Raw genomic sequence first — 72,089 nt, forward strand, 5'->3', positions numbered from 1 at the left:
GAGTCCTCAAAATTTTGGAAGATGGTACATATGTCTGACATCGATGTCCACTCCTGAGGTCTTATGTGTGGAGTCTGAACTAAATACAGATGGCCTTGTTGATGCTGGTACTCAACAACTGGCCTCTTCTCACAAATCCATCTCAACATCTGCAGTGTAGAGTTTCAACGCGTGGGGACATCACACACCAGTCTGTGAGCCGGAAGCTGCAAATGCTGCTGAAACACGGAAAGGACGGCGGAAGCTGTAGGTGACGTTCTAAAATGGGCATACAGGCGGCATACTTTAACAAGCCGATGTGTAAAACCGGCCATATACTTTATATTAGTAAGTGCCACAAAAGAATGTTCCAAACACATTTGTTGAATTACAAATATTAGTATCAGTAGAAGTTAAGACATTTTAAATTTTTAAAAAATGTTGGTGTTTTTTACATCAGTCTTAGCCAGCTTCAGCAAATTTTTGAAAAGTGCACATAGCTTTGCCAAAAGAAGGTCAAACATGGACATAAAAATTACCATAATTTATACCACAAAAATGACTCAAATTATGACAGAAATTGATTCTAATCCGCGACATACATTTCTTAAGATGTCGCATGACAGCTAAAAGATGCACCAAATTCATTAACATGCACGTTCCTCTTAACCCCTTCAAGCCGGGGCCAATTTCCAATTTTCCATTTTGGTTTCTTCCTTCCCTTCTTCCAAGAGCCATAATATTTTTATAACTGTATGAGGGACAGTGTTTTTGTGAGACAAGTTGTAATTTTGAATTACACCATTCAGTTTATCATGTGATGCACTGGAAAGCAGGAAAAATATTCCAAGTGCATTTAAATTGCAAAAAAAGGGAAATTCCACAATAGTTTTTTTTTATTTATTTACCATATTCACTATATGGTAAAACTGACCTGGCAGTATGATTCTGCAGTTCAATACGATACCTCTCTGTGTTACCATGGCAGCGTATTTGTGACACTCACTGATGCTTTGATGTGAGTGTCCTCTTTTGTTTGCCAGCAGTGTGCTCCGGAGCCTCGGTGTGCGGTTCAGTGATGTCACGTCCGGCCTGTGTCATCAGCACGGGCAGAGAGACGTCACTTCCGATCGCCAACTATGCCTTCCATACACACATCCACAGACTCATTTCCGGCTGCGTTCCACTCATCCATGCACTCTACTGATCCATTTCCAGCCATGACTTTAGCATGGGATACATGGATATGATGCGATTTATCAGGTCAGTTGACCCAACATCTAGAGGGGGGTTTATTATAAATATGGTGTGTATATACCAATTCCTGCTAATGCTGCATTGACTGGCCATCTGGGGAGAGGGACTGTGTCCCTCCCCAGGTCCCCTGATGAACCTTGGTTGGTACCAGGAAGAAAAGTGTCGGAACTACTAATGATAAGTGTTATTTATCATATAACTTTATTTCACCAGATTGTTGGTTGTGACTACTAAAGATAAGTGCTATTTATCACATAACTGCATTATACCAGATTACTGGTTGATTTTGGGGCTGAAAATCTATTTATATGTGTGAAAACAGCCTTTTACTTGCTTTATGCTCTGATGAATTGTGTCTGTGCTTGACTATATATTGATTTGTGGGTAGTGTGCTCCGGAGATCTACTACCTATGGGACAAGATATAAGGGTCTATTAATGACCAAGGATGTATTTTTACATATTTGCACAAGAACCAGATTGCTGTGTTTTTCTGAATTTAAAACTTTTTGCATATATATGTGGATCCCTGTCCTATACTTATGAATTGTGCTGATCCCTAACTATGTTATGTATACTAATTTGTGTGGAATCAGCTTTTCAGGTCTTTTTGCTGTGTGGTTAGTAAGATGGGATTAATAATTATTGCCATTTACCATCTTGGTCATGCTGACATGGAATATTGTTTTTGAGTTTATCTGGAGCCATTATAGGTTCCACTACCCAGACATAGTCTTTTAAAGAAGTGAGATTTGTGTTTTTTTTCGGCTTCTGAATTACGTTCACCTTTTTCTATCAATGTCACATTTGTAGTATTCTTAAGATTAGGATAGGGGTGTTCTAGGGACACTGACGTGGAGCGGAGCCGCCACGAAGTAAAAATTAGGGTGCTAACCTCCGCTGACAGGAAGGGAGAGCTATTAGGCTGCTTGCCCTCAATGCACTTTTCAAGCGTTTTTGCTGCGGAATTTCCGCAGCAAAAACGCTTAAAAAACGCTTGGTAATACGTGCCCCATGGTCCCCAATGATAATCCGCATGTGCTCTGCACATGCCACGGAAATTTCCGCTGCAGATTATCATTGCGGAAAAATACGCAGCATGTCCATTAATTTTGCATACACACAGCGTAATTGCCACCATTGACTTGCATTGAAACGCATATTATCCGTGTCAGCACATTTGCACACACAGATATTATGCGATTCTATGTGCGGATGTGTTGTATGAACATGAAAAATGGCTATTTTATATTTCAAATCCATATTCAAATAAAATAGGGACTAGACATGTCAGCATTTGTAGGTATCTTACCCCAGTAGACTAGGGGTCATTAGTTCAAACATACTAAAACATAGCATTAGTTTAAGTTTGCTAACAGTCTGAGGTTTAATCTTTATTACTGAAGGGAATTAGACTTTGTATACGCTGTGTTTGTCATTAGAGTTGAACCAGACACAGATGATTGCACAGTACTGTAAATAAGACTACAGGCATATGGCTTAAGATGGAGAAGCTTATTGTAGTACCGAAAATATAAGTGGCTATCTGAAACCCATTATGATGTATCCAACCTTTAATATTCTGATTATATATTCTGTGTTAAGGTATACTTAATCTGTGAATGCATCTCACTGATACATAGCTTCTTAACACAATTTACTGTCTGGGAAGAAAACCTTGTTCTGATTTATAACCCGGTGTATGATTTACTTTTATCATATGTAAATGTTATGACAGAAGAATGGTCCGTGAACAGGTCTTGTCCGGCATTGCTTATATTTGATAGCTGGCCACTGTCACAGGATTGGAATGCTGGACAACAACCTTTGAACTTTCATGCTTACATAATATTAGGTCAGGTAAGCCTTTTTCTAAAATGTATAAAGCTGTTGAAGAATTCAGTTATGGCAGAAGCATTGTGGACCTGTGAAGAGGACGCTCTTTACAGTGTAGGACCTAGGACGCATTCTCTGCCCATCGCTGAACGCTTCTCCAGCTGAAGTTTCTGGACAGATGATGTACATGCTTCTAGGGAAATCTTTTTCTTCTTCTATTTAATAGTAAGTACAGTTAGGTCCATATATATTTGGACAGAGACAACATTTTTATAATTTTGGTTCTAGACATTACCACAATGAATTTTAAACAAAACAATTTAGATGCAGTTGAAGTTCAGACTTTCAGCTTTCATTTGAGGGTATCTACATTAAAATTGAATGAAGGGTTTAGGAGTTTCAGCTCCTTAACATGTGCCACCCTGTTTTTAAAGGGACCAAAAGTAATTGAACAAATTAAATAATTGTAAATAAAATGTTCATTTCTAGCAATGGTTGAAAACCCTTTGTTGGCAATGACTGCCTGAAGTCTTGAACTCATGGACATCACCAGATGCTGTGTTTCCTCTTTTTTGATGCTCTGCCAGGCCTTCACTGCGGTGGTTTTCAGTTGCTGTTTGTTTGTGGGCCTTTCTGTCTGAAGTTTAGTCTTTAATAAGTGAAATGCATGCTCAATTGGGTTGAGATCAGATGACTGACTTGGCCATTCAAGAATATTCCACTTCTTTGCTTTAATAAACTCCTGGGTTGCTTTGGCTTTAGTTTTGGGTCATTGTCCATCTGTAGTATGAAACGACGACCAATCAGTTTGGCTGCATTTGGCTGGATCTGAGCACACAGTATGAATGCATTCGGCTGCTTCTGTCCTGTGTCACATCATCAATAAACACTAGTGACCCAGTGCCACAGGCAGCCATGCATGCCCAAGCCATCACACTGCGTCCGCCGTGTTTTACAGATGATGTGGTATGCTTTGGATCATGAGCTGTACCACACCTTCGCCATACTTTTCTCTTTCCATCATTCTGGTAGAGGTTGATCTTGGTTTCATCTGTCCAAAGAATGTTCTTCCAAAACTGTGCTGGCTTTTTTAGATGTTTTTTAGCAAAGTCCAGTCTAGCCTTTTTATTCTTGATGCTTATGAGTGGCTTGCACCGTGCAGTGAACCCTCTGTATTTACTCTCATGCAGTCTTCTCTTTATAGTAGACTTGAATATTGATTCGCCTACCTCCTGGAGAGTGTTGTTCACTTGGTTGGCTGTTGTGAAGGGGTTTCTTTTCACCATGGAGATTATTCTGCGATCATCCACCACTGTTGTCTTCCGTGGACGCCCAGGTTCTTTTGCATTGATGAGTTCACCAGTGCTTTCTTTCTTTCTCAGGATGTACCAAACTGTAGATTTTGCCACTCCTAATATTGTAGCAATTTCTCGGATGTTTTTTTTTTGTTTTTGCAGATTAAGGATGGCTTGTTTCACCTGCATGGAGAGCTCCTTTGACCGCATGTTTACTTCACAGCAAAACCTTCCAAGTGCAAGCACCACACCTCAAATCAACTCCAGGCCTTTTATCTGCTTAATTGAGAATGACATAACGAAGGGATTGCCCACACCTGTCCATGAAATAGCCTTGGAGTCAATTGTCCAATTACTTTTGGTCCCTTTAAAAACAGGGTGGCACATGTTAAGGAGCTAAACCCTTCATCCAATTTTAATGTGGATACCCTCAAATGAAATCTGAAAGTCTGAACTTCAACTGCATCTGAACTGTTTTGTTTAAAATTCATTGTGGTAATGTCTAGAACCAAAATTAGAAAAATGTTGTCTCTGTCCAAATATATATGGACCTAACTGTATGTAACCTTTATAAGTATTTAACCTTTGTACCCTTTAATCTACAAAAGTGTACGCAATATCATAATATCATACTATTCCTTTGATTCTGTATTTTATCTTTCAAATTAACTGTTATAAATAAAATTGCGTTATATTACAAATGGTTGCCTTCTTTAAAGCCGTATCCGAACCTTATTGCTAAAAACTTGGCAATACAGGATGGTACCCGGGTCTGGAGAAGAGGAGACTCTCCTCCAGACTTGGGTACCATAGAACCTGTTAAAAAAAGAATTTAAAATAAAAAATAAAGATTATACTTACCTTCCGATGGCCCCCGGGAATTCTCTGCTCCGTCTGGTCATTTTTTTAACTATTACTTGGTCACACTATATAAATCCATGCCGGTTGCATGGATTTATATAGTGTGACCAAGTTGTCAAGCACTTTTCCAAGTGATGCTAAAATCGCTTGGAAAAATGCTTGATAACCCGAATGCAGAAATGCATGCAAAAACGCTTGACAAACACTTCTATCTGGCAGTAAAAATGCATGTAAAATCCGCGTGCGTTTTTCCTGCCAGGGAGATGCAGAAAAAATATGCAGCATTTCTGCATTGTGGGCACTTAGCCTTAGGGATAAACTAGGGACAGGATAGTCCGTATGTGACGCACCCCTGGGCCTGTGTCGCGCAGCGTTGCGCACGCGGGAGCTTACCCGGAGCCGGATCTGTTGAGGGTTGTAGTCTCGTGGCGGTGACCCGGTCCGTGCCCAGGGAGTCAGACTAAGTGGCGCTGTATTAGCGGTAGATGTTGTACGACTACGCCACCCGTTGAATGCAGCGAAGGAGCTGCCGCTGCAGGGCAGGCCGCTGAGGCCGGTGGTAGGATTGTGCAGCGTGATAGTATCACCCCCAACGGGAGGGGTATGGCCTCAGGGCAGCCGACGTGGATGATGGGGGTAGCAGGAACCACTCGGAGACGGTATGGTGTAGTTCAGGGTCTTTACTGGTGACAAAGATAGACCCTCCCGGAGTACTGCTAGCGATTGGGGCCTGGTCAGTCCTTGAGCAGATGGGATCTCCCCTGGCCAGGCGGAGTTGTAGGCCTCCCAAACTAACTGTACTCTTCTGGCTACCTTGCTAGAGGCGGGTATAAGTAGCCCACGTCCCTGAGTGTACCGTGTGGTGCTCACCCGTATGGCCGGTGACTCGGGGCCTTCTAGTTGCGTCCGCTCCACGACGGCGGTGCTGGTCCCACGCGTGTGACCGTGCCTTCGGGTTTCTTGGCCAGAGGACCTGAAATCCCCTGCCGGTCGGTTTCTGCTGCTGGATAGGAGTTAGTCCCCACAGCCTCGGACTCCGGGTCCGGTGATAGCTTCTCAGTCAGGGCGAGCTCTGCAGCTGCCAGCCCCTGACTCCTTATAGCACTGCTCCCACAGAGCTCCTGTTGTTTCTTCCCATAGCTGCTTCCCTTCTCTGTCTCTACTTCTGGCATGGCCCAGGAGCTGGGCCCAGCCGGAGCCACAGCTCCCTGTCAGCCCTCCTGGCTGAACTCTCCCTCTGAACTCTCTAACCCTGCCTCAGCCCCAGGTTTATATAGGGGAAGTTCTTCCCCTCCCAGGACTGGGCAGGAGGTGTGGCATGCATAGGATTCCTGACCAAGAGACCTCCCACCTGCTCTCAGACATAACATTGCTGTTACTGTGGAAACCAGACCCCTGGGGTGCCACATTCCCCCCTAGTGAAATTTAGTACTCCGGGACTAAACATATTTTTAGAAAAACATAACAAGGTATAAACAATAATAATACAATAAGAAAAACACATAAAGATGGTTACGGCGTGTCCGCAACCGGGTGCAGTCTTTGAAGAAAAGCAAGGTGTCCATTTCACCAAAACAGGGAGACGTAACCAGGTAGGGGTCTGTCCTGCCCCGAGTCCTTAACAGTCTTTAGTCCATTCCTGGGTTATGCTCTAACCATGTACAAAGGATTCCCGGTAAATCCACCAAAGACTCCCATAAATTACTAGAAACACATAATTATTTACAGGATATGGCCGCTCTCAGTCCTCGGCCAGTGGGGATAAGGAATGGCTGCTCACAGTCCTCAGCCTGGTTTAAGATAGGGGCACATGGGGAACAATTCACTAATCCCAACGGGGACCATATTTTAATTAGCAGCAGTCCTTGTACCCTTACGGGTAACTATTTACAGCTCTTTATTCACGCTACTTCCCTTCAGTAGCTATGTCCTCTTTGTGCTCCCTCCTGAGGGTAGTCCTCAGACCCGTCCGGGTCCTCTTGGCTTTCCTCGTATTGGTAGTACTGCAGCTCCTCCTCGGTTAGCTGGGTTAGTATCTCTGCGACAGTCCTCCTCCCAGGTGGCCAGGACTTTACCTCCCTTTGGGCTGCCCCGGTTAATTGGGCCACCAGGATGCTCACTTTTTGCTCCTCTGTGAGGGGGTACACCTGGAAGAGGCTATCCAGCTTTTCTCTAAAGTCATGCAGGGTATGTGACTCCCCTGAGTACTGGGGTAGCCAGGCTGCCCCCGGGATATAGGGCATGGTGAAAGGCATGACCACAACAGTGGTGGCGCTGGCGGGGGTTGAAGTGGTGAAGCTCTCCTCCGTATCCGACATCTTCCTCCCCCCTAGTGGACCGTGGCCTACCTTGCGATGATCCTCTTCCGTAGGCCGCGGCTCCGCAGTGGATCGTTCAGGGTTGAGGACCTTCCGTCGCGCTCCTGTGACGTCGGCGTCTGCTGGGCTCCTTCCAGGACCTTACGCAACGTCCGGACGTGAGGCGGGGCTTCAGTTCTCGCGCGCTTTCGGAGTCCACGCCCCTCTTCTTCCCGCGCGGCGTCTTCAAGATGGCGTCCAACGGCGGGAAAACTCCACGGATGGCGGGAAGAAGGCAGAAGATGGCGCCGGATGGCGGGAAAACTTCGCGGATGGCGGGAAGAAGGCAGAAGATGGCGCCGGATGGCGGGAATCTTCACCACTGGTAAGTTTGAACAGTCTTTTTCAGGCACGCAGTACCCGGTGGTTGCGGGCACGAAATCCTGCCGACTACGCCAAAAGTTGACGCACCCCTGGGCCTGTGTCGCGCAGCGTTGCGCACGCGGGAGCTTACCCGGAGCCGGATCTGTTGAGGGTTGTAGTCTCGTGGCGGTGACCCGGTCCGTGCCCAGGGAGTCAGACTAAGTGGCGCTGTATTAGCGGTAGATGTTGTACGACTACGCCACCCGTTGAATGCAGCGAAGGAGCTGCCGCTGCAGGGCAGGCCGCTGAGGCCGGTGGTAGGATTGTGCAGCGTGATAGTATCACCCCCAACGGGAGGGGTATGGCCTCAGGGCAGCCGACGTGGATGATGGGGGTAGCAGGAACCACTCGGAGACGGTACGGTCTAGTTCAGGGTCTTTACTGGTGACAAAGATAGACCCTCCCGGAGTACTGCTAGCGATTGGGGCCTGGTCAGTCCTTGAGCAGATGGGATCTCCCCTGGCCAGGCGGAGTTGTAGGCCTCCCAAACTAACTGTACTCTTCTGGCTACCTTGCTAGAGGCGGGTATAAGTAGCCCACGTCCCTGAGTGTACCGTGTGGTGCTCACCCGTATGGCCGGTGACTCGGGGCCTTCTAGTTGCGTCCGCTCCACGACGGCGGTGCTGGTCCCACGCGTGTGACCGTGCCTTCGGGTTTCTTGGCCAGAGGACCTGAAATCCCCTGCCGGTCGGTTTCTGCTGCTGGATAGGAGTTAGTCCCCACAGCCTCGGACTCCGGGTCCCGTGATAGCTTCTCAGTCAGGGCGAGCTCTGCAGCTGCCAGCCCCTGACTCCTTATAGCACTGCTCCCACAGAGCTCCTGTTGTTTCTTCCCATAGCTGCTTCCCTTCTCTGTCTCTACTTCTGGCATGGCCCAGGAGCTGGGCCCAGCCGGAGCCACAGCTCCCTGTCAGCCCTCCTGGCTGAACTCTCCCTCTGAACTCTCTAACCCTGCCTCAGCCCCAGGTTTATATAGGGGAAGTTCTTCCCCTCCCAGGACTGGGCAGGAGGTGTGGCATGCATAGGATTCCTGACCAAGAGACCTCCCACCTGCTCTCAGACATAACATTGCTGTTACTGTGGAAACCAGACCCCTGGGGTGCCACATATGCCTTCCTGTTTGATGTAATACCTGATTTTGGTGTTCCCTGACTATTTTAATTGTTTTTGTGGGGATTTTTTTAGTCCTTTTTAAATAAATTAATAAAGGTTATATTTTAGGGGTCTAATCTCCTATGGTTCTTTTGTTAATAATTTTTTCACATCTTATTCCACCGCACTGTTCATTAAGGCTGATATACAAAAGGCCACTCTTGATAAATTGGGGTCTAAATTCTTTACACAGTATAACTATCACATCTTGAGTATATTAACATTTATAAATCATATCAGCACATTTATCCTGTTGTAGACTATCCATCAGTAAGAGTAATGAAACCATTTAAGTCTTTCGCCCCATAAATTGACACAGTCATCATCAATCTTAGACATCTGTTTAGTTTGATATAATACTACAAATTTCTCATGGCTGGCATTGCTTTGGGATAGCTGATCAGACTACACTGCAGTGATATTAACAGAAGGATGGTGCACGGTGACCTTCTTCCCTCATCTTTCAAAGTGTGAACAGCTACACTACCCTTGTAAATGAAAATCATTTGGCTTGAAAAAGCTTTGTGTTCTTCTGCACATCATCTGGCATACGGCAGATAATTCCCATGTACCCTATGTCTCTTTTCTCTTATGGTAATCAATACAGGGGGTTTCCCTTACTTTAAAACTTATTTGTGGAGGACCAAGATGGGTAATTAAAACTAAATATAGTTGGAAGAGCTGTGCTGGTCTTGGTTATGGGAACAGTATTTTTTGTTATTCTCAACCCAATGCCCATACACAATATGTTTTATATAAAGGAGATTTATTTATTGAAGATAAGCACATGGCAAAATACCAAGAATTAAAACCTTTATAATCTGGTAATTTTTTAAGTGTCATGGACATTGTTGCTTGCACACAAACCTAATGCAGAATGTGTAAAGCAAAGAGGATACAAAGGTGTAAGAAAAGCAGAGTGCTGGAAATATGATTTAGGAATCAACAGATGCTATAATGTAACAAGTCTGTTAGCCACATATTTAGGTGTGGCATGAGAAAATCTCCATCATAACAAGCTTTTCAAAATATTTGACACCCTATATGCATCTAGAAATAATATCCAGTCACTATACAGTCTCAATAGTGTCTGTAGATTTCTACAGGATTCATGCATACAAAAACTTTGCAATTTTGTAACATATCGAATTAGACATCTTAGAAAGAACTCATTAGCATTGTTTCCAAATTTAAGGGAAAATTACTATGTTTGCAGAATTTTGCATATCACAAGTTTGGATTTGTTGGACAAGCAATATAATGCAAAATAATGATTGCGTCACCTTTAAAACAGAAATAAATACATAAATAAATAAAAGCAAACCCATCAAAATGGCACCCAAGAAATCTGAGAAAAAGGCAATTTGGCACATTTGACAAAAGTGTAATATCGAATATATGGTTGAGGACTTTGAAAAGCTTAGCAAGATGTGCTTTAGCTCCAAGTCATGAGTTACTAGAATGTGACAAGAAGGTGGTGTTCAAACATAGCGGCCACAGTACGTTTTTGTACCGTGATGTGTTATTGTCACATTAGTGGCAAAAAATGTAATATGAAACAAAAAGAAGGAAAGAATGTAAACTCATAGGATTGCCATAAACAATAAATAATTTACTAAAAAAAATACAAAGACAAAAACAATGGATAAAAACACATAAAAAGCCCAATGGCTGTAAACAATCAGAAACAGGGTTTTCCCTTAATAGGACATACAGTACACCCACTTGCTCTGCAAAGCGATAATAAGGTCCAAACAAAAAGGGAATAAAATACAAGACAAGCAGATGACGTAAATCCAGGCCAATAAACGACAATTTGGAAGTACATCAGATTCCTAAAAAAAACACTATATAAAGCAACAAGTACTATACAAAATGACATGAGCCAGCACAAAATAAACAAAATAATCCAATGCAATATTATGATGCAATGCTCAAACTCAAAATATATAAAGTGCTATAAAATTATGAATGCCCGTAAAATATCCTTCAGAAAAAAAAGTATTTGTTGTATACAAGCATAACACAAACCAAAGGAGAAAAAGAGTAGAAAAAAGTGGAAAATACAAGGCAAAGTAAATCAGTAGTATGACGCTTGTATAAGTCTTGTGTTATAGCAAAGATTCAAAGACGAATGGAGGGACCAAGTAATAGATAGAACAGAGTAAAATGAATACCCTGATGTACAAGACCTGATGTACTGTAAAAAAAGCAATATTACCGCAAAGTCTGAAGGCATCACTAAAGGAAGCTGAGTGTTGAGCATGTCTGGATGTGGCATGATTCAATTTAAAAAAAATAATATTTTATGACAAACAAATATAGAACATTGATGAGCGAAGGTGCTTGCCACTACTTGGTACTCGCCCGAGCATCACGGTGCTTGACAATCTCGGTGCTCTGCGAGTATTTCCGGGTTGCTCAGGGGGGAGGTCGGGTCCCCGCCCTGCATGTTTGGCGCTCTTTAGAGAACCAATGAACATGCAGGGATTGCTTGCCAAGCACTGTAATGCCGTAGCCATGTCAGTTGTGGGCATTACAGTGATTGGCTGGCCGCACAGCGTCATCAGGTCTATGTAAGACCTGGCGTCGCTATGCTCATCACAGTCTACCCCAGAAACAGGTAGAGTAGGGAGAGCTGCTGCTGATTCAGGGAGAGATGTTCTTGGTTATAGTTAGTATAGGTATTCCACAACATACAGTGGGTACGGAAAGTATTCAGACCCCTTTAAATGTTTCAGTCTTTGTTTCATTGCAGCCATTTGGTAAATTCTAAAAAGTTCATTTTTTTCTCATTAAAGTACACTCTGCAACCCATCTTGACTGAAAAAAAGCAGAAATGTAGAAATTTTTGCAAATTTATTAAAAAAGAAAAACTGAAATATCACATTGTCATAAGTATTCAGACCCTTTGCTCAGACACTCATATTTAAGTCACATGCTGTCCATTTCCTTGTGATCCTCCTTGAGATGGTTCTACTCCTTCATTGGAGTTCAACTGTGTTTAATTAAACTGATAGGACTTGATTTGGAAAGGCACACACCTGTCTATAATACCTCACAGCTCACAGTGCATGTCAGACCAAATGAGAATCATAAGCTCAAAGGAACTGCCCAAGGATCTCAGAGACAGAATTGTGGCAAGGCACAGATCTGGCCAAGGTTACAAAAGAATTTCTGCAGTACTCAAGGTTCCTGGCCATCCAGCCAAACTGAGCAATTGTGGGAGAAGAGCCTTGGTGAGACAGGTAAAGAAGAACCCCAAGATTACTGTGGCTGAGCTCCAGAGATGCAGTAGGGAGATGGGAGAAAGTTCCACAAAGTCAACTGTCACTGCAGCCCTCCACCAGTCAGGCCTTTATGGCAGAGTGGCCCGATGGAACCCTCTCCTCAGTGCAAGACATATGAAAGCCCGCATAGAGTTTGCTCAAAAACACATGAAGGACTCCCAGACTATAAGAAATATGATTTTCTGGTCGAGGAGATGAAGATAGAACTTTTTGGTGATAATTCTAAGTGGTATGTGTGGAGAAAACCAGGCACTGCTCATCACCTGCCTAATACAATCCCAACAGTGAAACATGGTGGTGGCAGCATCATGCTGTGGGGGTGTTTTTCAGCTGCAGGGATAGGATGACTGGTTGCAATTGAAGGAAACATGAATGTGTCCAAGTACAGAGATGTCATGGATGAAAATCTCTTTCAGAGAGTTCTGGACCTCAGACTTGGCCGAAGGTTCACCTTCCAACAAGACAATGACCCTAAGCACACAGCTACAATAACAAAGGAGTGGCTTCAGAACAACTCTGTGACCATTCTTGACTGGCCCAGCCAGAGCTCTGACCTAAACCCAATTGAGCATCTCTGGAGAGACCTTAAAATGTCTGTCCACCAACGTTCACCATCCAACCTGATGAAGCTGGAGAGGATCTGCAAGGAAGAAAGGCAAAGGATCCCCAAATTCAGGTGTGGAAAACTTGTTGCATCATTCTCAAGAAGACTCATGGCTGTACTAGCTCAAAATGGTGCTTCTACTCAATACTGAGCAAAGGGTCTGAATACTTATGACCATGAGATATTTCAGTTTTTCTTTTTTAATAAATTTGCAAATATTTCTACATTTCTGTTTTTTTCAGTCAAGATGGGGTGCAGAGTGTACTTTAATGAGAAAAAATATGAACTTTTTAGAATTTACCAAATGGCTGCAATGAAACAAAGAGTGAAACATTTAAAGGGGTCTGAATACTTTCCGTACCCACTGTATGTATATATACACTGCTCAAAAAAATAAAGGGAACACTTAAACAACAGAATATAACTCCAAGTAAATCAAACTTCTGTGAAATCAAACTGTCCACTTAGGAAGAAACACTGATTGACAATCAATTTCACATGCTGTTGTGCAAATAGAATAGACAATAGATGGAAATTATTGGCAATTATCATGACACCCTCAATAAAGGAGTGGTTCTGCAGGTGGGGACCACAGACCACATCTCAGTACCAATGCTTTCTGGCTGATGTTTTGGTCACTTTTGAATGTTGGTTGTGCTTTCACACTCGTGGTAGCATGAGACGGACTCTACAACCCACAGAAGCTGCTCAGGTAGTGCAGCTCATCCAGGATAGCACATCAATCCAAGCTGTGGCAAGAAGGTTTGCTGTGTCTGTCAGCGTAGTGTCCAGAGGCTGGAGGCGCTACCAGGAGACAGGCCAATACACCAGGAGATGTGGAGGAGGCCGTAGGAGGGCAACAACCCAGCAGCAAGACCGCTACCTCTGCCTTTGTGCAAGGCAGAACAGGAGGAGCATTGCCAGAGCCCTGCATAATGACCTCCAGCAGGCCACAAATGTGCATGTGTCTGCACAAATGGTTAGAAATTGACTCCATGAGGGTGGTATGAGGGCCCGACGTCCACAGATGGGGGTTGTGCTCACAGCCCAACACCGTGCAGGACGCTTGGCATTTGCCAAAGAACACCAGGATTGGCAAAGCCGCCACTGGCGCACTGTGCTCTTCACAGATGAAAGCAGGTTCACACTGAGCACATGTGACAGATGTGACAGAGTCTGGAGACGCCGTGGAGAGCGATCTGCTGCCTGCAACATCCTTCAGCATGACCGATTTGGTAGTGGGTCAGTAATGGTGTGAGGTGGAATTTCTTTGGAGGGCCGCACAGCCCTCCATGTGCTCGCCAGATGTAGCCTGACTGCCATTAGGTACCGAGATGAGATCCTCAGACCCCTTGTGAGACCATATGCTGGTGCGGTTGGCCCTGTGTTGGCCCTGTGTTACTCTTAATGCAGGACAATGCCAGCCCTCATGTGGCTGGAGTACAAAGGCATTGAAGCTATGGACTGGCCCGCCCGTTCCCCAGACCTGAATCAGATTGAGCACATTTGGGACATCATGTCTTGCTCAATCCACCAACGTCACGTTGCATCACAGACTGTCCAGGAGTTGGCGGATGCTTTAGTCCAGATCTGGGAGGAGATCCCACAGGAGACCATCCGCAACCTAATTAGGAGCATGCCCAGGCATTGTAGGGAGGTCATACAGACACGTGGAGGCCAAACACAATACTGAGCCTCATTTTGACTTGTTTTAAGGACATTACATCAAAGTTGGATCAGCCTGTAGTGTGTTTTTCCACTTTAATTTTGTGGTTGACTCCAAATCCAGGCCTCAATTGGTTAATAAATTTGATTTCCATTGATGATTTTTGTGTGATTTTGTTGTTAGCACATTCAACTTTGTACAGAACAAAGTATTCAATGAGAATATTTCATTCATTCAGATCTAGGATGTGTTATTTGAGTGTTCCCTTTAATTTTTCGAGCAGTGTATATCCATCTGACCTAACAGTCCTTCTGAGGACTAATCCAGCTGCATATTTTCAGTGGTGAAGGTGATAGCGGGAGTTAGGCAGGCAGGCAAGGTATGTCACATATTGCAGTACATGATACAGCACAAGTGTTATGATCTGCAACAAGAACTAAGGAAAGATAGGGGAAAGCTGTCCCTACAGTAAGACTAAGCTGAATCCCTACAATGTTGCGGGCTGCCTGTTCCTAGTGAACAGACCCGCCTTCGTCCTCGGCTAGTCTGAATGAAGACCTATAGAATTAAGGGAGGGGTCCCTAAATGAACTAAGGACTGGGACAAAAATGGGACACCTCCTAAACAGAAGTTGTTGCAGAGAAAAAGACAAACTGACAAAGTACTAGAGGTCCAGAGGACCAAGTGAACTAGACAGAGATAGGCACCGAAGCACCTGGCTAGAGAGACAGTCAAACAACACTGAGGTCCAGCAAAGCCAGAAGGGCGGAGCTGGAATATATAGGCAGATGGTCACGTGACCGCAAAACACAAGATAGAAAAAACTAACAGGAGGGTTCTAACAGTACCCCCTCTTTTATGAGGATCCTCCGGATCCTCCAGGCCCAGGCCTATCCGAAAACCTCCTGTGGAAAGCTTTAACAAGCCTAGGAGCAGAGACATCATCCGTCCTTACCCAGGAGTTGTCCTCGGGACCGAAACCCCTCCAGGAGACAAGACACTGCAATCTCCCTCTATGCCATCCAGAATTCAAGACACGCGAAACCTCACATTCGCCGTCTTCCACCACAGGAGGAACTGTGACAGTGACGTCCCTATCAGATACGTCAGCCCCTTTCAACAAGGAAACATGAAACACAGGATCAATCCTCCAGGAAGTAGGGACATCCAACCTAACAGCAGACTGGTTAACAACCTGAAGCACTTTAAATGGACCCACAAACTTAGGACCCAGTTTTTTAGAGGGAATCCTCAACCGCAGGTTCTTCGAGGACAACCAAACCATGTCACCCACAGTAAACAAAACCTCTTTACGTTTCCTGTCAAAATACTTCTTGAACTTTTTGTTAGCCTCTTCAAGGTTACAACGTACATTAGTCCAAACTCTCTCCAAATCACCGGAAAAATTCTCCTCCTCCGGCACCGCCGACCCCAATTTGGAGAACGAACCAAAAGACGGATGTCTCCCAGTACAACAAGAAAAGGAGAACACCCAGCAGAGAAGGATGTATGATTGTTAAGAGCAAATTCTGCAAGAGGCAGAACCTCCGACCACACCTCTTGATTGTCCGCCACAAAACAACGCAAAAACTGCTCAACATCCTGGTTCTTTCTCTCAGTCTGTCCATTAGACTCAGGATGATAACCAGACGAAAATGACAAATGGACTCCCAACCTGCCACAAAAAGCACGCCAAAAGCGAGCCACAAACTGAGGTCCTCTATCAGAAACAATATCCGTGGGAACGCCATGGAGCTTGACAATCTCCTTAACAAACACCTTAGCGAGTGTCTTGGCGCAGGGCAACTTAATGAATGGAACCAAATGACACATCTTACTAAAACGGTCCACGACCACCCAGATGACAGTAAAACCCTCGGACACAGGAAGATCAGTAATAAAATCCATAGTGAGATGCGTCCAAGGCGCACTAGGAACCTCCAGAGGGCAAAGCAACCCTGCAGCAGTAGTATGTGATGCCTTTGACCTAGCGCACACAGTACACTGACGCACCCACTTGATGACTTCCTTCTGCCATCCAGGCCACCAAAAACTGCGACTGATCAGTCTCTTAGTCTCCGAAATTCCTGGATGACCTGCCAACAGAGACTCATGACACTCCACAAACAAATCTCTCTCAAAGACTCTAGGCACAAACAACCTCCCATGGGGAGTGTTAGATGGAGCATCATCTTGAGCTTTCAGAATCCCATTCTCCAAAACGGAGTCCAATGCCGCCACAACTCCTTTCTGTAAAATGCTCTCCTCCTCCTCGGCACTGACCGTAGGAGAGAAGCTGTGAGATAAAGCATCGGCTTTAACATTCTTAGTACCAGGGATATAGGTAACAGAAAAATGAAACCGAGAAAAAAAAAAGTGCCCACCTAGCTTGACGGGCATTCAAGCGCTTGGCTGCATCCAGATAGATCAAATTCTTATGATCTGTGAAAACCTGAAAAGGAAATCTAGAGCCTTCCAAAAAATGACGCCAATGTTCAAACACGAGTTTAATAGCCAGCAACTCCCGATTTCCAACATCATAATTCAGTTTTGGTTCCAAAATTTTTTTCGAAAAGAAGGTACAAGGATGTACTCCACCCTTGTTCTCCTGAGACAAAACTGCTCCGACCCCCACCGATGAAGCATCGACCTCGACCAAAAAAGGCTTGGTCTCATCAGGCTGCATAAGGATAGGGGCAGAACTGAACCTCTCTTTGAGATATTCAAACGCTTCAATGGCCTCAGTAGTCCACTGGGCCTTATTCGCATCTTTCCTGGTGAGATCGGTTAGAGATTTAACAATTACAGAAAAATTCTTAATGAATTTCCTGTAATAATTGGCAAAACCCAAAAATCTCTGTATAGATTTCAAACCAATAGGCCTAGGCCATTCCTGCACAGCCTGAACCTTCACCGGGTCCATCTCAAAACCCTCGCTGGAGACAATGTAGCCCAAAAAACTAATTTTCTGCACACGAACTCACATTTCTCCAGCTTAGCAAAGAGTGAATTATCACCAAATAACTGCAAAACTTCATGTACACTCTGCCAATGGGACTCCAGATCTGGTGAATAAATCAAAATGTCATCCAAATACACAACCACATTCTTACCAATCAGAGGTCTCAGGATGTCATTAATAAGGTTCTGAAAAAATGCAGGTGCGTTGGTAAGACCAAAAGGCATCACCAGATTCTCAAAATGACCTACCGGAGTGTTAAAAGCAGTTTTCCATTCATCACCCTCCTTCACACGTAACAAATTGTATGCACCCCGGAGATCAATTTTGGAGAACCACTTAGCTCCCACTAACTGGTTAAACAAGTCAGGAATTAACGGTAATGGGTAGGAATTGCGTACGGTAATCTTATTAATTTCACGAAAATCCAGACATGGACGTAAACCGCCGTTCTTTTTTTTAACAAAGATGAATCCAACTGCTACAGGCGACTTAGAAGGTCTAATGTGGCCAGCAGCCAGGCTAGTCTGTATGTACTCCTCCAATGCCTTTCATTCAGGGATAGTCAGATTAAACAAGCGACTTTTGGGAAGAGTAGCACCCGGACCAAACTCAATGGCGCAATCATAATCCCTATGAGGAGGTAAAACTTGCGACTCCTCCTCCGAAAAAACCCTCCGAAAATCTTGAATAGGTACAGGTAATTTCACTTTTTCCACAGCCGCAATGCGACCATTACAACATTTATCATAGCTCTTCGGACTCCAAGACTTAATAACATTAGTAGACCAGTCCAATAAAGGATTGTGCAGTTTTAACCAAGGCAATCCTAGAACAACTGGAGATGGTAAATTATCCAAAACAACCAAGTCCAAAATTTCTTGGTGAACTCCATTGATAGTGAGAGGAAATGCAGCAGTCTTGCGAGTAATACATTTCAAAGGAGTGTTATCAATTGCAACCACAGAAATAGGTGATGACAAAGGTTTGGATTTCAATTTAAGGTTTCACAAGAACCCTTTATCAATCACTTTAAGTGTTGAACCACAATCCACAAATACCTGAAATTCAATCAAATCTCCCTGCAGAGTTGTACTCCCAGAAAGAAATACTCCTGCAGAGCGTAAACAAGCTATACACGCGTAACTGACCTTTTTTTTTTCTTTACTTAAACGACGCTCACAATACTTAATCAAATGGTCACCTTTACCACAATAAAGACACAATCCCTCGGCGAATCTCTGGTCTTTTTCCTGAGAGAGGAGTGACATCCCCCCAACCTCCATCGGTTCCCCACTGTCAGAGCAGATTTTCTGGGGACTAGGACCTGACATTACAGGAGTCTTTACCTCATTGAGCCTGCACATCAGTCTCCTGTCTATAAGAACAGCTAACTGCATAGCTTCCTGCAGAGTCTCAGGTGCAGGGAATGCAATTAGCAAATCCTTAACCCTTTCACTCAGACCAGCAAGAAATAAACATCTCAGCGCCGAATCATTCCACTTAACTTCTGAAGCCAATCTCCTGAAGTGTGTGCAATAATTTTCAACATCATCATACCCCTGATTCAAACGTCTAAGTTATGATTCAGCAGATGAGATTCGATCAGGATCGTCATATAATAGCCCCATAGCAGAAAAAAATTCTTCAACAGAACTTAAACACGGATCATTAAGCTGGAGAGAAAAGGGCCAACCCTGTGGTTCTTTGCGCAAAAGTGACATAATAAAACCAATGCGCTGTGATTCATTCCCAGAGGATCTTGGTCTCAAATGAAAATATAACAAACAAGCATTTTTAAAGGAAAAAAAATCTTGCTGTTTACCATAAAAAACATCAGGCAGTCCTATCTTCGGTTCCACAAAATGCGCTCCAGGACAGCTACTCACGTGTTGCTGAAGCTCGGCCACCTCCAGAGACAATCCCTGCAGGCGTTGAGCCAACTCAAGGACGGAAAGCATACTGATCCCCGAATTTCTTTCCTTTTAGTTTTTTTGGGCTGGACTTACTGCTATGATCTGCAACAAGAACTAAGGAAAGATATGGGAAAGCTGTCCCTACAGTAAGATTAAGCTGAATCCCTACGATGTAGCGGGTTGCCTGTTCCTAGTGAACAGGCCCGCCTTTGTCCTCGGCTAGTCTGAACGAAGACCTATAGAATTAAGTGAGGGGTCCCTAAATGAACTAAGGACTGGGACAAATTGGACACCTCCTAAACAGAAGTTGTTGCAGAGAAAAAGACAAACTGACAAAAGTACTAGAGGTCCAGAGGACCAAGCGAACTAGACAGAGATAGGCACCGAAGCACCTGGCTGGAGAGACAGTCAAACAACACTGAAGTCCAGCAAAGCCAGAAGGGCGGAGCTGGAATATATAGGCAGATGGTCACGTGACCGCAAAACACAAGATAGAAAAAACTAACAGGAGGGTTCTAACAACAAGAGGGTCCATTGAACATTCAACTTCTGACTGATCCTGCTGTGACAAATATTTATAGACATAACCCCAGATATCAGGGGCCAGGGCTAATTTTTTTTTAAATAGTACACCATTTTAGTGCTCCAGTCGCTTGTTAGCACTGCAGAATACAGCCAGATCTTTTCCATATTACCGCGATAAAAATCCAGAAATTTGAACTGAACGTGGAAAATATTAGCCTCCATTTCCATTTTGTTGCAGTGTGTCGGTCAAGCTATTCACATGAGGTCGCTGTGAAGAATAGTATTAGTAAACTACAGCCCAGCTATTTAACACTAGGACTACTGGACTCGTGACCCCACCTAGAACTACTGAAAGGAGTCATTTTGACTCCTTGCTTGTTTTCGTTTATTTTTAGAGTTTCATTTGTGGTTATTTATTAATAATTATATTTTTTGTAATGTATTATTATTGTGAGATCCAACAGTAATGCTTTTGATTGTTTTTTTTTCTGCTTTTCTTATTTTTCTACAGAAAATAACAATAATTATAATAGACGTTTTTCAAACATTTTTTTTTATTCAAGTGCACACATATAAACAACAACTGAAGAACAAAAAGCAGAGAAAATGTAGGTGGAGGAGCATAAAAATGAAAATATGGTGCAGAATTCACCTTCTAAACATTTGGTGTTTCGCATTTTAGGCATTGCCTTTGATTTATGGCAGTACATTGCCCACACAAAGACTTACCACAAGTCTTACAATTTCCGACAGATCTATTTTTCTTGCACTTTTCTTTGATCTGGCAAAATTTTGTTTGAACCATCACTTCTGAGCATGTAGAAACTTGGGACGTGGAACCCTTTTCCCTATCTGTGACATAAGGACCACTCAACTCTCTCACAAGCGTTTGCAAAAATGCCTTGCGTGACATTTTTTGGTGGGTAATCTCCTTGAATATTATCCATGCATTTATACCCGCAAAGTCTAAGGCATTTTCAAATGCATGAACAGGCCATCTCCTTGTGCATGTTCGTGTGGTATATTTTCGTGCCATCTGATCCACTACATCTACTCCATATTTTGTTTCATTGTAAAACTTTACCGTTTCTGGAGTTTTTTTAGCGGAATCAGACGCAACAACAACATCTGGATGGACGGAACTCAAAATGACAACATTTTTGTTGGGCTTTCCTTGATATACTGTAAGTGTAAAATTGTCTTCATTTCTAAACACTTTAGTGTTGTACAATTCCTCTTTCATGGATTTTATTTCTTTAGGCACTTCTCGTCTTATCTTGTTCAGTGTTCCCACGATGGTTGTTCCTTTGCTTTTTAGCTGTTTAGCTAATTTTACTGAAGTAAAATAATTATCGGTTGTAACATTGCGACCTTTTTTCAAAAACGGGTCCAATAACTTCATTACCACATGGTCAGCTAAACGGTCCTCAGCACGGCGTGTGTCATCTTTCCCTAGATAAGGGAAGCCATTTGCCAGATATTTGCTCCTCTTATCAACAGCTAGCCAATATTTGTGGCCATATTTATCTGTTTTGGAAGGCATGTACTGCGTGAATGGACACCTAGTTTTGCTTGGGAAAAGTTGCTCATCCACCGTTATGTATGGGCCAGGTTTGTAACACGCAATACAATTTTCAATAAACCTGTCCCACACAGTAGAAAATAGAGCAAACTTGTCCGTTTGCAGTCTCTCCGATCGAGTAGATTTCTCATCAAATCTGAGAAACCTCATAATTTCAACAAAGCGGTCCCTAGACATTGTCGCTTTGCAAAACGGTATTCCCCAGTCATTACACCAAATACTGCTAATCGAGTGACGGTTCGTGCCAGATATTCCACGAGCATAGAATATCGCAATGAATGCATCTAGCTCCTCATCAGATAGAGTAAACTGTAAATTATTGTTCCTGCATGCTTCTGCAAGCGTACAGTTCTTTATATGTGTCAATATATATGAATCAAAAAATAAACGCCATGCGCTCAAAGGACTATCGATAATGATATTTCTTCTGGCGTATCCTGTAGGGCCAGGTGCTTCTCGAAGAATATTTTGGCTGTCACGCCTACCAGGCAAGTGTTCTCCAATTTCAACAGGTTTCCATTGAATACCATCCGCTGAAACTAGTATTCCTTCAGATTCGCCTTCTCTGGTGTTTGTTGTTGCATTACCTTCGCCGCCATCGTTATCTGTTGTTCTTTCATTTCTGGGACGTTTTGCTGATTTTTTCTGTCCACGACCAGGAGGATGGTCACGAGGCAACATAACTGCATGAGCCCGATCCCCAGTTGATGTGCTTGGAATATCTGTAAAAAAGTTGATGAATATTTAGAATTTTTGTTTTGTAAGGGTCCGTGCACACTGGCTGGATTAGCGGCGGAATATCCGACCGGATATTCTCACCACAATCCGGCCCATACCTGCCCGCTCAGGTACAGAGCGGAGTTTCATACCTGAAGCTCCGCTCCGAACCCCGGGCTGGAGCCGCTGTCTGGGACGGAGCCGTGCTCGCGCGTAAGCAAGCGCTGCTCTGTCCCTGACAGCGGCTCCAGCCCGGGGTTCGGAGCGGAGCTTCAGGCATGAGCGGGCAGGTATGGCCTGTATTGCGGCAAGAATATCCAGATGGCTATTCAGCCAGAATTCTGCTAGTGTGCACAGGCCCTAACTCAGTGTGTGGAAGAACAAATAAATACACATAACTACTTACCTTCTGGATTTGTTCCTTCTGAGTCTTCAGATTCACTTGATATGTTCTGAGGAATGAAATCTTCATCACTGTCAGAATCAAATACATGTTCCTGCAATTCGGATTCCGATTCATCCTCCGGTATGGATTGCAAAGTAGCCAGAATATCCTGAAGCTTTATCAAACGTCTTCTCTCCATATTCCTCACAAATTCCATAATTCTATATAGTTCCCTGCTGAAAAATAGAAAAGAAATGAAAACTAAAAGAAATAATAACTGTTCTGCCACCTTCAAAAGTAGGTGGGCTGAATCAGTTGACAGACAGCTAAACTATTTCATAACAATTCATACCTGTATGAGTCTTCAGAGCTCGTATGTCTGCGTCTGTTCTCTTTGTCTCTTCAGCTGAACTGAAAGTAAAGTTACTATCCAGAATACTGTCTCCTGCTAGGACCTTAGAAAAACACCACCCTTCATTAGCATAAGATAAGAGCCTAGAGTAAACAAGCTATTTTGTTCAGCATTACACAGTAATACAAGCAGGTAAAACACAAGGAAAATGTTGATATGTAAATTGAACTACATCTATATGAACATCAGGGTAAATAAGACAGAGTGAAAAAATTATGCACAAAACTTTATAGCAACATTTAGTGACAAAAGGACCTCAAAATATAGTAGGGAGTCAAAATGACTCCCTTCAGTAGTTCTTGGTAAATTTTGAAAAAAACGCGCAAATTTTTCACCAAAATTATTTATTCTTACAAAATCTTTTTTCACATCATATTTGAGGAAAAGTCACCGAGTTTCAAGCCGGAATTCTGAAAAATGTAGTCACAGAAGAGAAATAAAAAACGAAAGGAGTCAAAATGACTCCATCAGTAGTTCTAGTGTTAAAACCGTGGTTCTCCGTCAGACGTATCACATAGAACTGCGTTCCAAAATCAGCCATTTCTGGCTTCCATTTCCATTTTGTTGCAGTGTGTTGGTCAAGCTATTCACACGATGTCTCTGTGAAGAATACTATTAGTAAACTACAGGCCTGCTATTTAAAATCGTGGTTTTCTGTCAGACGTATCACATATAACTGCGTTACAAAATAAGCCATTTCTGGCTTCCATTTCCATTTTGTTGCAGTTAGTGATGAGCGAGCATGCTCGCTACTGCTTGGTGCTCGCCCGAGCGTCTCACTGCTCGAGATGCTCGGCGCTCACCAAGTATTTCCGAGTTGCTCAGGCCGGAAGTTGGGTCCCCTCCCTGCATGTTTGGCGCTCTTTAGAGAGCCAATGAACATGCAGGGATTGCCTGCCATGCACTGTAATGCCGTAGCCATGTTGGTTGTGGGAATTACAGTGATTGGCTGGCCGCACAGCGTCATCAGGTCTATATCAGACCTGGCGCCGCCATGCTTGTCACAGTCACTCCGGATCAGACAGTGTAGGGAGAGCTGCTGCTGTGTCAGGGAGAGATTTGATCGTGTATTAGGTAGTGTAGGGAGAAAAACCATACATTATACATATCCATCTTAACAAACAGTCCTTCTGAGGACTAATCCATCTGCAGAGAGATCAGGCAGGCAGGGTTTATAGGCAGGCAGTGTATATAGCAGACTGCAGTGCATATAGCACAAGAGGCTCCATTCCAATTCTGCTGCTGTTAGATATTTCTATACAAAGGCCCAGGTCTCAGGGGCCAGGAATACTTTTCTTTGGATCTTAATCCTCATTATTTGCTTAAAAACAATCCAGAGAACACAGTTTTTTTGCGCTATTTGCTTGTTTTGGGAGAGGTGCTGCTGTGTCAGGGACAGATTTGCTTGTGTATTAGGTAGTGTAGGGAGAAAAACCGTACATTACACATATCCATCTTAACAGTCCTTCTGAGGACTAATCCATCTGCAGAGATATCAGGCAGGCAGGGTGTATAGGCAGGCAGTGTATATAGCAGACTGCAGTGCATATAGCTCAAGAGGCTCCATTCCAATTCTGCCTTCTGATGCTGTTAGATATTTCTATACAAAGGCCCAGGTCTCAGGAGCCAGGAACACTTTTCTTTGGATCTTAATCCTCATTATTTTCTTAAAAAGCAATCCAGAAAACACCATTTTTTCTGCACCATTTGCTTGTTGGCACTACAATACAGCCAGGTCCTTTCCATATTAGAGCGCTAGAAACCCAGCTATTTAAAACTGTGTTTTCTCTGTCAAACGGATTACATACACGTTGTCAGAAAATACTGCCATTTCTGGCCTCCATTAAAAATTTCCTTTAGTGTGTCATTGAAGCAATTCACCGCAGTTTGCTGTTCAAACTACTTACATACAGGCCAGGCATTTAAAACTCTGTTTTCATCGTCAAACGGATCACATATACGTTGTCAGAAAATACTGCCATTTCTGGCCTCCATTAAAAATTTCCTTTAGTGTGTCATTGAAGCAATTCACAGCAGTTTGCTGTTCAAACTACTTACCTACATGCCAGGTATTTAAAACTCTGTTTTCTCTATCACACGGATCACATATAAGTTCGCTCCAAACTCAGTCATTTGTAGTGAGCGTGGAAGATACTGTCCTCCATTTAAAATGGGCAAGGCACGTGGCAAGGGACAGGGAACTGGACGTGATGGTAATGGTGTATGCAGAGACCGAGGACAAGGCCGTGGGCAAGCTGAAATTGTGCCAAACCAAACACCCACATCTTCTCGCCTGACCTTCCTGTCCCAATTTCTAGGGGACTGTAGCACACCACTATTGAACCCAGAGCAGTGTCAAAAGGTTGTTGGTTTGATAGTGGATAATACTTCCAGTCACTTAGCCACCACCACCACCCTGTCTTCCACACAGTCAAATCTCAGTAGCCATGAGTCTGGACCGCATATTCCTCACCCTGATCCTCCTTCCTCTCACCATGCCGAGTACCCAGAGACAACTGATCCCACACTTGGACACTCTGAAGATCTGTTCACTTTTCCATTTATAGATTTGGGCCTCTTGCCCGGTCCACTTGAAGTGGGGCAAGAGGAGATCGAGTGTAGCGATGCCCAAATATTTGAGCAGCCACGGTCACACGAAGGCAACGGTGGGAAAGTGTCACAAGAGGTGGACGATGATGAGACACAATTGCCAAAAAGTCAGGAGGAGGATCGGGGTGCGGAAGTGGAAGACGAGGTGGTGGATGATATAACTGACCCAACCTGTCATGAAGAGCGAGGACAGCAGCACACAGGGGGAGGGAGGCTGAGCAACCCAACAGGCAGGAAGAAGCAGTGTGGTGGCCGCAGACAGAAGACAGAAGGCAGGCAACTGTTCCCCGTAACACCAACACGAAGGAAGTTGCCAGTACAACTGTTAGGTCTTCCCGAGTCTGGTTGTTTTTTAAAGACTCTGCCAATAACCCCAAAATGGCCATTTGCACCACCTGCCAGGCCAGCATCAGCAGGGGTGGCAAAACGACCAGCCTGACCACCACCAGCATGATCAGGCACATGGCAGCAAAGCACCCGACTTTGTGGGCCGAACCCCCGGGTCCAGGAACAGTGTCTGCTGGTGGCACCATTGCTTCTTCCGCTGTTGTACATGTAAGCCAATCCCCTGTCCATGGTGCATGCGATGACGCCTCCTGCCCTGCACACTCTCAAGTAGCAGCATCAGGAAGCACGTCCATGTCCTTGTCCCAGCGCAGCGTTCAGTTGTCCATTCCCCAGTCCTTGGAACGCAAGCGCAAATATGCAGCCAACGCCCCACAGGCCACACTACAAAATTTTCACATTTCATGACTGCTTGCGCTCAAAATGTTGCCTTTTAAGCTCGTGGAGACAGAAGCATTCCGCAACCTGATGGCAGAGGCCGTCCCTCAGTACTTGGTCCCCAGCCGCCACTATTTCTCCCGGTGTGCCGTCCCCGCATTACAGAAGCATGTGTCCCAAAACATTAGCCGTGCTCTCAACAACGCAGTTGCCGGTAAAGTCCACCTAACCACGGAGACGTGGACAAGTGCTTGTGGGCAGGGATGGTACATCTCGCTGACGGCACACTGGGTTAACATAGTAGAAGCCGGGACCCAGTCGGACCTTGGGACGCAACACGTGCTCCTGACGCCAAAGATTGCGGGCCCTAGGTCAATCAGGGTTGCCCCCACGGTCTATAGCTCCTGCACCTCATCCTCCTCAGCCTCCTCCTCCTCTTCAGCCTCCATCTCCGAAATGACCACATCAGTCACAAGCTGGAAGCACTGCAGCACTGCCTCGGCCAAGCGGCAACAGGCTGTGCTGAAGCTAATATGCTTAGGTGAAAAACCGCACAATGCTGAAGAGTTGTGAACAGCTCTGAAAGAGCAGGCAGATCTGTGGCTCACACCGCTGAATCTACAGCCAGGCATGGTCGTGTGTGACAATGGCCTGAACCTGGTGGCGGCTCTGAGGCGAGGCGAGCTCACACACGTACCATGCCTGGCCCATGTGCTTAACCTCGTGGTTCAGCGGTTTCTCAAATCCTACCCAGAGCTGCCGGATCTGCTTGTTAAAGTTTTTGTTAGAAAGTCAGCTACAGCTTCCGCCGCCCTTGCAGTGTTTCAGCAGCGTTTGCAGCTTCTGGCTCACAGACTGGTGTGTGATGTCCCCACGCGTCAGAACTCTACACTGCAGATGTTGGGAAGGATTTTTGAGCAGAAGAGAGCAGTTGTTGAGTACCAGCATCACCAAGGCCGTCGGTATTCAGTTCAGACTCCACACATAAGACCTCAGGAGTGGACATGGATGTCACACATATGTACCATCCTCCAAAACTTTGAGGACTCCACCAAGATGGTGAGCGGTGATGACACCATAATTAGGGTCACCATCCTGCTTCTCTGCCTTCTGAAATGCTTTCTGCTCACAATCAAAGAGGATGCATTGCAGGCGGAGCACGATGAGATGGAGCAAGGAACCATATAGGGTGATTACACACAGCCAAGCCTCATCTCATCCCAACATGGATTGGGTGACAATGAGGAAGAGGAGGAGGAGGAGGACGAAGGACAAGAGCTAGTTTCATGCACTATAGACGGTACTACCTGCACAGCTCTCATACCGTCTGCTCAGAGTGGAGGAGGAGGAGGAGAGCATGAGTTTATGTTACGCTGCCTTTCCCATGACCTTCGCATTCTCAAAATTTTGGGTGACAGTCATTACTGGTTGGTGACACTTCTAGACCCATGCTACAAGGAGAACTTTATATCTCTTATTCCTGAGGCGGACAGGTCTACAAAAATGGGGCAGTACCAGAAGGCCCTTGTTGCGGAACTATTAAAAAAATTCCCATCTGAAAACGCTGGCAGCAGAGGGCACACTTCGTTGGACAACCAAGGAGTACAGGCAGGGGAACACTGTCAAAGTTCTGGGAGAGTTTTCTCAGAGCCTCCCATCGCACAGGCCCTGAGGCTTGGGGTACTCTCACAAGGAGTGCAAAGTTTGGGAAGATGCTGAGGGAGTACCTTTCCGACCGTACCAACGTCCTCCGTGATTCCTCTGTGCCTTATAATTATTGGGTATCCAAGCTGGATACGTGGAATGAACTGACTCTCTATGCCTTGGAGGTCCTGGCCTGCCCTGCCGCCAGCGTTTTATCAGAGCGGGTTTTTAGTGCCGCTGGTGGAATTATAACTGATAAGCGCATCCGCCTGTCAACTGAAAATGCTGACAGGCTGACTCTAATAAAAATGAACAAGGGCTGGATTGGGCCAGAATTCTCAACACCACCGAATGATAGTGTAGCGCCCCGAGGGTTCGGCCGCTACAGGGGTATTGCACCTCTGCCAGAGGTGTGGTATTCCACTCCCAGGTAAGGATGGAGTATGGACCAGGGCTCAGTTAGCTGCATACAGCACACTCACCCCATTTCCGAGGGACAGTTCAACGGTGCTCCCATTAGACAGAAATGCAGGCACGACAGACCATGTCCCTGGCTGGAGTGGGGAGGGGGGAGGAATACCCAGTGATGTAGGAGCAGATAAGGGTTGGTTTCTGAGCATAGGAAGGATCTCATTGGTTGCTGGTCACCTGAGCTCACACACTAGGGAAGGGTATATAAGGTGGGCACCATCTTAGTTCTGGGTCAGCTCAGTGAGTGAGAGAAGACAGGGAGCAGAGGCTCTGTAGGAGCTCTGCTCAGAGGCAGGCCTAGGGAAAAGGCCAGGAACAGAAAGGAACAAGAACAGCAAGGAACAGAAACAGAAAGGAACAGCAGAGAAAGAAACAGAAGGGCTCAGGAACAAGAAGGTGGAAGGGACCCTAAGAACCCACGAGAATACAGGGTGAAGGGTCAGGCAGATTAAGGGTACCGGATCCCAAGTTGGTGGAGGAGAAACAACCGTCAGCCAAAGACCGGAGGTCGCGATCATTTATTGGTGCGACACCTCATTAAACCTGCTAGGAAGGCACCATATAGAACAGCGGGGAACGGGATCCACGTTTACCCGCACAAGTTCGCGGCAGCTGGACAAAAGTGGGTCACTGGTGAGGCAGGTCAGAGAAAAGATAGAAGGGGGTCCTGGGCCATGCTCCTGAACTGCCTGGGGGTTGACCGAGCCCCTCACCTGGTGGACACCGCACGGCTTGGGTGGTCACTACCTGTACAGAAGTGACCCGGAGAATCTGAACTGTGAGTAAAAGGCATTGGACTGTAGTACATTGTCTGTGTCCTCTTTCGCTCCTCCAGCACTAACGGTACTGGGACTCCCTGCACCATCACCCCCACCATCCACTGCACTGCCCTGGGGTTACACTCTTCCCGTGGGGAGTTATACAATCTCAGCTGCGCATACCATCAACCTCAGGGGACTGCCTTGCAGCGGCGGTTCCTAATAACCGCAATCCACGGGTGGCATAGTCGGACATACCAACAGCGCATCGCAGACTACGACTGGCCTGACCACCCTGAGCCACGGAACCGGGTAGCCACTACTACCCCCATCGTTCCCCTATTGCCCGGATCCGAGTGCCCCACGGCCCAGGGGGCGAGTCAATAGCATCGTAACATAAACTCAAATCCAGTGTCTTTTCTTGGGAAGTGTATTCCCATGCACCTTTTCACACCCACACATGGGTATACGCTTCCTAATTTTGTCCATTTGCTCTTGTTCTCCTCCTTCTCCTCATCCTCCACCACCATATCACCAGGGTGACCGTGGTCCGTGATGCAACACCCACATAATTTTTTTAAAGGGTGTTTATGATGCCCGTAAAAAAATTTTTTATACAGTATGTTCATGTTTCCCCCCCAGGGGTAAATGTTTGTCAGCCCATACACTTAGTGCATAGGCATTACAAGTATAGGAGGCCTGCTCCTTTCTAATGGGAACATTTTTTTATGAGGCCCTCCTCCACATCTCTGTCAAGGGGCATTGAAGTGCCTCCAAATTTTTGGCAGCCCTAGCATTCACTGCATAAGCCAACACTATGGGAGATTCTCTCCTTTCTAATGGGAATTTGTCGTTACTGTGGCCCTGCTGTGTGTGTCTTTAAATTCTTAGTGGGGTTTTTCCTAAAATTGGTCAGCCGTTGGACTCACTGCATACCCTATAACTGTATAGCAGACCCTCTCCTTTCTAATGGGAACATGTCGTACTTGTTACTGTGGCCCTGCTCTGTGTGTCTTTAAATTCTTAGTGGGTTTTTTCCTAAAATTGGTTAGCCATTGGACTCATTGCATACCCTATAACTGTATAGCAGACTCTCTCCTTTCTAATGGGAACATGTCGTACTTGTTACTGTGGCCCTGCTCTGTGTGTCTTTAAATTCTTAGTGGGGTTTTTCCTAAAATTGGTCAGCCGTTGGACTCACTGCATACCCTATAACTGTATAGCAGACCCTCTCCTATCTAATGGGAACATGTCGTACCTTGTTACTGTGGCCCTGCTCCATGTGTCTTTAAATTCTTAGTGGGGTTATTCCTAAAACTGGTCAACCGTTGGACTCACTGCATACCCTATAACTGTATAGCAGATAATCTCCTTTCTAATGGGAACATGTCGTACCTTGTTACTGTGGCTCTGCTCTATGTGTCTTTAAATTCTTAGTGGTGTTTTTCTTAAATTTTGGCAGCCCTTGCAGTCACAGCATGGGCATTACCATTATAGGAGACCCGCTCCTTTATAATGGGAACATTTTTTTTACTGAGACCCTCCTCTATGTCTCTTCAAAGGGGTATTGGGTTGCGTTCAAATTTTTGGCAGCCCTTGCAGTCACTGGATACGCAATAACAGTATAGGAGACCCACTTGTTAATAATGGGAACAACAAAGCATAGCCAGCTGATGGCTCTCTAACAATAGCTAGGGCCAACTGCTGGCCTTTTAAGAATAGTAAGGGCAGTCTGATGGTCCTATAAAAATAGGCTTTATGACTTTCAGAGTCTCTCCATCATAAATAAAAAAGGATGTGTCTAATGATGTGTCACACACTACATTGCCAGATAAGGTTGTAAAATGTTAAAATGACATTTTCCGGTGAATGCATTTGTCTTCAACGTAAAAAAAACCAAAACAATAGGATCTTTCTTTAGTAAAAAAAAAAGCGTCACCAATTTAACCTCAATGTAATCACATTGTTCAACTCATGCACCTCCGCCTCCATCTCCGAAATGACCACATCAGTCACAAGCTGACAGCACTGCAGCACTGCCTTGGCCAAGCGGCAACAGGCTGTGCTGAAGATAACATGCTTAATGCTTAATTGACAAACTGCCCAGCGCTGCAGAGTTGTTGAAAGCTGTAACACAGCAGCCTGATCTGTGGCTCTCACCGTTGAACATACAGCCAGGCATGATCATGTGTGACAATGGGCGGAACCTGGTGATGGAGAAATGACAGCCGGGGTAGATACTGAGGAGAAAACACACACAAACATGGGGAGAGCATACAAAGTCCTTGCAGATGTTGTCCTTTCTGGGATTTGAACCCAGGATCCCAGCGCTGCAAGGCTTCAGTGCTAACCACTGATCCAATGTACTGCCGTTCACCCTCTAATATCTAACAGGCTGGAGAAACTTGCACCTGCTGCCACTCTATCTTCAGCTGCTTTCTGAGAAAATGTATTTGGGCAGCCACTCAGTCTACCAAATAAAATTCCTGAGAAGGAAATTGGGGATGGCTTCGCTACTGGTACTGGGGGCAATGCTAATACCATGGCGTCGTACCATAGTTTGCTGGAAATATTCCAGGCTGGTAGGAGGCAAGCAAATTCCCACAGAAAAGTACCAGCAGTAATGTTCAGGCCACATTTCAAGTGCAAGCAGCTTTAGAGGACTTCCTGGGAGAAATGACACACAGGGTATATACGGTTTCCCTCTATGTCAGTCCTTTCACCGAGCTAAATACAACTTTCAGCAAAAAAAGTTGTGGACTGTCTCCGTACCGTCCCTGGCCACATTCACCTGTCCACGTGTTTGTGGTTAGGCGGTCCTTCCCAGTAAGTGCACTGGGGAGGGCACGGGTAATGCTGTGGGACCCGTGCTTGTGGAAGGCGGAGGCGATACCGGGAAATATAGTGGCGGCTGGTGACCGAGAATGGACACCCGGCCGCCGCCGGTATGAGGTTGTGAAAAGCTTCCGCCTCCACGAGCTTAAAATGCCATATTTCAAGTGCAAAGAGCTGCCCAGAAATCTGGCAGTTTAGTGTTGCGGCCGGAGGGTGGGTGGCTGGCTTCATACTTGCACTTGCATTCCAAGTAACAGAAAACTAAGCAGATGGTGGCCTCTATCATCATCATGGCCTCAGCTTGGCACTATAAACTCTCCTGAAGGAGAAGCCAGGGCCCGCCGGAGGAGTCTCCGGTTCTCTGGTGGGCCCGTCCAACCCTGCCGAAAAGCAGCCCTGGCTAAGAAAAGTGTGGGGGAAGGTTCCCAGACACTCTATGGCTGCTTTTTTAATGTGGATCGGCCATGCTTATGCATGTTATTTCTCAAAATGCATTACAGATCAGGCCATTGTCCAACTCTGTATTCAAGAAATTAAATGCACAAAGAAAGATGTGTGTGTGTCAAAGCACCACCGACAAGTGCGAGTTGATGTTGGACGGGCTGCCATTGCTTCTGCAACAAGCTCAATTACAGGACTTAATGTGAGAAATGACACACAGGGTACATACGGTTTCCCTCTATGCCAGTCCTTTCACCGAGCTAAATACAACTCTTAGCAAAAAAAGTTGTGGACTGGCTCCGTACCGTCCCTGGCCACATTCACCTGTCCACGTGTTTGTGGTTAGGCGGTCCTTCCCAGTAAGTGCACTGGGGAGGGCATTGGTAATGTTGTGGGACCCGTGCTTGTGGAAGGCGGAGGCGATACCGGGAAATATAGTGGTGGCTGGGGACCGAGTATGGACCACCGGCCGCTGCCGGCATGAGGTTGTGAAAAGCTTCCGCCTCCACGAGCCTAAAAGGCCCCATTTCAAGTGCAAGCAGCTGTCAAAAATTTGGCAGTATAGTATTACAGCCTGTGGGTGGGTGGGTGGCTGCCTGCATACTTGCGCTTGCATTCCAAGGAATGGGGTAGGGACAACTGAACGCCGCAGTGGGACAAGGACGTGGACGGTGATTGTTGCAAGTCTGCCATGACAGGTGCATGGCGGGAGGCATCTTCGCATGCGCCAAGGATCATTTATGATGGCCACACTTTTAGGCAGTGACCTGGGAGTCAGAGATGCTTCCAGAGGTCTTCCCCATGCTAATCCCATGTCTTTTCAGCACTGTATGCATGTGTCTGATGATGTGTCACACACCACATGGCCAGATAGGGTTGTAAAATGTTAAAATGACATTTCCTTGTGAATGCATTTGTCTTGGTTGAAAGCAATTCAAAAGTGCAAAAAACGCATCAAAAATGCTACGAGTGAACATAGCCCAAGTTGTGGAGGAGTATTTTTGTTTTTGGTTTATTATTTTGCCTTATATACAAGTCATTACCCTGGAAAGGATGTTCCTTAACATATTTCCCAGGAAAATCCATTTTGGTCTCATTTTTGTATGTTTTATTGAAAGTCTGTAAAAGTGGCGTAATACTCTGACCACGTTGCTGACAGCAGTGATCTGGGAGTCAGAGATGCTTCCAAGGCTCTTCCCTATGCAGTTCCAATGTCATTTGATCACTGTTCTCATCGATTTGGGCAATTTTTAGGCCCTCTGCAGACCGCCAGGGGAAGCCGCCTGAAAAATGCACGAGTTTCCCATAGACTTACATTGGGCTTGTTGCTCGGGTCGAGCACACGAGTATTCCAATTTTATCGACACGAGCAACAAGTACCCGAGCATTTTAGTGCTCGCTCATCACTAGTTGCAGTGTGTTGGTAAAGTTATTCACACGAGGTCTCTGTCAAGAATAGTATTAGTAAACTACAGGCCTGCTATTTAAAACTGTGGTTCTCTGTCAGACATATCACATATAACTGCGTTCCAAAATCAGCCATTTCTACTGAACGTGGAAACTATTGTCCTCCATTTAAAATGGGCAAGGTGCATGGCAAGGGACCGGGAAGAGGATGTGATGGTGCATGCAGAGGCTGAGGTCATGGCCGTGCACAAGCTGAAATTGTGCCACAGCAAACACCCACATCTTGTCGCTTAACCTTCCTGTACCAATTACAAGGGGACCAAAGAACACCACTATTGAACATTGTCAAAAGGTTGTTGGTTGGATAGTGGATAATGATTCCACTCACTTTGCCACCACCACCCTGCCTTCCACACGGTCAAGTCTCAGTAGCAGTGAGTCTGGACCGCATATTCCTCACCCTGATCCTCCTTCATCCCACCATGCCGAGTGCCCGGAGGCAACTAATCCCATACTTGAACACTCAGAAGAGCTGTTCACTTTTCCATTTGTAGATTTGGGCCTCTCATCGGGCCAGCTTCAAGCGAGTCAAGAGGAGAACGGCGTGTGTAGAGATGCTCAAATATTTGAGCAGCCACGAAGGCAATGGTGGGAAAGTGCAATTACTATCACAAGAGGTGGATGATGATGATAATGAGACACAATTGTCAGAAAGTCAGGAGAAGAACCTGGGTGCGGAAGTGGAAGATGACCTGGTGGATGATATAGTAACTGACCCAACCTGGCAGGGAGACATGCAGAGCGAGGACAGCAGCACAGAGGGGGAGGGAGGCGTAGCACCACAACAGGCAGGAAGAAGCAATGTGGTGGCCACAGACAGAAGGCGGGAAAGAGTTCCCCGTAACGCCAACACGACAGAAGTTGCCAGTACAACTGTTAAGTCTTCCCGAGTCTGCTTATTAGAGACTCTGCACATAACCCCAAAAAGTCAATTTGCACCACTTGCCAGGCCAGCATCAGCAGGGGTAGCAAAACTAGTAGCCTTAGCACCACCACCATGATCAGGCACATTGCAGCAAAGCATCCGACTAAGTGGGCCGAACCTCAGGGTCCGAAACAATGTCTGCGGGTGACACCACTGCCTCTTCCGCTGTTGTGCGTGCACGCCAATCTCCTGTCCATAGCGCATGCGAAGATGCCCCCCGCCCTGCACCTGTCATTGCACACTATCAATTACCACCGTCAGCAAGCACATCCACGTCTTTGTCCCAGCGCAGCGTTCAGTTGTCCCTACCCCAGTCCTGGGAATGCAGGCGCAAATACGGAGGCAACGCCCCACAGGCCACACTAGTAAATTCACACATTTCTCAAATGCTTGCGCTAGAAATGTTGCCTTTTAGGCTCATGGAGATGGAAGCTTTCCTCAACCTAATGGCAGCGGCCGTCTCTCGGTACTTGGTCTCCAGCCGCCACTATTTCTCCCGGTGTGTCGTCCCCGCATTACACGAGCACGTGTCCCACAACATTAGTCTTACCCTCAACAAAACAGTTACTGGGAAAGTCCATCTAACCACGGACACGTGGACAAGTGCTTGTGGGCAGGGATGGTACATCTCGCTGATGGCACACTGGGTTAATCTAGTGGATGCCGGGACCTTATCGGACCTTGGGACGGAACACATCTTCCCGACGCCAAGGATTGCGGGCCCTGGGTTAATCAGGGTTGCCCCCACAATCTACAGCTCCTGCAGCTCCTCCTCCTCTTCAGCCTCCATCTCTGAAATGACCACATCAGTCCGAAGCTGGAAGCACTGCCTCGACCAAGCGGCAACATGCTGTGCTGAAGCTAATATGCTTAGGTGACAAACCACACAACACTGAAGAGTTGTGGACAGCTCTGAAAGAGCAGGCAGATCTGTGGCTGACACTGCTGACCCTACAGCCAGGCTCATGGCTCTGAGGCGAGGCGAGCTCACACAAGTACTATGCCTGGCCCATGTACTTAACCTCGTAGTTCAATGGTTTCTCAAAACCTACCCGGATTTGCCGGATCGGCTTGTCAAAGTACGCCGTGTGTCTGCCCATTTTAGAAAGTCAGCTACAGCTTCCACAGCCCTTGACATGCTTCAGGAGCATTTGCAGCTTCCAGCTCACTGACTGGTGTGCGATGTCTCGACGCATTGGAACTCTACATTGCAGATGTTGGGAAGGATTTGTGAGCAGAAGAGGGCAGTTGTTGACTACCAGCATCAACAAGGCCATCAGTATTCAGATCAGACTCCACACATAAGACCCCAGGAGTGGACATGGATGTTAGACATAATTAGCGTCACCATCCCGCATCTCTGTCTTTTGAAACACTCTCTGCTCCCAATTAAAGAGGATGCATTGCAGGCGGAGCATGATGAGATGGAGCAAGGAACCATACAGGGTGATTCTACACAGCCCAGCCTCATCTCATCCCAATGTCGATTGGGTGACAATGAGGAAGAGAAAGAGGAAGAGCAGGAGCTAGTTTCCTGCGCTATAGACGGTACTACCTGCACAACTGTCATACCATCTTTTCAGCGTGGATGGCCTGAGGACAGGGAGGAGGAGGAGGAATCTTAGGAGGAGAGCATGGTCAGTCATCCTCTTGGTGAGGACACGGAAGCCTCACCTGTTAGCAGTCTGGCACACATGGCTGAGTTTATGTTACACTGCTTTTCCCATGACCCTCACGTTGTCCAAATTTTGGGTGACAGTCATTACTGGTTGGTGACACTTCTAGACCCATGCTACAAGGAGAACTTACTGTCTCTTATTCCCACGCCGAACAGGCCTAATAAAATGAGGCAGTACCAGAATGCCCTTGTTGCGGATTTATTAAAAAAATTCCCATCTGAAAACACTGGCGGCAGAGGTCACAGTTCGTTGGACAACCAAGGACTACAGGCGAGCGACACACAAATCCAATCCAGCAGAGGCAGGGGAACAATGTCAAAGTTCTGGGACAGTTTTCTCAGACCCTCCCATCGCACAGGCCCTGAGGCGCGGGGTACTCTTATAAGGAGGGAAACGTTTCGGAAGATGCTGAGGGAGTACCTTGCTGACCGTACCAACGTCCTCCATGATTCCTCTGTGCCTTATAATTATTGGGTATCCAAGCTGGACACGTGGCATGAACTGGCTCTCTATGCATTGGAGGTCCTGGCCTGCCCTGCTGCTAGCGTTTTGTCAGAGCGGGTTTTTAGTGCCGCTGGTGGAATTATAACCCATAGGCGCATTTGCTGAATTCACTGAATGAGTCAACTGAAAATGCTCTCAGGCTGACTCTTATAAAACTGAACAGGGGCTGGATTGGGCCAGAATTCTCATCACCACCGAATGATAGCAGCGTAGCAAACTCAAATCCAGTGTCTTTTATTTGGGAGGTCTATTCCCATGCACCTCGTCACACCCAGACATGGGTATACGCTTCCTGATCTTGTCTAGCAGAAGTATCCCGACCCGCAGCGCCGCTCCCCGGTCCTCCCTTGACACCCTAGCCGCTGATGTCCCCACAAAGGTCCGGACATTTGTGTTAAAAATCGCTGATTGGTCGCTGGCACTGCCCGCGACTAATCACCGATTTGGCCGCCACATTTAAATATCGGCCGCGACCAGTCACCTATCTTGGCACCACATTTAAACACTGCTGTGCTGATTGGTCGCGGACGCTATTTAAATGTTGAGCCCAAATCGGTGATTGGTCGCGCCCAGCGTCCACGACCAATCACTGATCTTGCCGCAAAAGTTAAACACTACTGTGTTGAATAAATGTGGCGCCAAAATCGGTGATTGGTCGGGGCCGATATTTAAATTTGGCGCCTGCGACCAATCAGCGATTTTTAACACAAATGTCCGGACCTTTGTAACACCATGCGGATACTGTGGGGACATCAGCAGCTAGCGTGTCAAGGGAGGATCGGGGAGCGGCGCTGCGGGTAGGGATACTTCTGCTGCGAGCAGTCGCTCATGTCCCGGCTTCTCGCAGCGGAAGTATCCGCACAGGCAGCGGCGCTCCCCAGTCCTCACCAATACGATTCCGCTCCCCGGTCCTCACCAATACGATTCACTGATTGGTCGCACTCTCCGCCCGCGACCAATCAGTGATCTTGGCGCTAAAGTTAAACACCGCTCTGCTGATTGGTCGCTGCCGCTGCCCACGACCAATCACCGATCTTGCCGCCACATTTAAACACTGCTGTGCTGATTGGTCGCGGACGCCAGCCGCGACCAATCAGCGAGCTTGGCGCCACATTTAAGCAACGCTCTGCTGATTGGTCGCGGACGCCAGACGCGACCAATCAGCGAGATTGGCACCAAATTTAAACAACGCTCTGCTGATTGGTCGCAGACGCCAGACGCGACCAATCAGCGAGATTGGCGCCAAATTTAAACAATGCTCTGCTGATTGGTCGCGGATGACAGCCGGCCGCGACCAATCAGCGAGATTAGCGCAAAATTTAAACAACGCTATGATCTCCCGAGTCGACGGCAAGTGTGAACGGAGGACCGAGGAGCAGCGCCGCCGGTCGGAATGCTTCTGCTGCGAGCAGCCGCTCATCTCCCAGCTGCTCGCAGCGGAAGTACCCGCACAGGCAGCGCCGCTCCCCGGTCCTCACTAATACGACGCTGATTGGTTGCGGCCGCAGGCCCCGACCAATCATCGATATGGGCGGCAAATTTAAACCCCGCTCTGCTGATTGGTCGCGGTGGCCGGCCCCGACCAATCAGCGATTTTGGTGGCAAATTGAAACACCGCTCTGCTGATTGGTCGCTACCGCCAGCCGCGACCAATCAGCGAGATTGGCGCCAAATTTAAACAACGCTCTGCTGATTGGTCGCGGACGGCAGACGCGACCAATCAGCGAGATTGGCGCCAAATTTAAACAATGCTCTGCTAATTGGTCGCGGTCGCCAGCCGCGAACAATCAGCAATATTGGCACAAAATTTAAACCCCGCTCTGCTGATTAGTCGCAACCACTGGCCATGACCAATCAGCGATATTGGCGCCAAATTTAAAACACCGCTTCGCTGATTTGTCGCAACCGCCGGGCGTGACCAATCAGCGATTTTGTCGCCAAATGTAAACCCCGCTCTGCTGATTGGTCGCGGTGGCCGGCCGTGACCAATCAGCAGTATTGGCGCCAAATTTAAACCTCGCTCTGCTGATTAGTCGCAACCACTGGCCATGACCAATCAGCGATATTGGCGCCAAATTTAAAACACCGCTTCGCTGATTGGTCGCGGTGGCCGGCCGCGACCAATCAGCGATATTGGCGCCATATTTAAACACCGCTCTGCTCATTGGTCGCGGTTACCGGTCACGAATAACCAGCATTATTTGCGCCAAATTTAAACACCGCTCTGCTGATTGGTCGCGGCCGTGACCAATCACCATTATTGGCGCCAAATTTAAATACCGCTCTGCTGATTGGTCGCGACCGCCGGCCGCAAACAATCAGCATTATTGCCGCCAAATTTAAACCCCACTCTGCTGATGGGTCGCGTTCGGTGGCCGCGACCAATCAGCATTATTGGCGCCAAATTTAAACCCCGCTCAGCTGATTAGTCGCGACCGCCGGCCGTGACCAATCTGCGATATAGGCGCCAAATTTTAACACCGCTTTGCTGATTGGTCGCGGTTGCCGACCTCGACCAATCAGCGATTTTGGCGCCAAATGTAAACACCGCTCTGCTGCTTGCGCCTGGTCGGCCGCATACCTATTCTAGAATACCCGATGCGTTAGAATCGGGCCACCATCTAGTAGTTCATAAGGGTGGTGGTGTGGAGGCCAAAGTTCATATGGGAGTATGGTGTTGAGGTTGTAATTCACAAGGGTGGATGGTGTGGTAGTTATAGATCATAAGGGCAGATGTTATTGCAGTTAAAAATTGTAAGAGGTGTTGGTGTCTTATAGTTCATAAAGGCTGATGATGTAGAGGCAATATTTAAAAAGACATGACAGTGTGAAGGATATGTAGCATAACAGGCACAGGGTTGGAGTCATATTTTATGCAGTGTGAACAGTGAAGGTCAGTTATTATTCAGGTGCAGAGCATGGGCAGATATTTTTATTCAGGAGCATTATAATGATACTGTTATTTTTAAGGGCATCATATTTTGATGTGCAGAAGAAAACTTGAGAAGATGTAAGTCTGCAGTGACAAGCTTTGGATGTCCAAAGTCAACATGGCGTCATAGAGACTAAAGGGATGAGAGCGACTCCAATCAGAAATCAGTGATCATGTCACATATAAGGTACCTGGGTGTAAATTTTGATTTGGGATACTGCCTGCATCTTATCAGTACTGTGGTTCCCATATGGTCTGCAGTCTGATGAAGACTGGTACCGAAAATTGCTAGTATTCCCTTACTAATGTTAAGAACATACTAAAAGTTGAAGGTTCATGTGATACTAATGTACATTGTGGGTGAACTAAATAATAATGAGTTTATACTGTAAAATCAAAGCCCCAAAAAAAGAATGACGAAATTGTGTTTGTTCACTGCAGGTTTAAATTGCACTGCAGGAAGGGGAGTCTTTTCAATTTTTGCCTCAGGCAGCAAGAAAGCTAGAATAAGCCCTGTTTTTTACCATGAGTATTTTATCAGTCATTTTGTTTTATAAAAAATAAAAAATAAATTGTGCAGCTTCTCTTACCCATTGCAATGTTAGCGCACATGGATGGATGAATTTCTCACTGACATATAGACTAGAATGGGTAATTCTAATCCGTGACTCCAGTAAAAAACGGATATGTTTTCATGATGTTTGCTCAGAAAATAAACTTAAAAGTGAACAGTCCATTAGATTATATAGGTGCATGTTCTATTTGTAAAAAACTGGACACATACATGAAAAACGGACATGTGAATAAGGCCTTAACGTGTCAATTCATAGGAAGTACAAGATTTTATTATTTGTGTTGTTGCAAGAAATTCAGTTATAAAGCAGATAAAAGAGAAAATCCCCAGACTATAAAAAGGCAGAATTGTTCACCAGAGCAGACATGAAGCGTCTCCTGTGTGGTAGTGATGACGCTTACCTCAGAGTTGTCAGCAGAGACACCGCCTGAGTGAACTGTCTTCCATTAGGGGTGTGAATTTCATATTGATATTTTGCATTGATTTTCCTGACGTTCTAAATGTGAGAAAATCCCTAATTGTGTGTACAGATTCCTGTCAGAAAACAAGCTTGTATGAGTAAGAAGAATCGTCCATAAGCTATCCATAATAGTAAATACAATATTTGTGGTAGTATATGTGTTATAATGATCTGGGCAGGAAGCTAGTTGTATCACTCATATAGGAGCCGACTTGTGGTTAAAGGACACTAAAAGTATGATTAATATTTACAGTACACGTTATGAATCATTAAGGGAACTGGCTATCAGTTATAGAAACCATTAGGAAGGAGTAAGACTGAGGGCAATTACTATCATCGTGGTAATGGAAATCTTTACTCTGATAGCCGACCTTTTTTCTATGCAAGTCAAACAACACTGAATTAGAAGGAAAATAGTACATCAAAGTGACACAGCACATTATTTTTATGTTTTCTAATGACTTATTCAGAGTGATATTAAAACGACTTCATACACACGCAGAATGATTACCTTCTATTTTCATTCCAAGGATCCCAGAAATGGGTTTTTGGAAGAGATAAAATTGAAATTTCCCCCCACTTGCCTTGATGTCATGTTTTACAGGGGCCTCTCTCTATTAACGCATTGCTTCATTATGTGTTATTGAAAATTGGATCACAAAAAAGCCTTCCAAATTATTCAATAGAAAACTGAATATAAGAAACTGGACAGATAAATGTTTGAGTAATACATAAAAACTGCTATAAATATAGTCATTAAAATTAACCCCAAGATAATAGGAACGTGCTCACATTTCCACACAAAAACTGTAATTGACGACAGTAGCTTAGATACAGAGTACCTTTTTTTTAGTATTTATATTATTCATATGTTCCGAAGAGTGGCTACACATCTCTAGTATCATAACAAGCAATTTGGGCTTTAATTAGTTATGAATAGTGTTGAGCATTCCGATACTGAAATATCGGGTATCGGCCGATATTCGCGGTATCGGAATTCCGATACTTAATTCCGATACTTTTGCAATATCGTATACCGGAATCGGAAGTTCCCATAATGCAATGAGCCATTTTCATTTTATTCAGCCAATGAGGATCCTAAGAAGTGTGGGCACATCCTGTTAGGCATGTAGGCATCTTAACTAATGGCATGGCTGTGATTGGCTGCTGAAATGATGTCATGATGCACTATAAAAGCCGCCGCCGCCATTTTGAGCTCACTCTGCTGTGAATTCAGTTAGGGATAGGATGCTGTTGTTCTGAGGGACAGTTTTAGCTACCTATTTGGTCTATTCTGCTTTACCCAAGCTACTTTATAAATCACTGTGCCTTGCAGTGCTAGTGCACAGTTCTCTGTGCTGTTCACCGCTTTCTGCAAGGTCTGGTGTGTGAGTGCAGCTCACCCTGTAGTGTGTGCTTCAACCACGTCTGGTTGTAGTGCACTCAGTGTGTGTCACTGCCTCATACATTGTCCTTTTTTGCCAATTCATAATTTTTCCTGATATCTCCTATTAGTGTGGTGGTTCCATCCGTATTTAGTTAAATTTGTTCCAAACACACTATATAGGAGTAGATAGAGAAATTTTTTTGGTCTTGCAGCGCTAGTGCACAGTGCTCTGCATCTGTACTGTTCACCGCTGTCTGCAAGGTCTGGTGTGTGAGTGCAGCTCACCCTGTAGTGTGTGTTTCAACCACGTCTGGTTGTAGTGCACTCAGTGTGTGTCACTGCCTCATACATTGTCCTTTTTTGCCAATTCATAATTTTTCCTGATATCTCCTATTAGTGTGGTGGTTCCATCCGTATTCAGCTAAATTGGTTCCAAACACACTATATAGGAGTAGATAGAGAAATTTTTTTGGTCTTGCAGCGCTAGTGCACAGTGCTCTGCATCTGTACTGTTCACCGCTGTCTGCAAGGTCTGGTGTGTGAGTGCAGCTCACCCTGTAGTGTGTGCTTCAACCACGTCTGGTTGTAGTGCACTCAGTGTGTGTCACTGCCTCATACATTGTCCTTTTTTGCCAATTCATAATTTTTCCTGATTTCTCCTATTAGTGTGGTGGTTCCATCCGTATTCAGCTAAATTGGTTCCAAACACACTATATAGGAGTAGTTAGAGGAGCCTTTCTGCAGCATTGGGCCCTGCAGCCCCAGCCAGATTAGTATTAGCCTATTTTTTGCAGCCTCATCTATTGCATTGTAGGTTACCTTCCTACATTGTAATAGCTACAAAAAGTTTGTGATACTATCGTTATTACATCTTTAGGCACATTCAGTGTCTTTTTGTGACAAAAAAAAACTAAATAAAGTTCACCAAACACTCCACTTTACAGTTGTGTAGGCCACATTAGCTCATATTAAAGTCTAGTCCACACTTTATAAAATTAGTGTTTCTTATACCTGTTAGCAGCTGTTCAGGAATAAGCACACTAAGCCCTTAGTACTTTTCTGCCTATCTTTATCAGTCTACCAAGATGAAGAAGGCAGGGAGTCAGGCATGTGGTCGTGGGCGTGGGCGTGGAGTTTCTGCAGGGAGAGGACGTGAGGATTCTGTGCCTGCAGGGAGAGGACGTGGGGATTCTGTGCCTGCTGCGGGCACCAGTGACTCAGCTTCCCCCAGTTTTACCAGGGAACAGTCCTTTATGCGCAGCTTTGTAGGAGCTAGCCGTACCCCACTGCTGCGGGAGGACCAAATTGAAGCCGTTGTCGGATGGATGGCAGCTAACGCATCGACTTCAATTAGTTCCAGATCCTCTCAGGTCCTGAGCACTGAAGAGCACCCATCTGTCTCTTTACCACCTGCCAAATTGCCCAGGCAGTCAGAGAGCCCTGGACAGGAGCCATCTCTACTTCTGTTCTCTGAATCTCTTGGCTTGGAAAGAGGGGGCCAGCCAAGCAGAATTCGAGAATTTGAAGAAGAGGTAGTATGCAGTGATGCGCAACCGTTTTGTCTCTCTGAATCTGAAGAGGCGGGTGGGCCAGTGCCTATGGTCAGCAGCACACCTCAGTACACATCTGATGATGAGACTCAGGTGCCACTTTCTGGTGCGTACTGTGCTGTCGAGACTACCCAGGAGAAGCAGTTGTTTGAAGAGGGTGGTGTAGATGATGAGGTCCTTGACCCATCATGGCATGAGGGACAGGAAGGTGGTGGGAGCAGCTCTGAGGAAGAGATTCCCCGAACAGCCCAAAAAGGAGGGAGAGGGAGGGGGCAGACTTGGTTGCCTGCAGCCTCCACTTCGGCACCCATTAGGAGCATGGCTCTTCCAAAATCCAAAGCGGGCGCTCCCAAGTGCCTGGTCCTTTTTTGACACAGTTGCAGATGACATTTGCTTTGTCAAATGCAAGCTGTGTAATCAGAAGGTGAAAAGAGGGAAAAGTGTCAGCAACCTCAATACCACAAATATGTGGAAACATGTGCGGACCAAGCACGTGGTGGAGTTACAAAAACACACTGAAGACCTAGGCCAACCTACAGCGCCCCCTACCACCTCTTCAGCTCGTGTTGTAGCCTCTTCCTCCAGCTCACACACAGCTGGTTCGGCTTCCTCACAGGATCGCCATGGAAGAATCTCTGGCACTGTTGTACAGAGACACAGTGTAATTCCACCCACAGCACGACTTTCCCAGTCATCCTCACACTCCCAGGCCAGTCTACAGCCATCGTTAGCACAGGCATGGGAGAAAAGGCGCCCATACTCGGCAAACCACCCCCGAGCACAGGCTCTGAATGCTGGCATTGCTAAACTACTGGCCCTTGAAATGCTATCATTCAGGCTGGTGGAGACTGACACATTCCGTAACTTTATGGCATTGACAGTCCCACAATACAACGTGCCCAGCAGATTTTATTTCAGCAGGCAAGCCGTCCCTGCCCTGCAACATCATGTGGAGGGAAAAATTAAACATGCGCTACAAAACGCCGTCAGTAGCAAGGTCCACCTGACCACTGATGCGTGGACCAGTAAGCATGGACAGAGAAGATACCTTTCCCTCACTGCCCTTTGGGTAAATGTTGTGGAGCCGGGTACAGATCTTGAGAGTGGCGCTGTACGTGTTCTGCCAACTCCAAGGATTGCAGGAATCCAGTCTGTACACATTGACTCCTCCTCATACTCCAGTTCCTCTGAATCAGCGCTGCAGGAGCCGTCACGGTCTACCTCCACATCGACCCGTGAACGGTTACCTGTTATGGTGACCAATATGAGCACAGCCGTGGCCAAACGTCAACAGGCCGTATTAAAATTAATTTCTTTGGGGAATCGAAGCCACACAGCGCAGGAGCTCTGGAATGCCATCAAGCAGCAGAGCGACGTGTGGTTTGTGCCAGCGAATCTCCAGCCAGGCATGGTAGTGTGTGACAATGGCCGAAATCTGGTGGCAGCTCTGGGCCTAGGCAACCTCACTCACATCCCATGTCTGGCACATGTGCTCAACTTGGTCGTGCAGAGTTTTTTGAGGGACTATCCGGATCTTGATGCACTGCTTCACAAGGTCCGCATAGAGTGCGCTCACTTGCGGCGTTCCAGCAATGCAAGATCACGCATTGCAGCTCTGCAGCGCCGATTACGTCTTCCGGAACATCGCATCATATGTGACCTACCCACCAGGTGGAATTCAATGTTACATATGTTGGAGAGGTTGTGTGAGCAGCAGGCAGCAGTAATGGAGTACCAGCTGCAGCAGGCGCAAAGAAGTCGCAGTGCGCGCCGTTCACACTTCACCACCACTGAGTGGGCCTCTATGAAGGACATTTGCCACGTTTTGCGTGCCTTCGATTATTCCACGCGGATGGCGAGTGCAGATGATGCACTAGTCAGCATGACTATCCCTCTTATCTGCCTGCTTGAAAAAACACTGCAAGCACTAAGGGACGAGGTTTTGGAAGAGGTGGGGGATGAGGAGTCACAAATGCCATCTGCTTCTCTACAGTCTGCGCAACGTGGTTCCTCACAAAGGCCTAGGCAGGGGACACTTTGTGAGGAGGATGAGGAGGAGTCAATGGATGAGGAAGACATCTGTCCAGAGGAGGGAGGTACACAATGCTCTAGTAGTCAGTATCTAGAGCGAGGGTGGGGTGATGCAGAGCAGGCAGAGATCACGCCTCAAGCAGGGGACAGCGTTTCTTGGCCAGTTGGCAGTCTGCAGCACATGGCCGCATCGCCCACATTCTCAACACGGCTGATTATTGGGTGTCCACCCTCCTAGATCCTCGCTATCGGGACAACTTACAAAGCCTCATAACACCGTTGAACCGGGAGCGTAAAATGCGGGAGTACCAAGACGCACTGGTGCATTCCATCATGTTCTCCATTCCAACCGAGAGCAGTGCTGCTAGTGCTTTACAAAGCAGCTCAGTGCGTCGAGGCAGTGGAGGAAGCTCTGCACAAAGAGGGAGCAGAAGCAGCGCCTCAGCACAAGGCAAGACCAGTATGGCCGAAATGTGGCAAAGTTTTGTGTCCCCGCCGCCACAAATGTCTACACCATCACAGACGGCTCCAGTCAGCAGGAGGCAACGTTTCCGTCAGATGGTGACAGACTACATGTCTTGCCCTCTTAGTGTACTCCCAGACGGCTCTTCTCCCTTCAAGTTTTGGGTCTGTAAGCTAGATACATGGCCAGAGCTAAGTCAGTATGCATTGGAGGTGCTAGCTTGCCCTGCTGCTAGTGTATTATCGGAACGCGTCTTTAGTGCCGCAGGTGGTGTACTAACAGACCGTCGCATGCGACTATCCTCCGATAACATTGACCGGCTTACTTTTCTCAAAATGAACAAGGCCTGGATCTCTCATGAATTTGCCAGTCCTCTTCCAGAATAAATAATTGTTGGCAAAAGTATCCAGGTCTCCTGTTCTGTTCATGTTTCTACCACCTGAACTGTAATCCCTGAGCTCCAACACCGCCAGTTGGCGCTCGGAAGTGCCGTCTGCACAGTCAACACTTGCTGCCGTGTCATTGGGGTTCAGTAATGTCAGCTGTTCCCCAGCTGTGCGGACGGCAATTTCTCCTGCTCTGTCCACATTCTCACTACTACAGATTTTAAAGTTGCTCCAATTACACCTCTGGCTCCTCTGTTTTCAGTATTATCCCTGAGCTCCAACACCGCCAGTTGGCGCTCGGAAGTGCCGTCTGCACAGTCAACACTTGCTGCCATGTCATTGGGGTTCAGTAACGTCAGCTGTTCCCCTGCTGTGCGGACGGCAATTTCTCCTGCTCTGTCCACATTCTCACTACTACAGATTTTAAAGTTGCTCCAATTACACCTCTGGCTCCTCTGTTTTCAGTATTATCCCTGAGCTCCAACACCGCCAGTTGGTGCTCGGAAGTGCCGTCTGCACAGTCAACACTTGCTGCCGTGTTATTGGGGTTCAGTAACGTCAGCTGTTCCCCTGCTGTGCAGACGGCAATTTCTCCTGCTCTGTCCACATCCACTGTACTACTGATTTAAAACCTCCTCCAAATACACCTCTGGCTCCTCTGTTTTCAGTATTATCCCTGAGCTCCAACATCGCCAGTTGGCGCTCGGAAGTGCCGTCTGCACAGTCAACACTTGCTGCCATGTTATTGGGGTTCAGTAACGTCAGCTGTTCCCCTGCTGTGCGGACGGCAATTTCTCCTGCTCTGTCCACATTCTCACTACTACAGATTTTAAAGTTGCTCCAATTACACCTCTGGCTCCTCTGTTTTCAGTATTATCTCTGAGCTCCAACACCGCCAGTTGGCGCTCGGAAGTGCCGTCTGCACAGTCAACACTTGCTGCCGTGTCATTGGGGTTCAGTAACGTCAGCTGTTCCCCTGCTGTGTGGACGGCAATTTCTCCTGCTCTGTCCACATTCTCACTACTACAGATTTTAGAGTTGCTCCAATTACACCTCTGGCTCCTCTGTTTTCAGTATTATCCCTGAGCTCCAACACCTCCAGTTGGCGCTCGGAAATGCCGTCTGCACAGTCAACACTTGCTGCCGTGTCATTGGGGTTCAGTAACATCAGCTGTTCCCCTGCTGTGCGGACGGCAATTTCTCCTGCTCTGTCCACATTCTCACTACTACAGATTTTAAAGTTGCTCCAATTACACCTCTGGCTCCTCTGTTTTCAGTATTATCCCTGAGCTCCAACACCGCCAGTTGGCGCTCGGAAGTGCCGTCTGCACAGTCAACACTTGCTGCCGTGTCATTGGGGTTCAGTAACGTCAGCTGTTCCCCTGCTGTGCGGACGGCAATTTCTCCTGCTCTGTCCACATTCTCACTACTACAGATTTTAAAGTTGCTCCAATTACACCTCTGGCTCCTCTGTTTTCAGTATTATCCCTGAGCTCCAACACCTCCAGTTGGCGCTCGGAAGTGCCGTCTGCACAGTCAACACTTGCTGCCGTGTCATTGGGGTTCAGTAACATCAGCTGTTCCCCTGCTGTGCGGACGGCAATTTCTCCTGCTCTGTCCACATTCTCACTACTACAGATTTTAAAGTTGCTCCAATTACACCTCTGGCTCCTCTGTTTTCAGTATTATCCCTGAGCTCCAACACCGCCAGTTGGCGCTCGGAAGTGCCGTCTGCACAGTCAACACTTGCTGCCGTGTTATTGGGTTCAGTAACATCAGCTGTTCCCCTGCTGTGCGGATGGCAATTTCTCCTGCTCTGTCCACATCCACTGTACTACTGATTTAAAACCTCCTCCAAATACACCTCTGGCTCCTCTGTTTTTAGTATTTACCCTGGGCTCCAATACCGCTAGTTGCTGCTCAGAAGTGCCGTCTGCACAGTCAACGCTTGCTCCAGTGTTATTGGGGTTCAGTAACGTCAGCTGTTCCCCTGCTGTGTGTCCGGCAAATTCTCCTGCTTTGTCCACATCCACTGTACTACTGATTTAAAACTTGCTCCAATTACACCTCTGGCTCCACTCTGTTTTTAGTATTTACCCTGGGTTCCAGCACCGCCAGCTGGTTCTCGGTAGTTCCATTTGCTCTTGTACCTTCTACTACCCATCCGGGTTCCAGTACCGTCAGCTGGTTCTCGGCAGTGCCTTTGGATTAGGTGCCTCCTTCTCGGTATCCAAGTTCCACCAACGTCTGCTGGTTCTTGGTAGTGCTTTCTGGCACAGGTACCTCCTGCTTAGTAACCGAGTTTCAGTAACGTCAGCTGGTCCTCGGTAGTTCCATTTGCTCTTGTACCTTCTACTACCCATCCGGGTTCCAGTACCGTCAGCTGGTTCTCGGCAGTGTCTTTGGCACGGGTACTCCCTCCTGCCCAGCCTGGTTCCAGCACGCCACCTGTTTCCGGGTAGTGTCAACGTCACTTTGCCTCCAATGCGTTGTCCTGTCGTGTTGCGGTCGGGTTAGCCGACTCTATGGTGCCTGCAGTTTAGGTGACTCCTATGTGGGCTGCAGGATCAGGCAATGAAGGCTGGTTCCATAGTGCCAATAGGACAAGCACCCCCTGTAGGACTGTGGGTTTTGGTAACTGCGGCCGGCTCGCGGCCTTGAACTTTTTTTTACATGGGTACCTTCTGCTACCCATCCGGGTTCCAGTACCGTCAGCTGGTTCTCGGCAGTGCCTTTGGATTAGGTGCCTCCTTCTCGGTATCCAAGTTCCACCAACGTCTGCTGGTCCTTGGTAGTGCTTTCTGGCACAGGTACCTCCTGCTTAGTAACCGAGTTCCAGTACCGTCAGCTGGTCTTCGGCAGTTCCATTGGCTCTTGTACCTTCTGCTACCCATCCGGGTTCCAGTATTGTCAGCTGGTTCTCGGTAGTTCCTCAGCTTTCTTGTACCTTCTGCTACATTTCCAAGTTCAAGCTTTTTGAAATGGTTCTTGGTAATCACTCTGGATCTCCCTGACGAGGACCCTGAAGACGAGGACCCTGAAGACCAACCCTAAGAAGACGAGGACCCCGAAGACAACGACCCTGAAGACAAGGAACCTGAAGACCACCCCGAAGAAGACGAGGACCCTGAAGACCACCCCGAAGAAGACGAGGACCCTGAAGACCACCCCGAAGAAGACGAGGACCCCGAAGACGAGGACCCAGAAGACCAACCCGAAGAAGACGAGGACCCCGAAGACGAGGACCCCCGAAGACGACGACCCTGAAGACCACCCCGAAGAAGACCAAGAAGATGACCCTGAAGAAGTTGACCAAGAGGACAAAGAAGAGAAGACAAGCACCAAGATACAGAAGAACAAGAGACAGAAAACCAAAAAGCAGAAATACAAGAAGCTGCAGAACAAAAAGCGGAAGAACATTAAGCATAAGACTAAAAATCAGAGCAAAAGATAATATCTAAATTATAAACAGAAGATGACTAAGCAGTGTATGGGGGTGAGTCCGTTCCTCCTCGTGGTGCCCCTGGAAAAGACCTGCTGCTGCAGGCCAAACTGAACGTGGACAAATCCTGTTGTAAATCTTTTGTGACGGGCAGAACGAAAGGTGTAATGTCCAACCTTTTATAGATAACAACTACAGGAATGCCTGTCACAAATAAGAATATGATGAAGAAGAAGAATATGAAGAAGATGAAGAAGTAGAATATGAAGAATGTAAAAAAAAAGAATAATACGAAAAAGGTGAAGAAGAAGAAGATGAAGAAGGTGAAGAAGAAGAGGATGAAAAAGATGCTGAGGATGATGAAGGAGAAAGTGTGGGAGAAGTAAAAAAGAAGGTGAAGAGCATGGAAGTAGTGAAACATAAATATCTGACAAAATATAAAAATACTTAACATAGTCAATATTTCCGTAACTCAGAACGTCTTAAAAAAAATATTAATTCCTGCTATTCCATTTGATTGGGCTAAACCTCTATGCCTTTATTGTCTCCCCCACCTCCCCCAATACATTCTACATTATTCTTAGTTGTTTTCCTTCATGTAGAATTAACCTACAAGGAAAGAAAGGGTTTATTTTCATTCCGATATTTCTGTCCCATTGACTTGCATTGGTTTCCGGTATCGGAATCGGCGATATCCGATACTTTTTTGGTATCGGTCCGATCCAATCCGATCCGATATTTCCCAACACTAGTCATGAAACATGAGGATAAAACTACATTGAGCTTATGATTGGATTGTGATATTACATTTATATTGGTACATTGTTACCTGCAATCAAGACTTGAGTTTGAACCGCTTTCTATATCCTTAAGATTTTCAGAAATAAAAAAAAACAATATATTTTTAGGCACTGAATTCTTTCACTAGCCCACAGATGAGCATAGCTTAATGTTGAAGAGTTTGGCTTTTCCATAAAAAGTTGGTAAAATATCGCTGTGTTCCTTTCATATTTAGAAATGTAGAGGTGACCCATGCAGCTACGCTGTGTGGAATGAATTATAGGTTTTTCTTCTTCCCATTTTAATAGGAGGTGAAAAACTGCACAAGTTTGTGGTCCCAACAGGTAAACTGTACTGCAATCTTAGCAATGTTCTTGAATTGTGAAAATTGCATTGAAGGCTCCAGAATCTCCTGTTGCCACTGTCGATGGTCTCGCTCACATTGGCGTATAATACGGAGGAGTGCAATGTGAGAAAATTACATTCTGACCCGTATTATTTAATGAGGCAGAGCAGATTCTGATCATCGGGGGATCGGATCACACTCGCAGCTGAGTTTGAGCCAAGTGTCATTAGCATATCGCAACTGATGCTATACGCTAATGTGACCTAATTTTTATTATGTTTTTTATCTCTTGTTGGTATGTCATGCTATAAATAAAGTAGATTTGCTTTTGATACTTCCTGTTTTCTTGCTTTGATAAAACTTTATTGACATAAAAGTTTGAGCATTACATGTGTTTTTGATGCATTTCCGCCATGGAAACACACAAAAAACGCATTTGCGTTTTTTTACGTGTGGAATTTTCTCTCCTAATGCAAATTAGTTAAAGCTGACAATGAATTAAGGCTTGCAAGAGATGTCAAAAGCAATAAAAAAGGATTTTGGGGGTATGTCGAAAGTAAAAGAAAAGTCAAAGATGCTATAGGATTTTTACAGGATGAAAATGGTGAAATGGTAAGAGAGGATGTTGAGAAGGCCGAACTTTTTAATTCCTATTTTGCATCTGTTTTCTCTCAGAAAGAAAATGTAACATCAACTGATCTTCACTGTCCTATTAACAGAATAGAAGAATCCAAGTTATCTGTAAACAGAGAGATTGTGAGAGAATATTTAGCTAACATAAATGAGTTCAAGTCTCCAGGTCCAGATGAATTACATCCCAGAGTACTGAAGGAGATCGTAGAAGAAATTTTAGAACCACTCTCCATAATCTTTGAAAATTCTTGGAGAACAGGAGAAGTCCCAGAAGACTGGAGAAGAGCAAATGTTGTTCCTATCTTCAAAATAACGCGCCCCCGGGGAAATGGGGTACTCGGCAGCTGGGCCTATGGATGCTGGTGGGGGATATGTCACAGTGGCTGGCCCGGTCCGTGGCCCAGGACGGTCAACCAAAAAGGGGATTGTAACTTGGATAGAAAATAAAGATAAAGTAAATAGTTTGTGATGCCACCTATGGTACCTGGTAAGGATTACCAGCGCTGCTGCAGACCTCCGGGGGGTGATGGGATGGCAGCTGAGGTGTTTCTGCTCCCCATAGGTGGAGCGGGCCCCCTGGGGCAGTGTGGAGTTTGATGATGGGTGGTGATGCTGGGGCTTGTAGTGCAGGCGGGATGGCGCAGCAGGAGTAACTGACAGAGACAGGGGATTCGCTTCAATACCTTTACTGGTGCGGATGTCAGGTACGGTCCAGGGTACTCAGTAGGATGGGTGCACTTCAGGACTTCTCCCCAGTGAGCGGGTATAAGGCCTCCTGGTCCGTGTCTGCCTCTCTGTATGCTCCTGGCCAGCCTGCAACTGGGCCTAGCTTATGTGTCGTGCTGTTCCTTCACCTGTCGCTTGGTAGTAGGACCTTCTGCTGGCAACCACTATCCCTGGTAACGCTGGGGCCTTCGTGGTTCTTGATCCTATAATGGGTCTAGCTTCAGGTCAGCCAGGGACTTGTAGTCCTCCTGGAATGCCGGTGATCCCTACTGGGTATAAAGGACCCTGTAGGAGCGGACCTGGTGTCCGGTTTGTATATTCGGGGTGAGCCTATGATGCTCCTCGGCCCGCTCAACTCCTCTCTCCTCTCCTCCTTGCCGTCGGCCACACTCGGGGCCCTCAGAACTCAACTCGTGCTGTAGGCCTTGGCTCGCCTAAGCACAGTAGCCAGCGTGCTGCGTCTTCGCTGCTCTCAGCGTCAGCACGCTCTCAGACCCCCTCTCAGTCTGACTACTAACAACTAACTGAACTGCCTCGCTCCACCTTCCATATATATATCCCTAACGGGCTCCCTTTGGTGGCATGAGGTGGAAGGGTGGAGGTGTTTGTATGTAATGAGGGCCTCTTGTGGAGAAGTCCATCCATGCACCCTGGGTCCTGTGGTACCTGTGCACAGCAGGGTGCACAGAAAAGGGGAAGAAGGTGGACCCAGGGAACTATAGGACGGTGAGTCTGACTTCTATACCAGGAAAGATCTTTGATCAAATTATTAAACAATATGTATGTAAGTACCTGGATAAGAATGAAGTGATTAACCAGAGTCATCATGGATTTGTAACTAACCAGTCATGTCAGACTAACTTAATTTCCTTCTATGACAGAATCACTGACTGGGTGGATCAGGGAAATGCTGTAGATATAGTATATCTTGACTTCAGCAAAGCATTTGACCAAGTATCTCACACCATCCTTATTGAAAAAATGACCAAGAATGGAATGGACAAGGCAACTGTTAGGTGGATTCATAACTGGCTTAGTGATCAAAAGAGTGGTCGTAAATGGCTTCACATCCAGTGGGATGAATGTCTCAAGTGGGGTACCACAGGGCTCTGTCCTGGGTCCTGTATTGTTCAACATCTTTATCAATGATTTAGATGAAGGAATTGAGGGTAAGCTGATTAAATTTGCTGATGACACAAAGGTAGGAGGGATAGCTAATACTAGAGAAGAGAGTTAGAGGATTCAAAAAGACCTAAATAAACTGGAGCAGTGGGCAGCAACTAACTGAATGGTTTTTAACAGGGAAAAATGCAAAGTACTAGATCTGGGCAATAAAAATGAACAAAGCATATACAGAATGGGAGGAATAGAGCTAAGTAACAGTACATGTGAAAAAGACTTAGGTATACTAATAGATCATAGACTGAACATGAGTCAACAGTGTGATGCAGCAGCAAAAAAGGCAAATACAATTCTGGGATGTATTAACAGAAGCATACAGTCTAGATCACGTGAAGTCATTATCGCACTTTACTCCTCTTTGGTCAGACCTCATTTGGAATACTGTGTCCAGTTTTGGGCACCACATTTTTAAAAAAGACATCGACAAACTGGAGCAAGTTCTGAGAAGAGCGACCAGAATGGTGACCGGTCTGCAAACCATGTCCTATGAGGAACGGTTACAGGATTTGGGAATGTTTAGCTTGCAAAAAAGAAGACTGAGAGGAGACTTAATAACTGTCTACAAATATCTCAAGGGCTGTCACATTGTAGAAGGATCATCTTTATTCTCATGCGCACAAGGAAAGACTAGAAGCAATGGGATGAAACTGAATGGGAGGAGACACAGATTACTGCATTTTTTGGACTATAAGACGCACTTTTCAGCAAGAAGAAATCATGCTGAAATGTGCCTGCGTCTTATCGTCCGGAGGCAGCTCCCCTGCAGTATTAGATCTTCCCTGCTGTGTGCTTGTGATCTGGGAGCACGCTCAGAGAGATGCTCCTTCCCCGATCACTGAGAAAAGGGCACAGTGATTCATGTGTGCGGCCATGGAAAGCTTTCTCTCCCTGCTGGACACTGACCTGTCCGATCAGTGCAGGAGAGAAAGCACCATCGTCCAGTCTGCCAGATGCGTTTCTGCTCCAGTGCTGAGGTATTAAGTACAGATGCTCTGGTCAGTGTTCCTCCATTATACTCTCCTCCTCCCCCCATCAGTAAAGCTCGATATCAGTGGAGCTGAAAGGTGAAGTTCACTGCACTAGGGGCTTCTGCATAGACAGTGGGGCAATATAGGAGCTGTGCTAAAGTAAACTGGAAGAATAGTTTTACTACTTGAAAATATGGAGTCCGCTGTACCACAAGCTGTTTCATTACACACAGCTCAGCTCTGCTATATCTGTTTAGTACATGGTTCAGCTGTTCCTTTGCATTAGTTTTGGAGCAAGAGTAAACAATCATTTTGCATGATTGAGAGACATGTCACCTAATCACCTAGACCTGAAGTAATGTTTGTGCAATTACATTAACCTCTACACTTCCTTTTACAACCTCTAGTCATACATTGCAATTTGAAATGCAAAACTGACTTTTTCTTAAGTTTTTAGGGCTTATTCACTCAATGTATTTTTGCAAAGGAAAAAAAACAACAATGTTTTATAGTACCTGCAAAGTGAATGAGATTTCTGAAATCTCATGTACATGCTGCTTAATTTTTTATTATTAATCATGTATTCCTAATCTGCAGCATGTCAATACTTTCAGCGTTTTTTGCAGCATTTTTCACCTATTCAAATCAATGGGAAAAAGACGCATGTAAAAACGCACGCAGTTTTTCCTGCCACGACTTAGGTATTTGGTGCCGAAAAATCTACTGCAAATACTCAATGTGTGCACATATCCTAAATGTTACCTCAGCCTATTCCTACTTATTAGATCATTTATGGAAGTTTAACCTCTTAACCCCTGAGGGTGGTTTGCACGTTAATGACCAGGCCAATTTTTACAATTCTGACCACTGTCACTTTATGAGGTAATTACTCTGGAACGCTTCAACAGATCCCCCTGATTCTGAGAATGTTTTTTTGTGACATATTGTACTTCATGATTTTGGTAAAATTTCTTCGATATCACTTACATTTATTTGTGAAAAAAATGGAAATTTGGCGAAAATTTTGAAAATTTTGCAATTTTCAAAATTTGAATTTTTATGCCCTTAAATCAGAGAGATATGTCACGCAAAATACTTAATAAATAACATTTCCCACATGTGTACTTTACATCAGCACAATTTTGGAACCAAAATTTTTTTTGTTAGTGAGCTATAAGGGTTAAAAGTTGACCAGCGATTTCTCATTTTTCCAACAAAATTTACAAAACCATTTTTTTAGGGACCACATCACATTTGAAGTCACTTTGAGAGGTCTTTATGACAGAAAATACCCAAAAGTGACACCATTCTAAAAACTGCACCCCTCAAGGTGCTCAAAACCACATTAAAGAACTTTATTAACCCTTCAGGTGCTTCACAGGAATTTTTTGAATGTGGAAGAAAAAAATGAACATTTAACCTTTTTCGCAAAAATGTTACTTTAGACCCAATTTTTTTATTTTCGCAGGGGTAACAAGAAAAAATTGACCCCAAAATTTGTTGTGCAATTTCCCCTGGGCACGCAGATACCCCATATGTGGGGAGAAAACACTGGGTGCACGGCAAGGCTCGGAAGGGAAAGAGTGCCATTTGACTTTTTGATTGTAAAATTTGCTTGAATAATTAGCGGACGCCATGTTGCGTTTGGAGAGCCCCTGATGTGCCTAAACATTGGAGCTCCCCCACAAGTAACCACATTTTGGAAACTAGACCCCCCAAGGCACCTATCTAGATGCATAGTGAGCACTTGGAACCCCCAGGTGCTTCACAAATTGATTCAGAAAAATGAAAAAGTGGAAAAAAAAAAACACTTTTTCATTTTTACGAATCAATTTGTGAAGCACCGGGGGGTTCCAAGTGCTCACTATGCATCTGGATAGGTGCCTTTGGGGGTCTAGTTTCCAAAATGGGGTCACTTGTGGGGGAGCTCCAATGTTTAGGCACACAGGGACTCTCCAAATGCAACATGGTGTCCGCTAACAAATTGAATGGAAAATCGTCTCAAATTGTTAGCGGACACCATGTTGCGTTTGGAGAGGCCCTGTGTGCCTAAACATTAGAGCTCACCCACAAGTGACCCCATTTTGGAAACTAGACCCCCCCCAAGGCACCTATCTAGATGCATAGTGAGCACTTGGAACCCCCAGGTGCATCACAAATTGATTCGGAAAAATGAAAAAGTGTTTTTTTTTTCACTTTTTCATTTTTACGAATCAATTTGTGAAGCACCTGGCGGTTACAAGTGCTCACTATGCATCTAGATAGATGCCTTGGGTGGTCTAGTTTCCAAAATGGGGTCACTTGTGGGGGAGCTCCAATGTTTAGGCACACAGACGCTCTCCAAACGCGACATGGTTCTAATTTGTTAGCGGACACCATGTCGCGTTTGGAGAGCTCCTGTGTGTCTAAACATTGGAGCTCCCCCACAAGTGACCCCATTTTGGAAACTAGGCCACCCAAGGCACCTATCTAGATGCATAGTGAGCACTTGGAACCCCCAGGTGCTTCACAAATTGATTCGTAAAATTGAAAATGTTTAGCTTGCAAAAAAGAAGACTGAGAGGAGACTTAATAACTGTCTACAAATATCTCAAGGGCTGTCACATTGTAGAAGGATCATCTTTATTCTCATGCGCACAAGGAAAGACTAGAAGCAATGGGATGAAACTGAATGGGAGGAGACACAGATTACTGCATTTTTTGGACTATAAGACGCACTTTTCAGCAAGAAGAAATCATGCTGAAATGTGCCTGCGTCTTATCGTCCGGAGGCAGCTCCCCTGCAGTATTAGATCTTCCCTGCTGTGTGCTTGTGATCTGGGAGCACGCTCAGAGAGATGCTCCTTCCCCGATCACTGAGAAAAGGGCACAGTGATTCATGTGTGCGGCCATGGAAAGCTTTCTCTCCCTGCTGGACACTGACCTGTCCGATCAGTGCAGGAGAGAAAGCACCATCGTCCAGTCTGCCAGATGCGTTTCTGCTCCAGTGCTGAGGTATTAAGTACAGATGCTCTGGTCAGTGTTCCTCCATTATACTCTCCTCCTCCCCCCATCAGTAAAGCTCGATATCAGTGGAGCTGAAAGGTGAAGTTCACTGCACTAGGGGCTTCTGCATAGACAGTGGGGCAATATAGGAGCTGTGCTAAAGTAAACTGGAAGAATAGTTTTACTACTTGAAAATATGGAGTCCGCTGTACCACAAGCTGTTTCATTACACACAGCTCAGCTCTGCTATATCTGTTTAGTACATGGTTCAGCTGTTCCTTTGCATTAGTTTTGGAGCAAGAGTAAACAATCATTTTGCATGATTGAGAGACATGTCACCTAATCACCTAGACCTGAAGTAATGTTTGTGCAATTACATTAACCTCTACACTTCCTTTTACAACCTCTAGTCATACATTGCAATTTGAAATGCAAAACTGACTTTTTCTTAAGTTTTTAGGGCTTATTCACTCAATGTATTTTTGCAAAGGAAAAAAAACAACAATGTTTTATAGTACCTGCAAAGTGAATGAGATTTCTGAAATCTCATGTACATGCTGCTTAATTTTTTATTATTAATCATGTATTCCTAATCTGCAGCATGTCAATACTTTCAGCGTTTTTTGCAGCATTTTTCACCTATTCAAATCAATGGGAAAAAGACGCATGTAAAAACGCACGCAGTTTTTCCTGCCACGACTTAGGTATTTGGTGCCGAAAAATCTACTGCAAATACTCAATGTGTGCACATATCCTAAATGTTACCTCAGCCTATTCCTACTTATTAGATCATTTATGGAAGTTTAACCTCTTAACCCCTGAGGGTGGTTTGCACGTTAATGACCAGGCCAATTTTTACAATTCTGACCACTGTCACTTTATGAGGTAATTACTCTGGAACGCTTCAACAGATCCCCCTGATTCTGAGAATGTTTTTTTGTGACATATTGTACTTCATGATTTTGGTAAAATTTCTTCGATATCACTTACATTTATTTGTGAAAAAAATGGAAATTTGGCGAAAATTTTGAAAATTTTGCAATTTTCAAAATTTGAATTTTTATGCCCTTAAATCAGAGAGATATGTCACGCAAAATACTTAATAAATAACATTTCCCACATGTGTACTTTACATCAGCACAATTTTGGAACCAAAATTTTTTTTGTTAGTGAGCTATAAGGGTTAAAAGTTGACCAGCGATTTCTCATTTTTCCAACAAAATTTACAAAACCATTTTTTTAGGGACCACATCACATTTGAAGTCACTTTGAGAGGTCTTTATGACAGAAAATACCCAAAAGTGACACCATTCTAAAAACTGCACCCCTCAAGGTGCTCAAAACCACATTAAAGAACTTTATTAACCCTTCAGGTGCTTCACAGGAATTTTTTGAATGTGGAAGAAAAAAATGAACATTTAACCTTTTTCGCAAAAATGTTACTTTAGACCCAATTTTTTTATTTTCGCAGGGGTAACAAGAAAAAATTGACCCCAAAATTTGTTGTGCAATTTCCCCTGGGCACGCAGATACCCCATATGTGGGGAGAAAACACTGGGTGCACGGCAAGGCTCGGAAGGGAAAGAGTGCCATTTGACTTTTTGATTGTAAAATTTGCTTGAATAATTAGCGGACGCCATGTTGCGTTTGGAGAGCCCCTGATGTGCCTAAACATTGGAGCTCCCCCACAAGTAACCACATTTTGGAAACTAGACCCCCCAAGGCACCTATCTAGATGCATAGTGAGCACTTGGAACCCCCAGGTGCTTCACAAATTGATTCAGAAAAATGAAAAAGTGGAAAAAAAAAAACACTTTTTCATTTTTACGAATCAATTTGTGAAGCACCGGGGGGTTCCAAGTGCTCACTATGCATCTGGATAGGTGCCTTTGGGGGTCTAGTTTCCAAAATGGGGTCACTTGTGGGGGAGCTCCAATGTTTAGGCACACAGGGACTCTCCAAATGCAACATGGTGTCCGCTAACAAATTGAATGGAAAATCGTCTCAAATTGTTAGCGGACACCATGTTGCGTTTGGAGAGGCCCTGTGTGCCTAAACATTAGAGCTCACCCACAAGTGACCCCATTTTGGAAACTAGACCCCCCCCAAGGCACCTATCTAGATGCATAGTGAGCACTTGGAACCCCCAGGTGCATCACAAATTGATTCGGAAAAATGAAAAAGTGTTTTTTTTTTCACTTTTTCATTTTTACGAATCAATTTGTGAAGCACCTGGCGGTTACAAGTGCTCACTATGCATCTAGATAGATGCCTTGGGTGGTCTAGTTTCCAAAATGGGGTCACTTGTGGGGGAGCTCCAATGTTTAGGCACACAGACGCTCTCCAAACGCGACATGGTTCTAATTTGTTAGCGGACACCATGTCGCGTTTGGAGAGCTCCTGTGTGTCTAAACATTGGAGCTCCCCCACAAGTGACCCCATTTTGGAAACTAGGCCACCCAAGGCACCTATCTAGATGCATAGTGAGCACTTGGAACCCCCAGGTGCTTCACAAATTGATTCGTAAAATTCAAAATGTTTAGCTTGCAAAAAAGAAGACTGAGAGGAGACTTAATAACTGTCTACAAATATCTCAAGGGCTGTCACATTGTAGAAGGATCATCTTTATTCTCATGCGCACAAGGAAAGACTAGAAGCAATGGGATGAAACTGAATGGGAGGAGACACAGATTACTGCATTTTTTGGACTATAAGACGCACTTTTCAGCAAGAAGAAATCATGCTGAAATGTGCCTGCGTCTTATCGTCCGGAGGCAGCTCCCCTGCAGTATTAGATCTTTCCTGCTGTGTGCTTGTGATCTGGGAGCACGCTCAGAGAGATGCTCCTTCCCCGATCACTGAGAAAAGGGCACAGTGATTCATGTGTGCGGCCATGGAAAGCTTTCTCTCCCTGCTGGACACTGACCTGTCCGATCAGTGCAGGAGAGAAAGCACCATCGTCCAGTCTGCCAGATGCGTTTCTGCTCCAGTGCTGAGGTATTAAGTACAGATGCTCTGGTCAGTGTTCCTCCATTATACTCTCCTCCTCCCCCCATCAGTAAAGCTCGATATCAGTGGAGCTGAAAGGTGAAGTTCACTGCACTAGGGGCTTCTGCATAGACAGTGGGGCAATATAGGAGCTGTGCTAAAGTAAACTGGAAGAATAGTTTTACTACTTGAAAATATGGAGTCCGCTGTACCACAAGCTGTTTCATTACACACAGCTCAGCTCTGCTATATCTGTTTAGTACATGGTTCAGCTGTTCCTTTGCATTAGTTTTGGAGCAAGAGTAAACAATCATTTTGCATGATTGAGAGACATGTCACCTAATCACCTAGACCTGAAGTAATGTTTGTGCAATTACATTAACCTCTACACTTCCTTTTACAACCTCTAGTCATACATTGCAATTTGAAATGCAAAACTGACTTTTTCTTAAGTTTTTAGGGCTTATTCACTCAATGTATTTTTGCAAAGGAAAAAAAACAACAATGTTTTATAGTACCTGCAAAGTGAATGAGATTTCTGAAATCTCATGTACATGCTGCTTAATTTTTTATTATTAATCATGTATTCCTAATCTGCAGCATGTCAATACTTTCAGCGTTTTTTGCAGCATTTTTCACCTATTCAAATCTATGGGAAAAAGACGCATGTAAAAACGCACGCAGTTTTTCCTGCCACGACTTAGGTATTTGGTGCCGAAAAATCTACTGCAAATACTCAATGTGTGCACATATCCTAAATGTTACCTCAGCCTATTCCTACTTATTAGATCATTTATGGAAGTTTAACCTCTTAACCCCTGAGGGTGGTTTGCACGTTAATGACCAGGCCAATTTTTACAATTCTGACCACTGTCACTTTATGAGGTAATTACTCTGGAACGCTTCAACAGATCCCCCTGATTCTGAGAATGTTTTTTTGTGACATATTGTACTTCATGATTTTGGTAAAATTTCTTCGATATCACTTACATTTATTTGTGAAAAAAATGGAAATTTGGCGAAAATTTTGAAAATTTTGCAATTTTCAAAATTTGAATTTTTATGCCCTTAAATCAGAGAGATATGTCACGCAAAATACTTAATAAATAACATTTCCCACATGTGTACTTTACATCAGCACAATTTTGGAACCAAAATTTTTTTTTGTTAGTGAGCTATAAGGGTTAAAAGTTGACCAGCGATTTCTCATTTTTCCAACAAAATTTACAAAACCATTTTTTTAGGGACCACATCACATTTGAAGTCACTTTGAGAGGTCTTTATGACAGAAAATACCCAAAAGTGACACCATTCTAAAAACTGCACCCCTCAAGGTGCTCAAAACCACATTCAAGAACTTTATTAACCCTTCAGGTGCTTCACAGGAATTTTTTGAATGTGGAAGAAAAAAATGAACATTTAACCTTTTTCGCAAAAATGTTACTTTAGACCCAATTTTTTTATTTTTGCAGGGGTAACAAGAAAAAATTGACCCCAAAATTTGTTGTGCAATTTCCCCTGGGCACGCAGATACCCCATATGTGGGGAAAAAACACTGGGTGCACGGCAAGGCTCGGAAGGGAAAGAGTGCCATTTGACTTTTTGATTGTAAAATTTGCTTGAATAATTAGCGGACGCCATGTTGCGTTTGGAGAGCCCCTGATGTGCCTAAACATTGGAGCTCCCCCACAAGTAACCACATTTTGGAAACTAGACCCCCCAAGGCACCTATCTAGATGCATAGTGAGCACTTGGAACCCCCAGGTGCTTCACAAATTGATTCAGAAAAATGAAAAAGTGGAAAAAAAAAACACTTTTTCATTTTTACGAATCAATTTGTGAAGCACCGGGGGGTTCCAAGTGCTCACTATGCATCTGGATAGGTGCCTTTGGGGGTCTAGTTTCCAAAATGGGGTCACTTGTGGGGGAGCTCCAATGTTTAGGCACACAGGGACTCTCCAAATGCAACATGGTGTCCGCTAACAAATTGAATGGAAAATCGTCTCAAATTGTTAGCGGACACCATGTTGCGTTTGGAGAGGCCCTGTGTGCCTAAACATTAGAGCTCACCCACAAGTGACCCCATTTTGGAAACTAGACCCCTCCCAAGGCACCTATCTAGATGCATAGTGAGCACTTGGAACCCCCAGGTGCATCACAAATTGATTCGGAAAAATGAAAAAGTGTTTTTTTTTTCACTTTTTCATTTTTACGAATCAATTTGTGAAGCACCTGGCGGTTACAAGTGCTCACTATGCATCTAGATAGATGCCTTGGGTGGTCTAGTTTCCAAAATGGGGTCACTTGTGGGGGAGCTCCAATGTTTAGGCACACAGACGCTCTCCAAACGCGACATGGTTCTAATTTGTTAGCGGACACCATGTCGCGTTTGGAGAGCTCCTGTGTGTCTAAACATTGGAGCTCCCCCACAAGTGACCCCATTTTGGAAACTAGGCCACCCAAGGCACCTATCTAGATGCATAGTGAGCACTTGGAACCCCCAGGTGCTTCACAAATTGATTCGTAAAATTCAAAATGTTTAGCTTGCAAAAAAGAAGACTGAGAGGAGACTTAATAACTGTCTACAAATATCTCAAGGGCTGTCACATTGTAGAAGGATCATCTTTATTCTCATGCGCACAAGGAAAGACTAGAAGCAATGGGATGAAACTGAATGGGAGGAGACACAGATTACTGCATTTTTTGGACTATAAGACGCACTTTTCAGCAAGAAGAAATCATGCTGAAATGTGCCTGTGTCTTATCGTCCGGAGGCAGCTCCCCTGCAGTATTAGATCTTCCCTGCTGTGTGCTTGTGATCTGGGAGCACGCTCAGAGAGATGCTCCTTCCCCGATCACTGAGAAAAGGGCACAGTGATTCATGTGTGCGGCCATGGAAAGCTTTCTCTCCCTGCTGGACACTGACCTGTCCGATCAGTGCAGGAGAGAAAGCACCATCGTCCAGTCTGCCAGATGCGTTTCTGCTCCAGTGCTGAGGTATTAAGTACAGATGCTCTGGTCAGTGTTCCTCCATTATACTCTCCTCCTCCCCCCATCAGTAAAGCTCGATATCAGTGGAGCTGAAAGGTGAAGTTCACTGCACTAGGGGCTTCTGCATAGACAGTGGGGCAATATAGGAGCTGTGCTAAAGTAAACTGGAAGAATAGTTTTACTACTTGAAAATATGGAGTCCGCTGTACCACAAGCTGTTTCATTACACACAGCTCAGCTCTGCTATATCTGTTTAGTACATGGTTCAGCTGTTCCTTTGCATTAGTTTTGGAGCAAGAGTAAACAATCATTTTGCATGATTGAGAGACATGTCACCTAATCACCTAGACCTGAAGTAATGTTTGTGCAATTACATTAACCTCTACACTTCCTTTTACAACCTCTAGTCATACATTGCAATTTGAAATGCAAAACTGACTTTTTCTTAAGTTTTTAGGGCTTATTCACTCAATGTATTTTTGCAAAGGAAAAAAAACAACAATGTTTTATAGTACCTGCAAAGTGAATGAGATTTCTGAAATCTCATGTACATGCTGCTTAATTTTTTATTATTAATCATGTATTCCTAATCTGCAGCATGTCAATACTTTCAGCGTTTTTTGCAGCATTTTTCACCTATTCAAATCAATGGGAAAAAGACGCATGTAAAAACGCACGCAGTTTTTCCTGCCACGACTTAGATATTTGGTGCCGAAAAATCTACTGCAAATACTCAATGTGTGCACATATCCTAAATGTTACCTCAGCCTATTCCTACTTATTAGATCATTTATGGAAGTTTAACCTCTTAACCCCTGAGGGTGGTTTGCACGTTAATGACCAGGCCAATTTTTACAATTCTGACCACTGTCACTTTATGAGGTAATTACTCTGGAATGCTTCAACAGATCCCCCTGATTCTGAGAATGTTTTTTTGTGACATATTGTACTTCATGATTTTGGTAAAATTTCTTCGATATCACTTACATTTATTTGTGAAAAAAATTGAAATTTGGCGAAAATTTTGAAAATTTTGCAATTTTCAAAATTTGAATTTTTATGCCCTTAAATCAGAGAGATATGTCACGCAAAATACTTAATAAATAACATTTCCCACATGTGTACTTTACATCAGCACAATTTTGGAACCAAAATTTTTTTTTGTTAGTGAGCTATAAGGGTTAAAAGTTGACCAGCGATTTCTCATTTTTCCAACAAAATTTACAAAACCATTTTTTTAGGGACCACATCACATTTGAAGTCACTTTGAGAGGTCTTTATGACAGAAAATGCCCAAAACTGACACCATTCTAAAAACTGCACCCCTCAAGGTGCTCAAAACCACATTCAAGACCTTTATTAACCCTTCAGGTGCTTCACAGGAATTTTTTGAATGTGGAAGAAAAAAATGAACATTTAACCTTTTTCGCAAAAATGTTACTTTAGACCCAATTTTTTTATTTTCGCAGGGGTAACAAGAAAAAATTGACCCCAAAATTTGTTGTGCAGTTTCCCCTGGGCACGCAGATACCCCATATGTGGGGAAAAAACACTGGGTGCACGGCAAGGCTCGGAAGGGAAAGAGTGCCATTTGACTTTTTGATTGTAAAATTTGCTTGAATAATTAGCGGACGCCATGTTGCGTTTGGAGAGCCCCTGATGTGCCTAAACATTGGAGCTCCCCCACAAGTAACCACATTTTGGAAACTAGACCCCCCCAAGGCACCTATCTAGATGCATAGTGAGCACTTGGAACCCCCAGGTGCTTCACAAATTGATTCAGAAAAATGAAAAAGTGGAAAAAAAAAACCACTTTTTCATTTTTACGAATCAATTTGTGAAGCACCGGGGGGTTCCAAGTGCTCACTATGCATCTGGATAGGTGCCTTTGGGGGTCTAGTTTCCAAAATGGGGTCACTTGTGGGGGAGCTCCAATGTTTAGGCACACAGGGACTCTCCAAATGCAACATGGTGTCCGCTAACAAATTGAATGGAAAATCGTCTCAAATTGTTAGCGGACACCATGTTGCGTTTGGAGAGGCCCTGTGTGCCTAAACATTAGAGCTCACCCACAAGTGACCCCATTTTGGAAACTAGACCCCCCCCCAAGGCACCTATCTAGATGCATAGTGAGCACTTGGAACCCCCAGGTGCATCACAAATTGATTCGGAAAAATGAAAAAGTGTTTTTTTTTTCACTTTTTCATTTTTACGAATCAATTTGTGAAGCACCTGGCGGTTACAAGTGCTCACTATGCATCTAGATAGATGCCTTGGGTGGTCTAGTTTCCAAAATGGGGTCACTTGTGGGGGAGCGCCAATGTTTAGGCACACAGACGCTCTCCAAACGCGACATGGTTCTAATTTGTTAGCGGACACCATGTCGCGTTTGGAGAGCTCCTGTGTGTCTAAACATTGGAGCTCCCCCACAAGTGACCCCATTTTGGAAACTAGGCCACCCAAGGCACCTATCTAGATGCATAGTGAGCACTTGGAACCCCCAGGTGCTTCACAAATTGATTCGTAAAATTCAAAATGTTTAGCTTGCAAAAAAGAAGACTGAGAGGAGACTTAATAACTGTCTACAAATATCTCAAGGGCTGTCACATTGTAGAAGGATCATCTTTATTCTCATGCGCACAAGGAAAGACTAGAAGCAATGGGATGAAACTGAATGGGAGGAGACACAGATTACTGCATTTTTTGGACTATAAGACGCACTTTTCAGCAAGAAGAAATCATGCTGAAATGTGTCTGCGTCTTATCGTCCGGAGGCAGCTCCCCTGCAGTATTAGATCTTCCCTGCTGCGTGCTTGTGATCTGGGAGCACGCTCAGAGAGATGCTCCTTCCCCGATCACTGAGAAAAGGGCACAGTGATTCATGTGTGCGGCCATGGAAAGCTTTCTCTCCCTGCTGGACACTGACCTGTCCGATCAGTGCAGGAGAGAAAGCACCATCGTCCAGTCTGCCAGATGCGTTTCTGCTCCAGTGCTGAGGTATTAAGTACAGATGCTCTGGTCAGTGTTCCTCCATTATACTCTCCTCCTCCCCCCATCAGTAAAGCTCGATATCAGTGGAGCTGAAAGGTGAAGTTCACTGCACTAGGGGCTTCTGCATAGACAGTGGGGCAATATAGGAGCTGTGCTAAAGTAAACTGGAAGAATAGTTTTACTACTTGAAAATATGGAGTCCGCTGTACCACAAGCTGTTTCATTACACACAGCTCAGCTCTGCTATATCTGTTTAGTACATGGTTCAGCTGTTCCTTTGCATTAGTTTTGGAGCAAGAGTAAACAGTCATTTTGCATGATTGAGAGACATGTCACCTAATCACCTAGACCTGAAGTAATGTTTGTGCAATTACATTAACCTCTACACTTCCTTTTACAACCTCTAGTCATACATTGCAATTTGAAATGCAAAACTGACTTTTTCTTAAGTTTTTAGGGCTTATTCACTCAATGTATTTTTGCAAAGGAAAAAAAACAACAATGTTTTATAGTACCTGCAAAGTGAATGAGATTTCTGAAATCTCATGTACATGCTGCTTAATTTTTTATTATTAATCATGTATTCCTAATCTGCAGCATGTCAATACTTTCAGCGTTTTTTGCAGCATTTTTCACCTATTCAAATCAATGGGAAAAAGACGCATGTAAAAACGCACGCAGTTTTTCCTGCCACGACTTAGATATTTGGTGCCGAAAAATCTACTGCAAATACTCAATGTGTGCACATATCCTAAATGTTACCTCAGCCTATTCCTACTTATTAGATCATTTATGGAAGTTTAACCTCTTAACCCCTGAGGGTGGTTTGCACGTTAATGACCAGGCCAATTTTTACAATTCTGACCACTGTCACTTTATGAGGTAATTACTCTGGAACGCTTCAACAGATCCCCCTGATTCTGAGAATCTTTTTTTGTGACATATTGTACTTCATGATTTTGGTAAAATTTCTTCGATATCACTTACATTTATTTGTGAAAAAAATGGAAATTTGGCGAAAATTTTGAAAATTTTGCAATTTTCAAAATTAGAATTTTTATGCCCTTAAATCAGAGAGATGTGTCACGCAAAATACTTAATAAATAACATTTCCCACATGTGTACTTTACATCAGCACAATTTTGGAACCAAAATTTTTTTTTGTTAGTGAGCTATAAGGGTTAAAAGTTGACCAGCGATTTCTCATTTTTCCAACAAAATTTACAAAACCATTTTTTTAGGGACCACATCACATTTGAAGTCACTTTGAGAGGTCTTTATGACAGAAAATACCCAAAAGTGACACCATTCTAAAACCTGCACCCCTCAAGGTGCTCAAAACCACATTCAAGAACTTTATTAACCCTTCAGGTGCTTCACAGGAATTTTTTGAATGTGGAAGAAAAAAATGAACATTTAACCTTTTTCGCAAAAATGTTACTTTAGACCCAATTTTTTTATTTTTGCAGGGGTAACAAGAAAAAATTGACCCCAAAATTTGTTGTGCAATTTCCCCTGGGCACGCAGATACCCCATATGTGGGGAAAAAACACTGGGTGCACGGCAAGGCTCGGAAGGGAAAGAGTGCCATTTGACTTTTTGATTGTAAAATTTGCTTGAATAATTAGCGGACGCCATGTTGCGTTTGGAGAGCCCCTGATGTGCCTAAACATTGGAGCTCCCCCACAAGTAACCACATTTTGGAAACTAGACCCCCCAAGGCACCTATCTAGATGCATAGTGAGCACTTGGAACCCCCAGGTGCTTCACAAATTGATTCAGAAAAATGAAAAAGTGGAAAAAAAAAACACTTTTTCATTTTTACGAATCAATTTGTGAAGCACCGGGGGGTTCCAAGTGCTCACTATGCATCTGGATAGGTGCCTTTGGGGGTCTAGTTTCCAAAATGGGGTCACTTGTGGGGGAGCTCCAATGTTTAGGCACACAGGGACTCTCCAAATGCAACATGGTGTCCACTAACAAATTGAATGGAAAATCGTCTCAAATTGTTAGCGGACACCATGTTGCGTTTGGAGAGGCCCTGTGTGCCTAAACATTAGAGCTCACCCACAAGTGACCCCATTTTGGAAACTAGACCCCTCTCAAGGCACCTATCTAGATGCATAGTGAGCACTTGGAACCCCCAGGTGCATCACAAATTGATTCGGAAAAATGAAAAAGTGTTTTTTTTTTCACTTTTTCATTTTTACGAATCAATTTGTGAAGCACCTGGCGGTTACAAGTGCTCACTATGCATCTAGATAGATGCCCTGGGTGGTCTAGTTTCCAAAATGGGGTCACTTGTGGGGGAGCTGCAATGTTTAGGCACACAGACGCTCTCCAAACGCGACATGGTTCTAATTTGTTAGCGGACACCATGTCGCGTTTGGAGAGCTCCTGTGTGTCTAAACATTGGAGCTCCCCCACAAGTGACCCCATTTTGGAAACTAGGCCACCCAAGGCACCTATCTAGATGCATAGTGAGCACTTGGAACCCCCAGGTGCTTCACAAATTGATTTGTAAAATTCAAAATGTTTAGCTTGCAAAAAAGAAGACTGAGAGGAGACTTAATAACTGTCTACAAATATCTCAAGGGCTGTCACATTGTAGAAGGATCATCTTTATTCTCATGCGCACAAGGAAAGACTAGAAGCAATGGGATGAAACTGAATGGGAGGAGACACAGATTACTGCATTTTTTGGACTATAAGACGCACTTTTCAGCAAGAAGAAATCATGCTGAAATGTGCCTGTGTCTTATCGTCCGGAGGCAGCTCCCCTGCAGTATTAGATCTTCCCTGCTGTGTGCTTGTGATCTGGGAGCACGCTCAGAGAGATGCTCCTTCCCCGATCACTGAGAAAAGGGCACAGTGATTCATGTGTGCGGCCATGGAAAGCTTTCTCTCCCTGCTGGACACTGACCTGTCCGATCAGTGCAGGAGAGAAAGCACCATCGTCCAGTCTGCCAGATGCGTTTCTGCTCCAGTGCTGAGGTATTAAGTACAGATGCTCTGGTCAGTGTTCCTCCATTATACTCTCCTCCTCCCCCCATCAGTAAAGCTCGATATCAGTGGAGCTGAAAGGTGAAGTTCACTGCACTAGGGGCTTCTGCATAGACAGTGGGGCAATATAGGAGCTGTGCTAAAGTAAACTGGAAGAATAGTTTTACTACTTGAAAATATGGAGTCCGCTGTACCACAAGCTGTTTCATTACACACAGCTCAGCTCTGCTATATCTGTTTAGTACATGGTTCAGCTGTTCCTTTGCATTAGTTTTGGAGCAAGAGTAAACAATCATTTTGCATGATTGAGAGACATGTCACCTAATCACCTAGACCTGAAGTAATGTTTGTGCAATTACATTAACCTCTACACTTCCTTTTACAACCTCTAGTCATACATTGCAATTTGAAATGCAAAACTGACTTTTTCTTAAGTTTTTAGGGCTTATTCACTCAATGTATTTTTGCAAAGGAAAAAAAACAACAATGTTTTATAGTACCTGCAAAGTGAATGAGATTTCTGAAATCTCATGTACATGCTGCTTAATTTTTTATTATTAATCATGTATTCCTAATCTGCAGCATGTCAATACTTTCAGCGTTTTTTGCAGCATTTTTCACCTATTCAAATCAATGGGAAAAAGACGCATGTAAAAACGCACGCAGTTTTTCCTGCCACGACTTAGATATTTGGTGCCGAAAAATCTACTGCAAATACTCAATGTGTGCACATATCCTAAATGTTACCTCAGCCTATTCCTACTTATTAGATCATTTATGGAAGTTTAACCTCTTAACCCCTGAGGGTGGTTTGCACGTTAATGACCAGGCCAATTTTTACAATTCTGACCACTGTCACTTTATGAGGTAATTACTCTGGAACGCTTCAACAGATCCCCCTGATTCTGAGAATGTTTTTTTGTGACATATTGTACTTCATGATTTTGGTAAAATTTCTTCGATATCACTTACATTTATTTGTGAAAAAAATTGAAATTTGGCGAAAATTTTGAAAATTTTGCAATTTTCAATATTTGAATTTTTATGCCCTTAAATCAGAGAGATATGTCACGCAAAATACTTAATAAATAACATTTCCCACATGTGTACTTTACATCAGCACAATTTTGGAACCAAAATTTTTTTTTGTTAGTGAGCTATAAGGGTTAAAAGTTGACCAGCGATTTCTCATTTTTCCAACAAAATTTACAAAACCATTTTTTTAGGGACCACATCACATTTGAAGTCACTTTGAGAGGTCTTTATGACAGAAAATGCCCAAAACTGACACCATTCTAAAAACTGCACCCCTCAAGGTGCTCAAAACCACATTCAAGACCTTTATTAACCCTTCAGGTGCTTCACAGGAATTTTTTGAATGTGGAAGAAAAAAATGAACATTTAACCTTTTTCGCAAAAATGTTACTTTAGACCCAATTTTTTTATTTTCGCAGGGGTAACAAGAAAAAATTGACCCCAAAATTTGTTGTGCAGTTTCCCCTGGGCACGCAGATACCCCATATGTGGGGAAAAAACACTGGGTGCACGGCAAGGCTCGGAAGGGAAAGAGTGCCATTTGACTTTTTGATTGTAAAATTTGCTTGAATAATTAGCGGACGCCATGTTGCGTTTGGAGAGCCCCTGATGTGCCTAAACATTGGAGCTCCCCCACAAGTAACCACATTTTGGAAACTAGACCCCCCAAGGCACCTATCTAGATGCATAGTGAGCACTTGGAACCCCCAGGTGCTTCACAAATTGATTCAGAAAAATGAAAAAGTGGAAAAAAAAAACACTTTTTCATTTTTACGAATCAATTTGTGAAGCACAGGGGGGTTCCAAGTGCTCACTATGCATCTGGATAGGTGCCTTTGGGGGTCTAGTTTCCAAAATGGGGTCACTTGTGGGGGAGCTCCAATGTTTAGGCACACAGGGACTCTCCAAATGCAACATTGTGTCCGCTAACAAATTGAATGGAAAATCGTCTCAAATTGTTAGCGGACACCATGTTGCGTTTGGAGAGGCCCTGTGTGCCTAAACATTAGAGCTCACCCACAAGT

This window comes from Phyllobates terribilis, unplaced genomic scaffold (genome assembly GCF_046119375.1).
Source record: "Phyllobates terribilis strain yellow unplaced genomic scaffold, ASM4611937v1 Scaffold_2__4_contigs__length_985480577, whole genome shotgun sequence".
NCBI lineage: Eukaryota > Metazoa > Chordata > Amphibia > Anura > Dendrobatidae > Phyllobates > Phyllobates terribilis.